The sequence below is a fragment of the Papaver somniferum genome, chromosome 3 (assembly GCF_003573695.1).
Source record: "Papaver somniferum cultivar HN1 chromosome 3, ASM357369v1, whole genome shotgun sequence".
NCBI lineage: Eukaryota > Viridiplantae > Streptophyta > Magnoliopsida > Ranunculales > Papaveraceae > Papaver > Papaver somniferum.
In genome coordinates this window covers 35,419,086-35,490,874 of record NC_039360.1, presented here as the reverse complement: position 1 = coordinate 35,490,874, position 71,789 = coordinate 35,419,086, and the positions used below count along the sequence as shown (strand labels likewise).

The window sequence follows — 71,789 nt, the reverse complement described above, 5'->3', positions numbered from 1 at the left end:
ATGGGTAGTTGAGATATTTCCTAACAGAGCTGGTATGGGTGTTTGTTTCGATCAAATTTGGCGGGATAACTTGGTTTAATCCAAACAGGGAGTTGGAGGAAAAACATGAGCTTGCACGAGTTGTGAGGAATTTAAACGTGTTCTGCTCATGTTTGATGACTCGAGCAACACTTTGGACCTTGACAAAGATAAATAAGGAGATTTTGCAGATGTAGAAACGCGTGAGAAGCTAAATCTTTACTGCCCGAGTTCAATGAAGAATATTGAGAATTATGGCGTGATTAAATGAGGATGGGGAGTATAAATAGATTGTTGGGATCATAGAGAAAGGGGACGGAGAGTTTGGGGTAGAGAGGAGAGCTCAGGAGGCGTGAATCAAGAGTTTTCAGAACTCTGTTTCTGCTGCTGCACCAAGAACACGAAGAACAAAAGACCACAAGAGGAAGTCGTTTATCAACAGTGACAACGACAGCCACACGAGGGTCGCAGAGATACAACAACATCAGTTCTTTTTTATCATTCTTTGTAACAGTTTTGCAACAATTATAAACGTTGCAAACACCCGATTTTCATAATTTTCTCCATTTCATCATTTGTACACCTACTTTGAGCAATGAAATTAACTTTTGAGCGTGTTTCCAACATCATGATGAGCTAAACCCAATCCTTGCTATGGAGGAAGCCGTTGTTTCGGTAAAAGTGATATATTTCTATTAATTAATTACAACAACTCTATTATGATTTTTGCATTGAACTAAAAATTGTTTATATGATTTTGATTAGTTAGGTGTATTTTCTCTTGATAGAATATGCTTGCTTTAGGGTTTTGATATTCTATGCTTGGATTAACATCTATTCTTTTGGAAATCTACATGTCTAGGCAATACTATTAGAATCAATTTGGATGTTGAGTTGCATAATTATTGTTTTATTAAATCAATAATATCAACCAATGGTGGAATCCTAGCCCTACTCTCTCCATAATTTTCACAACATCTTTTTAATTTAGTTCGCTATTTTTATTTAGTAAAAAAAAATCTAAAAATCCGCTTTCACAAGTCTTGAACGAATCATATTACTACAACAACATTACACATCAATTTTTGGCGCCGCCGACGCGGACTTGTCTTTAGGCTAGAGTTTTTAGATTTTTTTTAGGTTTTTATTTTATTTGTTCTTCTTTACGTTTTTGGGTTTTTGTCTTTTTCTTACAGAATTCGGAATTTGGAGCGAAAGAAAATTTTGCCAAAGCTTTTGGTGAATACTTAAAGACTTCGAGTAAAAGGCAAAGCGAAAGGAGCAAAAGAAGAAGATTTTTTTTTAAATAAAAAAAGAGAGACATTTTTATTTTTGTATATTTTTTTTCTTTTTAGACTTTCTTTTTCTTTTGCACTTTATATTTTTGGACTTTGGACTTTAAATTTTGGGACATTATTTTTAAACCCTACGGAAGGGTAAATATAAACTGTTTGCAGAGAAGGACGGTGATTACGATATCACCTCGGCCCCTCGGGTTCGTACATGACATAGGAGTCGTGGCCCGAGTCGACTACAAAGGTTCATCCCCCGTCTGGTACGGGAGGTAAGTTTGTCGAAACACTCGCGAATCCCCTGTCAGCGAGTTACTGTCTTCCTTCGTATGCATATATGTTGAGGACTTGAAAACGGCTGCTTTAATTTCCTAGTAAAGGGCAAGGACTGGCCATACAAGATAAGGGTTCGGATTTCATCACCGTTCTCTTCTTGACCGCCTTAGGAAAACGACACCAAATGTGAACCTAAGCCTAAAATTTTGACTAAAACGAGACCAATAGGGTAACGAGCTTAACAGGAAAGTCATTCGAAAAATATTGGTTACTCTTTTAAGCATACTTCGAATTTCTTGACGGTTTCTGTAAGTTGAATGCGTGACTGCGCCGCCTTATAATACCGGTGAGGCCTTGGGTATCAAAGCTCCACCGAGCTTCCCTCGCCTCTATTCAACTTACTTTAACTCGGATTGATTCCGGAGGGGTTTGCTTAAATTTTAACGAATTCCCGTTCGAAGGATTAGAAGCTGGTCTAGAAACAATCTAAGTGGAGCCATCATGCTTTTTGTTGACTAGAAATCAGTAGGTTTGTTGTGGTGGAGTCAGCCTTGTTTGTGTTTGCATAGAACATCCCTTCCTTTTTAGGACTTTTCTTTTTTATTTTGTTTTTTCTGGTGTATGCCCGAAGTTTTTAAACGGGCTTGGAAAAGAAACACTCTAGGTCGTTTGATTAGTGACAAACCTAGTAGTTCTTCTTGTGAAGGCGGGGATCTCGAAGACTCTTCTTTTGAGAGCCCCGTTTTTGGAAACTTCAGTTTTGAGAATCTGTCTCTTCGTGAGGAAAGTACCCCTAGTACTCCTAGTCCTTTGGTAGTGCCAGAAATGACAACTTTGAAAGCTTTGCTAAACCCAACTAGGACCTCTCGTCCATCTTGTATCAAGTTAGCTTAAACCGAGGCAAATTATGAACTGAAACCTGGGACTTTACAGATGCTCCCAATGTTTTTAGTGAAGGAGAATGAGAACCTCTATTTTCATGTTAGGGAATTTGAGGAAGTTTGTAGTACTCTGAAAATTAAAAACCTAAGTGATGACGCGTTGAAACTTAGGTTATTCCCTTTTTCCTTAAAAGATAAAGCCAAATCTTAGCTGTATAGTTTGGACTCTGAGTCAATTGAAACCTATGACCAACTTACTTCTGCCTTTATACATAATTTTTCCCAAGGCATAAAACATTGTCTATTAGGACACAAATATGTACTTTTGCCCAACAAGAGGGAGAATCTTTATATAGGTACTTATAAAGGTTCAATGACTTGATATCTCAATGTCCTCATCATGGTTTGGAGAAGGTTAGGTTAGTTCAGATCCTCTACGAGGGTTTAGATTATTCAACAACAACCATGGTCGAGTCCTTATGCACAGGTGGGTTTGAGAATAAAACTGTTGATGAAGCGATGACATTTTTGAATGAAATCGCCGATAAGACCCAACAATGGGAAAATAGTAGGGAACCCCAGAAAACAATTCTTCTAAGTAGAGGAAATGTTAATAGGGTAGAAGTATCTTATGAGTCAGATGCCAAAATAGCAGCTATAGCCAAAAGGTTAGAAGCCTTAGAATTAGGTCATTCTAGTGGTAGTAGTGGAAGAAATGAGCCTTTTTGGGAAGGCCATGTTGTTGAAGAGAAAGCCAATGCTCTTTATAACAACACTAGGTTTGATAACCGACAGAAGTTTGACCCATATTCAGAAACCTATAACCCTGGCTGGAGAAACCATCCAAACCTTTCTTGGTCTAAGGGCTAGAATCAAGGTCAGTCTAGTAATGCTTAGGTTCCCCCAGGTTTTGGCTATACTAAGAATCCTTCAGCTCCGGCACAGTTTCAGATCCCTTCAGATAAGAAAATCATGAGTTTAGAAGAGTCTCTTGCCTTGTTAACTCGGAACACTTTAGAATTTCAGCAATCGGTTGCACAAGGATTAGATGAAAATAAAAAGATGGTACAAGCTAACTCTCAGGCTATTTCCGAGTTGAAAACCCAGGTTAGTCATATAAATGAGACATTGAGAGAAAAAGGAAAGTTTCCTAGTCAACCACAACCCAACCCTAGGGGAGTCCATCAAATATCTTTAGCTGGTGAGAAATCATCAAACCATGTGAACTCGATAACAACCCTTAGGAGTGGCAAAACGGTAGAAAATAAGGTAGCCATGCCTAGTGGACATACTGTAGTTCCACCTTCTACTTCCCAAGAGGATCCCGTAGACGAGGAAACTGAAACAGTCTCTAAGGATTCCCAAGAAATTCCTGATAGGACTACCTTTGTGCCTAGAGCCCCATATCCACATTTGTTAGCCCCAACAAAGAAGGAGTCGACTTTCAACGAGATAATGGAAACATTTAAGCAGGTGAACATCAACATTCCGCTATTAGAAGCAATTAGGAAGATGCCTGCTTATGCCAAGTTCCTTAAAGATCTTTGTACACGAAAGCGTAAGCTTAATGTCCATAAGAAAGCTTTTTTAGTTAGTCAGGTAAGTTCCATTCTTCTAAACCAAACACCCCCTAAATATAAAGATCCTGGATTCCCCACCATATCTTGTGCGACTGGTAATCACATGGTCGATAAAGCTTTACTTGACTTAGGAGCTAGTGTTAACTTACTCCCGTATCATGTATACACCCAGTTAGGTCTTGGTAAGTTGAAACCGACTAAAATGACACTACAATTAGCTGATAGGTCTATCAAAGTCCCTATTGGTGTCATAGAGGATGTTCTGATTGAGTTTGATAAGTTTATTTATCCTGTGGATTTCGTTGTTCTAGACAGCCAGCCTGTTCAGGACCCAAGTCGTCAAATCCCAGTGATTTTAGGTCGCCCATTTTTAGCCACAGCTAACGCTGTCATCAACTGTAGGACTGGGCTTATGAACATATCCTTTGGTAATATGACCACTGAACTAAATGTCTTTAATGTTACTAGACAACCTTCTGAGAACTATGATTTAGAAGAAGTGAATATGATTAGCACTTTAGTTCAGGATTTGGTTCAGGATGATTAACTTGATACTTTACTGGTATATTCCTTAGATGATTTTGAGGAAACCATTCTCTTAAATCAGATATGTGATCAATCTTTAGAAGAATCTCTTGAGTATTTTAAATATTCTCTGGACCCAGAAATTCAGGCAATAGTTTTAGGTTTTTCTGAGAATAATGATGACCCTAAGTTTGGGGGTAGAGAACTATAAGAATCTCTTGAGTATTTTAAGGACTCTGAAGATCCGGAAATTCAAGAAATAGTTAGAGGTTTCTCTGTAAACCCTAAGTTTGGGGTTAGCGATGGTTCTTGTGATTGTATCGTATCCCTAATTAGAGTCACTAACTTGGGACTCGAGCCTTGTACATTTGAGATATTACTTGAGTTTTTTCAGACTCCGCAACCCGATCCTCCTGATACTGTCCAGGAGGTAACCCATGTATTAGAGACCCGTTTTTCGGATGAACCTATTTATCGAGACACGCATATGAAGTTCAATTACGAGCCGCAGATAAACCCAGTTGTCTTGACAGAAACCTTAGATGAGGACGTGCTCCTTCTTTTCATTTTTCTGAATCAGTGCAGTTGTCTCATACTGGTGTCAGCTCTATTTGGTATTATGGACCCACAATTGTTTCGACTATTGATATATGACTTTGGAAGGTGACAATCCTTTTTGAGGTATTTGATGTCTAGCTAAAGACTTTAAATTTAGCATTTCCTGGGAGGTACTCATGCTTACGGTAATATCCTTCCTTATTTCTTTTTCCATCCATCAAGTGGTAACAGTTTCTTATTGTTCATGCTTTTAATTTCATCTTTAGAACATTGAGGACAATGTTAGATTTAAGTTTGGGGGTGCGGAAGAAACTTTTTGTTAGCTCTTAGCCGCAACAAATAAACTCCAGAGCCTAGAAATTTATGCTTATTAAGGTTGGCACTAACCAATTTAAGTGGATGGGAACATCTTAGTTATAGGAGTTGAGGAACCAATCTGATTAGATGGAAACATCTAAAGAGTCTATTCATAAAAGCACAGAGCTCAGGTGTTAGAATTAAAAAAAAAATGGTAGTTTCGCCATATCTCGTTGAATCCTAATCCTTCTATTTTTATTTTTATACAAAAAAAAAAAAAGACCAGACCATTAGACCAACCAGAATAAATTCAATAAAGTCGACCACTGGTGCCCTTGTATATGCCAATTGTGTTGACCTAGAGTTAGGTTTATCGACCATTGGTCCCCTTGTATATGCAAGTTGTGTTGATATTAGTCAGACTGGTATCTCAGTCCATTAGGATAGGTTCACCTTGGCAGAGGCTTTCACTTTTAACCATCTCTTTATCCATCTTCTTAATCTTTCCATGTGATTGGTTGACTCCGGTTATGAAACTATCTGAGTAGATCTCTGTCACTTATATATGAATTATAGTATGCTGAGTGCAAACTCGTGTACAACAATTCGAAATTCGCATCAGGGTACTTCCTCCTATAGTCAATGTTTGTATGCCAACCAAGGAGATTCTTTAATGCCTTCCAAGATTCTGCGTAGATAGCTAGGGTCTGGAGTAATGGTTTTGTGGGTACACCTCTGGTAAACCCTCCGGAGACACCACTCCGCCACTAGGGCCACCTAGTGGTTTAACGGCTTGCTGCATGTGCTAAGTGTAGTCATTTTTATTTCTAGATTAGATTTGCTCGAGGACTACCAAATAATAAGTTTGGGGGTATTTGATAGACACATTTTTGTGTCTGAATTGTCCTCAGTGTCTCTATTTCTAGTGCTTGATTTTGTACTTATTATGGTGTTTTTATGTTTGTGTAGGTGTTTTTGGAGAAACACACTTGTGTGGAAAAAGTTGCTCAAAAAGTGCTATTTGGACCCCTGGAGGACATTTGCTATGCGGACCCCAGATTTGGCTAAGGGACACCCAAGGTTATGCGTAGCCCAAATTCATCCTCAGCACCCAAATTTGTCCTCAGCAGCCATCTGCTATTCGCACCCCATAAAAGGATAGGGTCACTTCATCTTCAACATTTCAAAAATAAAAAATGGCGGGGAAAATATTCACTTCACTGGCAGATTTTTCGATCGGATTTTGGAGGAGTTTTTGTGTGATTCAATCGCTGAAACTTCATGGGTAGTTGTGATATGTCCTAACAGAGCTGGTATGGGTGTTTGTTTTGATCAAATTTGGCGGGATAACTTGGTTTAATCCAAAAAGGGAGTTGGAGGAAAAACATGAGCTTGCACGAGTTGTGAGGAATTTAAACGTGTTCAGCTCATGTTTGATGACTCGAGCAACACTTTGGACCTTGACAAAGATAAATAAGGAGATTTTGCAGATGTAGAAACGCGTGAGAAGCTAAATCAGGGAAGAAAATATTCCCTGAATATTTTCTTTACTGCCCGAGTTCAATGAAGAATATTGAGAATTATGGCGTGATTAAACGAGGCTGAGGAGTATAAATAGATTGCTGGGATCATAGAGAAAGGGGACAGGGAGTTTGGGGTAGAGAGGAGAGCTCAGGAGGCGTGAATCAAGAGTTTTCAGAACTCTGTTTCTGCTGCTGCACCAAGAACACGAAGAACAAAAGACCACCAGAGGAAGTCGTTTATCAACAGTGACAATGACAGCCACACGAGGGTCGCAGAGATACAACAACAGTAGTTCTTTTTTATCGTTCTTTGTAACAGTGTTTTGCAACAATTATAAACGTTGCAAACACCCGATTTTCATCATTTTCTCCATTTTATCATTTGTACACCTACTTTGAGCAATGAAATCAACTTTTGAGCGTGTTTCCAATCCTTGGGGCTATGGAGGAAGCCGTTGTTTCGGTAAAAGTGATATATTTCTATTAATTAATTACAACAACTCTATTATGATTTTTGCATTGAACTAAAAATTGTTTATATGATTTTGATTAGTTAGGTGTATTTTCTCTTGATAGAATATGCTTGCTTTAGGGTTTTGATATTCTATGCTTGGATTCACATCTATTCTTTTGGAAATCTACATGTCTAGGCAATACTATTAGAATCAATTTGAATGTTGAGTTGCATAACTATTGTTTTATTAAATCACTAATATCAACCAATGGTGGAATCCTAGCCCTATTATCTCCATAATTTTCACAACATCTTTTTAATTTAGTTCGCTATTTTTATTTAGTAAAAAAAATCTAAAAATCCGCTTTCACAAGTCTTGAACGAATCATATTACTACAACAACATTGAAAGCACATCAAACTTCTCGTCAATTTATTTTATTAAGAGACTTACGACAAGGTGATAGCTTATTTCATATCTTTTTATAATACGTATATATGGATGCTTTATCTCGTCTATAACTTATATCTGAATCTAAGAAAAAATCCATGGAGTCAAGCCATCTAGAAACAGTCTTGCAGTAACATGTTGATATTTGTTTTTTTGCTGATGATGCAATTCTTTTTTATTAAAGTTAAAATTTCTGAATCGAAATATGTTCAAGATGTTTTGAACATATATAATTGTGCTTCAGGGCAAGTCATAAACCATGTTAAAAGTGGAATAACTTTTAGTAAGAAAACTACTAGGCATAAGCAATCTGAAATACCTATTTTTTTTTGCAAATGAAACTTATGAAGCTTACAAATAAATATCAAGGAATTATTTTATTTATCAACAGATCTAAAGTTTAAGTTTTCAACCCTTCTAGAAGGGCCTTAACCCCAAAGTTTGGAAAAGTTTATGTCTCCCTAAAAGGTACGGAGGTTTAGGATTTAAGAACTTAAGGAAATTTAATTTAGCACTTGTTGATGAAATGCCATGGAAATTAGTGAATAACCCAAAAGACCTTTTTATTAAGGTATTAAAATCTAATATTTTCTAAACATTCTCATATTCATTGTAAATCTAAGAAACAACGTAGTTGGATTTGAATGGGAATTAGTAAAGGGCTTAACATTGTTAAACTGTATGTGTGGAAAGTAGGGACAAGGAAGAATAAGCATTTGGCATGCACAATTGGATATATATGAATAAAATTTATAAAGATCCACTGACTTTCATTTGCAGGATTATAATGAAGTGTCACAAATTATAAATTAGTGCACTCATGAATGGGAAGAATCAACGTTAAATGAGTTTTTCAATGCTTTTCAGATTTGAAAAAACTTGCAAGTTAGATTACCTACCAATGTTAAGGATCACATTAAAAGGTAGTTGACATCCTCGGGTAAGTTCACTAGTAAATCCGTTTATGCTCAGTTGATTAGTAGCCAATGTTCATTTAATTCTAAAAAAAAACAACAACAATGGCTTAGGCTTTGGCATTCAGATTAATTACCTAAGTTGAAGTTATTTGTGTGGGAATGCAAGTTTACACAATATTTACCATTAAAATACAACTTGTTTAAATTTGGAATTACTGAAATTCTCTACGTTCATTATGTGATGCTTCTGATGAGTCTATGAAACATCTGTTTATTCAATGTTCTTTCACAAAAGTTGTTTGGTTTGAAAGCTTTCCTCAACCCTTCTCTATTTTAGCGAACCATAATAGCATTCATGAACGAGATGATTAGTTGTTTGAATGTTAAAAAAAATCATAATTTATTAGCTGATAAACATAAGTATGTTGTTGTGATTTGGAAGATACGAGAACCTAGGTGTAAGGCTAGTATAAAACACTTGGCACAAAATCATGTGTTTGTCATACAAGATATTAAAATTCAACTAGATTATCTTCATCAAATTCAGGCTTTGTACAAGACACTTCAAAAGGTTCCAGCGACTGCTCAACCATTTCAGTCAGAATGCATATTAACTAATGAATTTCTTAACAATAATGTTTGTAGATGCTTAAGTGACTAAAAAATTCGATATCGCAGGTTTTGGAATCATCTGGTATAAAAATAGAACTCATAGCTTTGGCTCGGCTTGTTAATCGTTATCGACTTAGGGGTGATGCAAATGTTGATGTTGTATTGCAAGCTCGAACGACGAAAATGAAAAAAATAATTTTTTACTTATGAAGCTCATTACACAATCTTAAAAGATTTTTTGATATCTCATTTTGGGTATTGAGAAGTACGTATACTACTCGAGCAAGATATTGGTGTAGTTGTTTTAAATTTTAATCATTATCTAACGTCTCAAATTAAATTTTACTTTACTTTCTATATAAATCAGTAGGTACCACATGTAACAATTACATTTATAACTTCAATTCACAAATATTAAAATTAAAGCATAATTTTTACTATTAGGCTCCACTCCACTCCAGTTCCACTTATACATTCCTCCATGCATCATACTTGAAAATACTTGATTTGATCATGCAGCTTGAGATCCTTCGACATCATGTCCTCTACTCCGATTTCCAAACCATGGAATGTAGCATCAATAGGAGAGCCATCAAAGTTCGATGATCTCCTATAATCTTGATAACCTTGGGGAGATTGTTCATGGCCTAACGATATGAACATTGTTGCACTGGATGATATGGAGATTGTTGCCCGAGAGGTGCTTGTGTTTCTAGCACTACTTATTGGGAATATGGAGTTGTTGTACGCCGAGAAAAATTAGGATTGAAGTTCATGGTCTCCCCACATGTGTGCACTAGTTGTAGGTATATATACGTCTAATTTTAATATCTCTTGACTCTATTTGATTCTTTTTTTTGTTTTTTTAGTTTTTGTTTTTTTTTTACAAAGGCGCAATATATTACATAGATAACATTTGTACATCAGTAGCTAGTCGAGAGACCATGAAGGTAGGTGGAGTGTGCCACCATTCACTTACAATTCGATTTATTGTAGCCTGTTTTCCAAGATAGTCCGCAGGCTTTTTACACAAACGAGGAGAAAATTCACAAGTCCAACTAGGGTTATTTACAAAGAGTTGATGACGGCGCTGTAAAAGAGGATAACCCTGCCAAGGAGGAAGATGAGTAGGATACCGGAGAGACAAGAAAACATCTCGATTATCTGTTTCGAAAATGAAATTCCAACAGTCAAGTTGATGTTCCCAATTCATAGCTAACCAAATTTCCCACGATTCTGCTTGGTGAGAAGAGATACAATGAGTTATTTTAGCTTGAGCTGCCAAGAAGCCGCCATCAGATTGCCTTAGTATCATGGTAATGCCTGCAATACAATCAGAATTAGTAAACGAAGCATTTATATTAAGTTTTAGTGCACTAGGTGGAGGTGGCTTCCAATGTAATTGATGGGATAAAATCCGGCTATTATGAGGTTCTGAATTAGGTGAATTAGGCTCTAAAAGATGATGTTGAGAGACATAATGCAATAAAGAGAGTGGACAAGGGTATTAGGATTAGCTGCCTGAGATTGAAAATGAACTTGATATCTAGTTTTCCAAAGCATCCACATGATATTGGTAATATGATGGATCTTATAAGTATGTTAAACAAACTGAAGGGGACTGTCTTGCTAATTCCAAGTAAGGATCCAACCGTGAATAATATCTTGGTGTTGTATTAAAGAGAGAACTTCAGGGTATGTTTCAAACCAAAGTTCTCTTGCAAATTTACAGTGGAAAAAAAGATGTTCTAAATCTTCAACCTGATCACTATTGCATAGTACACACTTCAGATCATGTATTGTTGGCAAATGTTGTAGTTTCTGCTTGACATGGATAATATTATGAATTAATTTCCATAGAAATAGTTGCATTTTATAAGGGACCTTGGGTTTCCATAGCGCAAGCCTGTACTTATTAGGGATAGGCATAATAGAATTCTGAACTGCAGCATCTTGACAAAGCCGGCCAAATAAGAGAATTTGGTTTGTATCTGCAAATAGGGATTGTGAGAATGCCAGCAACTTGTGTTGGAGTGAAAAGTTGTTGAAGAAGCTCAATATTCTAGGTAGAAGAATCGGATGTTGGGATCTAATTATGTGTCCATATGTTAATAGATAATCCGTTGCCCACATGCCATTTTGCATATTTATACACAATTTGAAGCGCATGTTGAAGACTTTGCCAAACCCAGCTTGAATTATAAGAAGGAGAAGGCGGATCAATAGCTAAGTTGTAGTTATTGAAGTACTTGTACCCACTACTGATCTAGGGAATGAAGCAGCTCCCAAGCTAATTTCTCCAAAAAAGCTGAGTTATAGTGATGAAGTTGTTTGATACCCAAGTCTCCTAATCTCTTTGACAGATGCATCTTTTGCCAAGAAAGCAACTGTAAAGGCCTATGAGTATCATTTTTATTCCACCAGTAGTGTCTTTGCAGCATCTCTATTTTTTCAATAGTAGCTTTAGGTAATTTCAAAACCTGCATTTGGTACATTCCCATGGTACTAAGGACAGAATTGAGCTATGCGGTTTTCCTTAGAGCTGTCAATTTCTAACCCGGCCCGCGGGTTGACCGTGACCCGGCTTGTTGCAACTCGTACCAGCTTGTTGTCTAAACGGCCAGGTTAGGATTGACATATACAGACATAATAAAAAACAAGCCGGGTTAGAGTCAACTCGCGTGTTACCCTCCAACCCGTCAAAATTCATAAATATTTCGTTAGCCCTACCAACTCTGTGAAATCTATCAAAATATCAGATTTTATCTTATTAATTCTTCATTCATTTTAAACTACTTAGACATTTAGTTAATCTTCCTAGACCCAACCAGACATATTCTAAGATTTTAGGTTTCAACTAATCAATCAACAAATTACTTGTATTCGTTAAGTTACATATTCAATCAGGATGTCCCAAATTAATAAAAAAACTAGCATAAAAAAGAAAGATCCAAGCAAACGTATAAACATTTTTTTTATATGCAGGGCTTTCAATATTAGGTATCAGGAAAACAACTGTTTTTTTCTTGATACATAGATTTTAGTGGAATGGCAAGGAGTTAAAGTAAAATCATTAGCATCATAAATATCAAATGATAAAAAAGAAAGAGGGATAATAGATATCGTGTGTAATAAGATAAATGTAGATCTTGCTAGCATAAATATCTATACAGTGATTGTCTAATTTACTGTAAAAAATTTAAAAATAAAAGTGAGATACAGGGAGGAGAGGTATCTATTCTAAAGATGATAAAGATTAAGTGGAGGCTTGTTTGCAAAAGAGCCAAAGAGCAGGCGATAACGTATCCAAAGAAAGGAGGCAAAACTTCTTAGTTCTTAGTCTTATACCTACATAAAAGAAAACTTGGAGAAGTAATTAATGATAGAAAAACTATTAGTTTTGCGGGTCCGTGAAAAATGAAGTAAATGAGTATATACTTGATTAAGCGGCGCTAAGCATGTCTGTTGCAATTGCCCAGTGGTCAGGCTTTTAACTAAACACCTAGTTTTAGGTAGGTTCGATCCTCACTAACATTTTTTTTCTTTTAAAATCAATGACATTAAACCAGCCAACCCGCCTGGGGCTAGGGTTTGAGGTTTTTGGCTTGTACGTGAATAGTGCTAGGGTTAGGGTCAGCCCTAACCTGTCCACGGCTTAGCAAACTAGTGCCGAATTGACCCTAGCTTGGACCGTTGACAACTTTAGTTTTCCTGCTTGATTAATCAGTTTACCATGCCAGCCTTGTAGTTTGCTAAACATATTATTTGATAAATTGACAATTCTTTTGTCTTGATTTATGAAGCAGGAGAGGAATGCCCAAGTACTTTTCACCCAAGCCCATTTGTTTCATTTGCAAGATATTTGTAACGTCAGTTCCAGCAGAAGGAGTAATATTCTTACTGAGAAAAATTGTAGACTTCTGCAGATTAATGACTTGCCCTGATGAAGTGGAGAATTGAGCAAGTAGAGTTTGATGATATAGTAGCTGGGATGTGTTGGCATGAAGATATAGTAGACAATCATCCTAAAAAAATAAGTAATGAATGATTGGTCCATGTTTTGCTGCTGGGACACCTTGTATTTTACCTTGAGCTGCTGCATTGGCTAATAATCTGGAAAAAGCTTCCATCACAAAAAGAAACAAGTACGGAGACAAGGGATCACCTTGTCGAATGCCTCTAGAAGGTTTGAACGATGTTCTAAGATAAATATATAAGTTATCGAAATTAATGCATTGATGAACCCATTGAGAATCAAAACCAAGCTGATGAAGAATGGCAGTTACAAAATCCCACTCCACCCTATCAAACGCCTTAGACATATCCAACTTGAGGCAAATGAAAGACTGCTTACCTTTTTTCCGCTTCATCGAGTGGATGAGTTCATGTGCAATGATTACATTGTTCTGAATATGCCTCCCAGGGACATAAGCAACCTGAGTTGGAGAAATAATTTTTGAAAAAAGTGGTTTAAGCCTATTTGCGATTAACTTAGAAATAATTTTATAACTTATATTGCAAAGGCTAATTGGTCGATAATTTGATGGAGTGTCTGGATGCAAGACTTTGGGGATGAGAACTTGATAAGCGTGATTCAAATTCTTCAAAAGAAATTTTTGCTAAAAGAAATGTTGCACCATTTGAACAACATCAAGACCAATTATGTCCCAACAAGTCTGGTAAAAACCCGCCGGGAGCAACCCAAGGATTAATCATGAAAAAAACATCTTTAATTTCTTGAGAGTCAGGAATTCAGAGTAAAGCTTGATTGTCTTCATCTGTTATACAAGGTTGAAAAGAGCTTAACATGTCCAGAGACATTCGGATGAGAAGAAGTAGTGATATGACTGAAATGATGTTAAGAGTTTCTGCAATATCTTCTCTATCATTATGCCATATTCCCAATTCATCCCGAAGTGCATACATATGATTTTTCTTTTTATTGTAATTAGTAATAGAGTGAAAATAATTTGTATTTCCATCACTGTCATTGATATGGTGGGTACGAGCTTGTTGTCGCTGAGATTAATATGACTTAGATGAGAATCAATGCTACCAATGTTGCAGCTGAGATTTAGTGTTCTTCAATTTGAAAGACAGTTGATAGGGAGGTAACCCGAGAAAATCATGCATCCAAGAATCTTTGATAGTATTTTTACAAGAGGGATCAGATAATCAACATTTGTAGACCTTGAATGTTGAACCTTTACGATCCTCTTGCGGATCAGACAATAGAAATATGGGGCAATGATCAGAAGCAACGGGAGCTAAGTGATGTAACACCGCCAGAGGATAAGAATTAAGCCATTGAGTATTACCAAGATACCATTCAAGTCGCACCGATGTATGAGTTGCACCCTATCTGTGATTTGACCAAACTGAATCAGAACCAACATATCCCAAATCCATTAGACCCATTTGGTTAACCAGGTGTCGTTGGTGCAAAAAAGTTGATCGCCGAGAAGCAGTAGATCCAAGAGTTTCATAGTCGTGCAAAGTGAAGTTAAGATCTCCCAAAAGAATCCAAGGGCATTGATTTTGATGAGCTTGTGCTAAAATAAATTCCCAGTGCATCTGTTTATCTTTAGAATCATGAGCACCATACATACAAGTAAGATGAATATTCGGTAAATTAGAATGTGTATTGATAATAGCATGGACGGTGTGTTTATCCTGATATGAAAGGGTAATATGTCTATTCCATTTTTCCAAGAGAGAGTAATACCACCTGATAATCCTAATGAAGGAGCACACCAATTATTGAGGTACTTGGTATGTCTGAGATAAGCTAACATTTTAGGAGCTTGAGCTTTAGTTTCACAGAAAAAGAATATGTTTGGGTCATAGTGGGATAGGCAATATCTCACGTAGTCACGAGTAGGAGATTTTCCAATACCTTGACAATTCCAAGATAAGATAACACCTTCATGTTGAGTATGACACGAGCAACTAAGAATGGTACTGAATATAAGAGTAACAAAATGACGGAGAAGGAAAGGAAATAATAGCTCAAGTAGAGATGGACCAGGTGAGCAAAACAGAGGAGATGGCAAGACCAATTGAAGAAGGACACCATGAAAAAAACGAAACTTAGAGAAACTGACAACTAGAAACAATAATGCGTGAACGAAAACTTACGCGTGAACGAAAACTTAAAGTGAAAGAAGTGAGAAAAAGATGCATACGAGGTGCAAATCAGTGGTTGATGCGTGTAAAATCTATGACAAGGATGAACATCATCTGTAATTAATTGTAAAAGTTAGGACAAGGATGAACACCACCTGCAATAAATTACTTCTTGTAAACCAAACAACAAATAATTTGAAGATAAAAGGAGATATAAGAGCATCATAAGATAGCGATATGTCAGTTCATGAGCGTAAAGAAGCATGTGCAGAAGGATTTAAAAAAGAAGAATACAAACCAGTAAGAACAACAAAAAATTGAATGATAAACACAGAAGTACAAACATCAAAGGAGGAGGAGAAAATGAAAACATAAAGGAAAAATATAAAACACCAAAATAGAAAAATAAGATAGGAACAGAGAAATTAAAGCAAGAAGATAACATTAAAGGATGAGATTAGACACAATGACTTTCGCTGACTGTCGTGACTATCGTTGACTTTTATGTTTTTACATTAACTTAAACTTCTGATTATTTTGTATTGTATGAGTTCTTTTTCAACCTGCAGCTTCAAATCAGAGACAATCTCATTCTCTCGAAATTATTTAAATACAAAAACAAAACTTAAACTTCTATCTTTCATCGTCAAAAACAATGGCAACAAAGGTGAACATATCAAAAACTTATATCTTGTATGAGTTGGATTTTTTGATTCAATTGTTCTTGATTTGCCGATGTGCCTATATAAGAATTAGGACAATCGAGATGTTGTGAGATAATGGGAAGCATATGATGCTCTCTGACAAGATTATAAGTTTCTACCTCCCAACTCAGAACTGGAAAATCATACCCAGCCGATGAAGAAGAAGATCTGGCCCATCGTCTTGAAAGGATTGACAAAGATGAAGCTCCTAGTGTAGGATAACTAGTGAAAGTTGGAATCATTGGTGGTAGATGTGATGGAGCATGCAATTTCGATAATGCTCTGTCCAATGCGATAAAATCCATCCCGTAGATGTTTAAAACTTCTCTAAGAATTATCAGCTATGTAACACTCTCGTACTATCAATCGTAATGGTTTTCGTCACAAGGGGTGAATTTAGTCTCATAATTTACCTAACCTCTTTCCTGTACCTCTACGTATCTCAACCCGTACATGGTAGCTATACATGGAGGAAAATGTAGCTCTCAAACTTGACCAACTACTTGTTTAGCATATCTCTCCCCAAAAAAAAGATAAAAATCAATATCAACGGCAGGTTTGTACAATACCATGCGTTGAAGTGAAAATTCTATGATCCTTCAGACAATATCGGTGTCATATTCTTCTAAATTCACATACGACCTCCAAATAACATTATATTTGTTCATTGTAACAACCCAAATTTCGGGCCTGGGTTCCAAACCCAAAATCCAAGATGCTACCTTTAATAACAGGCCCTGACTTCCACACTTGGCCCAAGTCCAAACAACTAATTCTTTGTCTAATCTTTATTTATGTTCAATTCAAAAATTCTGTTGCAGCGGACATATAAAAAATTCTTTTAAGAAAATCTAACCGTTGGATTGACGTGATTTTTAATTTATATAAACCCTAAAGGAATGTAATTTATCCTAAAAATTAATTTCACCGTTAAAAGTTCCGTATTTAATCCAAAAGAGTTACGTTTTTAAGGAGGAGTCATAAAATAGAAACAGACACCAGGTAATTCAAGGAATATTTCGGACGTAAATACGAATCCATAAATTATTATAATTATATATTCTGAATCCTAACTTATCATATTTCCAATCATAAAATATCTATAATTTTTAGTTTATCTTAAAGACCTTTTGACCATAGTCAACCGAGTAGTTGACCTGTACTGCAGAAACGTAAAACAGTGATGGTTCGTTTTACAAAAATCATATCAATTCATTCACAACTTCAAATTAGCTTTGACCTACCATGATGAAAAGATAAAAGAACCATCTTCAAGTTTACAGAAGACACGAAAGTCTAAAACATAACGTAGAATATTTTGAAAAATAGATAAAATTCAGTACAGCTGAATCTGACAGAAAACGTCTGAGTTTTGTACAGTGAAAACAACTGATAAAAAAATACTTCTGGAACTCAGAAAATTCTAAAATTTTTATATGTGCATATTGAAAAAGTTTTACATACACGACGAAAAAATGAAACAAAAAAAAATATTATCTACTAATTATTATGGACAGTCAAACAGTTCTGATCCAGAAATTTCCATTATTCAATCAAATAGAGTAGTCTAAACAAAACATTATTTTCATTGGTTACACGTTAACCCAATAATATCTAAAGTTTTAATAACCAATAAATAACTAATTAAATCATCTAAAAGAGTTGATGATATTTTATTACAATTCTCAATCATAAATCCTATGCAAACTACTACTAATAACACCAAAACCGATCTCTACGCTTTTCCGCCATTAGCTCCTTGTGGTGCCATAAAATCTGGAATTTTTTGTCATTAAACGACGTGAGTTGTGACACCCAGTAGGAAAAGAAGCAACAAAACATTTTATCAAACATTTTCAATTCTTTTTAAAACAACTAACATGATTATTAGCATCACAACCACATGGAAACACCACATCCATAAGAACAATCAAATCAATCAATCAAATCCGCTCGCCCCAGGGAGCCCCACGTGGGTTTAGGGAACAAAACCATTCCCAAGGATATCTCGTATCCCATCAAAGTTGTTTTTAAGAATCCCAATCTATGGACCGCAGCCCAACATACATAATCATACTCACAACATCGATTATCATTCATATATGTATCAAAACTTACAAAATAAAATTAATTAAAAGAAACTTAAATAAAAAGAAGGTTTTTGATTGTGTTGCGCCTACCTCCAATGCTAGCCAGAAACACAATCACCGATAGATAGTTCACCGCTGCCTCTCTACTTTTTTTTTTCTTTTCGTTTAGCGGAGAAGATAACTAAAAGATAAAACCCTAAAAAAAATATAACCCTTAATTATATATTGACCCGGTGGGTTCCCTAGCCACTACATCTAATTCCAAACAGTTTGCTTAAAAATCTTTGACCGAGCTACGGGTATCGAATACGAACCCAACCCAAAATTCACTAACTTCCTAAGGTCAGAATCAATCAAGTCAACATCCAATGATAGATTGACATGTAGCTAGATGATTACCACTAACCAATCACAATGTGAGGTGCAAAATAAAAAAATACCATAAAAAGATTTTCCTAAACAGAACACGTCTCAAAAATCGTCAAGGGAATATATGTCAAAGTAATTTCATTTTGATTTTCTTTTGTTATTAATTATATTTACACCTATATAATTATTGTCCATTTATGTTGCTACAAGTGTCCACACTAGTGGTACTTCCTATCAAACCACTAACTGCCTAAATAAAATAAAAAAAATTAATCTTATAAATATACGTGCACCAAGGTGTTAACTAAATTTGTTATGTACTTACTAGTGGCACAACCAAGTCAGGATACGACGCCTAACTCAAAAAAAAAAAATCTCAACCAAATTACCAAAATGCCATTTTGTAGAAAATGACTAATTTACCCTTAAGAGGAAAATGACAAAACTACCCTTATATACTAAATGAAAAAAAATGCCCTAGAAATTTGGGACGGGCTTTACAGCTCTATCCCCCTTAAATGAAATTTCGTCACGAAATTTAGAGGTTACCTTAGAAAAGTTCAGGATATTTGCTCCGCATTTCGGGCTCTAATTCCCATGTCGCTTCCTCAACCTGGCGGCGTTGCCACTGCACCTTAACCATAGGGATGGTCTTAGTGCGAAGCACATGCTCCTTAAAATCCAAAATTCGAACCGGTCTCTCCACGTACGTAGCATCCTCTTGAATCTCCAAATCTTCCCAGGCAATAATATGTGAAGGATCAATAACATAAGACGGATCTCTCTCGTATTTCCGCAACATTGACACGTGGAAAGTGTCATGAACGTGCCCAATTCGCTGAGGTAACTCCAACTGATAAGCAGCTGCACCCACACGTCGAATAATTTGAAAAGGTCCAATGTAACGTGGTGATAACTTTCCTTTCTTGCCAAAACGCTTAATACCTCTCTTCGGGCTCACTTTGAGCAACACCAAGTCACCCTCGGTAAACTCTAGAGGTCGACGTCTCTTGTCTGCATAACTCTTCTGACGACTCTGAGCTGTCATTAGCCTCCGTCGGATTAACTGAACCTTCTCAGTCGTCTCTCGTACCAAATCCGGTCCGAAAATGTTACGTTCGCCGATCTCGGTCCAACACACTGGTGATCTACAAGGTCGTCCATACAATGCTTCAAAAGGTGCCATACCGATGCTAGCCTGATGACTATTGTTATAAGAAAACTCTACTAATGGCAAGTTCTCACTCCAACTTCCCTTGAAATCCAAGGCACAAGCTCTTAACATATCCTCTACAATCTGAATTACCCGTTCAGACTGCCCGTCGGTCTGGGGATGAAAGGCAGTACTAAGTGAAACACGTGTACCTAACGCCTTCTGTAAACTCTGCCAAAACTGAGAAGTAAAACGAGGATCTCTGTCAGATACAATTGACACCGGTGTACCGTGCAACCTTATTATCTCGTGGATATACCTCTGACTTAACGTGGCTAACGTATCAGTCTTCTTGATTGCTAAAAAGTGCGCCGACTTGGTAAGTCTATCAACAATAACCCATATAGTATCCTTACCATATGCAGTTCTGGGTAATCCCATGATAAAATCCATAGTGATGTGTTCCCATTTCCATTCTGAGATGGGCAATGGTTGAAGTAACCCTCCTGGTTTCCGATGATCAATCTTCACTTGTTGGCAAGTGAGACATCTCGACACATACAAGGCAACATCTTTCTTCATACCTTTCCACCAATATTGCCTTTTCATGTCATGGTACATCTTTGATCCTCCCGGATGAACACTAAATTTAGAATTGTGAGCCTGTTCTAGTACCTCCATCCTCAATTTCATTGGCACACAAAGTTTTCCCATAAAACGAAATACACCATCAGTTTGAGTCCAACCTTCTGGAGTTTCTCCTTTCTCCATTTGAGCACGAATCGAAATCATCTCCCTATCAGTCTGTTGAGATTCTACAATCCGTTGTTGTAACTCTGGAACAACTATAGTATTGTAAATCATCTCGTCAGGGCCCAAGTCACCTTCCTCCATAAGTCTGCACAAATCCCAAGTATGAAGAGTCATACTTGCTACATTGGCCCTCGATTTTCGGCTAAGAGCATCTGCTACCACATTTGCCTTTCCTGGGTGATAATGGAAAGTATACGTGTAATCCTTAAGAAATTCCACCCAACGCCTCTGTCTCAGGTTCAAATCTCGTTGAGTAAAAATATACTGCAAGCTCTTATGGTCACAAAATATGTCTATCTTCTCACCATACAGATAATGTCTCCACAACTTCAGAGCGAACACAATAGCTGCTAACTCGAGGTCATGAGTTGTGTAATTCAACTCATGTGTCTTTAGTTGTTTTGAGGCATAAGCTACCACTTTCCTTCTTGCATAAGAACACATCCTAAACCCTTCAACGATGCATCAAAATATCACATAACCAATTCCGCTTACCGGTGTTGTCAAAACTGGTGCAGTAGTTAATTTCTCCTTGAGCATGGAGAAAGCCTTCTCACAATCATTATTCCACTCGAACTTGGAATCCTTTCGAGTCAACTTCGTCAGTGGTGAAGCAATACTTGAGAAGTCCTGAATGAATCGTCTATAGTAACCCGCTAAGCCTAGAAAGCTACGAATCTCAAACACGTTCTTTGGCCTTTCCCATTTGGTAACCGCTTCAACCTTAGCTGGGTCCACTTTGATTCCTTCTCCACATACCACGTGTCCCAAAAACTGAACTTCAGAAAGCCAGAAGTCGCATTTACTCAACTTAGCGTATAACTGATGAGATCTCAACAACTGCAATGTTAATCTCAAGTGTTCCTCGTGCTCTTCTCGTGACCGTGAATAGATAAGAATGTCATCTACAAATACCACTACAAATTTATCTAAGTACGGTCGAAAAATTCGATGCATAAGATCCATGAATGCCGCTGGAGCATTTGTAAGTCCAAATGGCATCACCACAAACTCGAAATGTCCAAATCGAGTTCGGAAAGCGGTTTTTGGAATATCTTCTTCCTTGATTCGGAGTTGATGATAAGCTGATCGCATATCAATTTTTGAGAAAAACTGAGAATCCTTCAACTGATCAAACAAATCCTCGATCCTAGGTAAGGGATACTTATTTTTCACTGTAACTTCGTTGAGTTTTCTATAATCGATGCACAATCTCAGCGAGTTATCCTTCTTTTCACAAAAAGGACTGCACCCCAAGGTGACGTACTACCTCGAATAAAACCCTTAGCTTCCAACTCGAGTAGTTGCTTATCTAGTTCTTTCAACTCCATAGGTGCCATTCGATAAGGAGCCATCGAAATTGGCGAAGTACTAGGTTGAACTTCAATAGTGAAGTCCATTTCTCTTCTTGGGGGTAAACCTGGTAATTCCTCAGGGAAAACATCTTCAAACTCCTCTACCACTGGAATACCCAAGTAGAGACAGAATCTTGTTGCTCATCTCTTATCATCTCTAAGTGATAAAGAAAACCTCTAAATGAGTCTGTCGGAAATGTCTTTCCGACAAGATAAGGGGAGACGCAAAACTACAGTTCCGGTAAAGTGGACAACTGACCCTTCGTCCGAGTGAAGAGTCACACGTTTTTGAAAACAATCAAAAACAGCATGATGAGCAGATAACCAATCCATACCCAGGATTACATCATAACCAGACATATTCATCACAAAAAGGTCAATCAAAAACTCATGCTTAGCTATACGTACTACACACATTCGTGCCACGCGGTCAATACGTGCACTACTGCCTATCGCACTAGCTACGCCTAAGTACCCATCAAGTAATTCAGTTTTCAAACCCAATGACAAAACAAACGAAGAAGCAATAAACGAATGAGTAGCACCAGTATCAAACAATATCTTAGCCCAAGAATTGTAAACTAAGAATGTACCTTCAACAACTGAGTTATCCGGATCCTGACCAACATGTGCAATGTTGAACGCCTTAGGTTGCTGAGGGGGCTGTCGAGCTTGGTATTGTGGTGGATTGTTCTGAGGACGGTTCTGCTGATAACCTTGACGTTGGTTCTGAGGTATAAAGGGTTGTTGGTTCCTCTGAGAAATAAGTGCAGGACAGTTCCTCTTAAAATGTCCAGGTTGCTTGCAATGATAACACGAAGGTGCAGGAAGCCATATTCGGATATTCTTCCTTTCCTTTCTGGTATGGGTGGTTGTTATTTTTATTCTTGTTCTTATCCCCATTGTGACGTTCTCTAATTCGATTTGCCTCCTCAATGTCTCTCTCAGCAATCATCGCTCTTTCCACTATCTCATTATAAGAGGTAATCTTCAAAATAGACAACCTACCCTTAATTGAAGGTCTAAGTCCCTCCTGAAACTTAAAAGCCTTCAGCTCTTCATTCTCCACCAGATGAATAGCAAAACGAGAAAGTTCTTCAAACTTGGCTTGGTACTGTGCTACGGTCATATTTCTCTGAGTCAAACTGCATAAACTCGATCATGCGTTGGTTCGTGCAGTTTGTGGAAAGTACTTATTTAGGAAGGCGAGTCGAAATTCTACCCAGGTAAACAGACCGTCATTCCTAGAACGACGAGTCAAGTCCCACCAGCGAGTGGCCTCACCCTCAAGCTTAAAAACAGCAAGATCCAGCTTATCCTCGTCATTCACGCCTAATAGGGTGAATATTTTCTCAATCTTATCTATCCAATCTTCAGCGACCAGTGGATCAGGACTACCTTTAAAGGAATCGGGCTTTTGTTCACTAAACCTTCTAACTAACAAAGCTCGTTGATTAGGTGGTGGAGGAGGAGGAGGTGCATTCTGATTAAGATTCACTTGTTGTTGCATCGCTTGAGCAACAGCATTCAAAGCACGAACAACCTCACCGAAACCCTCATCATGTGGGGCGGCTAAACCATTCGTACGACGAGACATGTCCTGATTGAAGGACATTAAATTATAAGTAACACCGAGGGAATTATCTATGAAAAATAATTGTAACCTATTACGCATTCAAACAACAACAATCATCAGATACACGAACAATTTCACATTCAAGCATATAGACGTACCGACTTATTCAGAAACTAGCCTGCCCAAAGGATCAGACTAGCTCTGATACCAAACTGTAACAACCCAAATTTCGGGCCTGGGTTCCAAACCCAAATCCAAACCCAAAATCCAAGATGCTACCTTTAATAACAGGCCCTGACTTCCACACTTGGCCCAAGTCCAAACAACTAATTCTTTGTCTAATCTTTATTTATGTTCAATTCAAAAATTCTGTTGCAGCGGACATATAAAAAATTCTTTTAAGAAAATCTAACCGTTGGATTGACGTGATTTTTAATTTATAAACCCTAAAGGAATGTAATTTATCCTAAAAATTAATTTCACCGTTAAAAGTTCCGTATTTAATCCAAAAGAGTTACGTTTTTAAGGAGGAGTCATAAAATAGAAACAGACACCAGGTAATTCAAGGAATATTTCGGACGTAAATACGAATCCATAAATTATTATAATTATATATTCTGAATCCTAACTTATCATATTTCCAATCATAAAATTCTATAATTTTTAGTTTATCTTAAAGACCTTTTGACCATAGTCAACCGAGTAGTTGACCTGTACTGCAGAAACGTAAAACAGTGATGGTTCGTTTTACAAAAATCATATCAATTCATTCACAACTTCAAATTAGCTTTGACCTACCATGATGAAAAGATAAAAGAACCATCTTCAAGTTTACAGAAGACACGAAAGTCTAAAACATAACGTAGAATATTTTGAAAAATATAAAATTCAGTACAGCTGAATCTGACAGAAAACGTCTGAGTTTTGTACAGTGAAAACAACTGATAAAAAAATACTTCTGGAACTCAGAAAATTCTAAAATTTTTATATGTGCATATTGAAAAAGTTTTACATACACGACGAAAAAATGAAACAAAAAAAAATATTATCTACTAATTATTATGGACAGTCAAACAGTTCTGATCCAGAAATTTCCATTATTCAATCAAATAGAGTAGTCTAAACAAAACATTATTTTCATTGGTTACACGTTAACCCAATAATATCTAAAGTTTTAATAACCAATAAATAACTAATTAAATCATCTAAAAGAGTTGATGATATTTTATTACAATTCTCAATCATAAATCCTATGCAAACTACTACTAATAACACCAAAACCGATCTCTACGCTTTTCCGCCATTAGCTCCTTGTGGTGCCATAAAATCTGGAATTTTTTGTCATTAAACGACGTGAGTTGTGACACCCAGTAGGAAAAGAAGCAACAAAACATTTTATCAAACATTTTCAATTCTTTTTAAAACAACTAACATGATTATTAGCATCACAACCACATGGAAACACCACATCCATAAGAACAATCAAATCAATCAATCAAATCCGCTCGCCCCAGGGAGCCCCACGTGGGTTTAGGGAACAAAACCATTCCCAAGGATATCTCGTATCCCATCAAAGTTGTTTTTAAGAATCCCAATCTATGGACCGCAGCCCAACATACATAATCATACTCACAACATCGATTATTCATATATGTATCAAAACTTACAAAAAAATTAATTAAAAGAAACTTAAATAAAAAGAAGGTTTTTGATTGTGTTGCGCCTACCTCCATGCTAGCCAGAAACACAATCACCGATAGATAGTTCACCGCTGCCTCTCTACTTTTTTTTTTCTTTTCGTTTAGCGGAGAAGATAACTAAAAGATAAAACCCTAAAAAAAATATAACCCTTAATTATATATTGACCCGGTGGGTTCCCTAGCCACTACATCTAATTCCAAACAGTTTGCTTAAAAATCTTTGACCGAGCTACGGGTATCGAATACGAACCCAACCCAAAATTCACTAACTTCCTAAGGTCAGAATCAATCAAGTCAACATCCAATGATAGATTGACATGTAGCTAGATGATTACCACTAACCAATCACAATGTGAGGTGCAAAATAAAAAAATACCATAAAAAGATTTTCCTAAACAGAACACGTCTCAAAAATCGTCAAGGGAATATATGTCAAAGTAATTTCATTTTGATTTTCTTTTGTTATTAATTATATTTACACCTATATAATTATTGTCCATTTATGTTGCTACAAGTGTCCACACTAGTGGTACTTCCTATCAAACCACTAACTGCCTAAATAAAATAAAAAAAATTAATCTTATAAATATACGTGCACCAAGGTGTTAACTAAATTTGTTATGTACTTACTAGTGGCACAACCAAGTCAGGATACGACGCCTAACTCAAAAAAAAAAATCTCAACCAAATTACCAAAATGCCATTTTGTAGAAAATGACTAATTTACCCTTAAGAGGAAAATGACAAAACTACCCTTATATACTAAATGAAAAAAAATGCCCTAGAAATTTGGGACGGGCTTTACATTCATAATCGACAATTGGTATCTCCACACATGAATGTTATCTCGTTCATACAATTATCACCTTCGTAGCTCACTATAATTGGCCAATATTTCTTCGCGTAGTCGTAAAGTCTTGGTACACCAATGTTGAAATATGCATACCACCAAAACTGGAGCAAAAAACATATAAAGGAAAGTAAATTATATTTAATATACCTGCTAGATATTTGTACACAGATTTAAAACCAAAGGAATGTATTGTCGTATTTACCTCAAGGATGCCCCATAGACCTTCGATGTTTGACGCCCCACAGCAGGCGATATCAATATAGATGCACAATGCAGCTAATATAGCGGACCCCCAATCATAATTGTCAATCTTTTACATATATTGAAATGCCTCTATCCATCCCACTTGAGTACATGAGTTTGAATTGGGGAAAAAAACATGAACCAAGTATCCATAAAATAAATACCTTAGAAAATTTTGTATCTTTATCAGGGACATACTCTGCCGAACCGGGATTGTTACCACCATGCAATTTGTTGAATATAAATGCCTTTAAACCGGAATTAGGTATTCCACCACTTCGTAAACCTCTATGATTTTGTTGTGTTATTACCAGAAAGTACAACGGAAGTGCATCCTTGTATCGCTCATCTGCCAACCAACTTTGATGGCAAAATGAAACATCATCTCCCACCCCAGAAGGTATCCCAAGTAGGAAATACAATCTAATGGTGTTATGCTCGTAAAAAAATCAAATTGTTTTTCATTTGTAATCATCATATTGATTGCATAAGAAATATAAATCAAACTATACGATATACCTATTTCTAAGTCATGAAAATGAAATGTGTGGGCATTAAGACACCAACGCTCCATCAATATACCCACCAGTTTGGGCGAATTTTTATGCGCTCGTATATGGTACGAAGTAATCCAAGGAAATTGATCGACAATAGTTTTAACACCATCAGGAAGTTTTTCATAAACTTTTTGAATTTCATGCCCATCACCTCTTGCTTTCTGTAGAGTACCATCCCGCTCAGTTAGTGTGGACAGATGACCTTCACTAGCTACTCATTCTGGACATGAAAGTAGACGTACATTGTTATCTTCATTCGAATCTTCTTGTCTCTCGGTGGTTTTTTATTTCTTTGTCGACTAATATCTTGAGATCGAAGTATGGTATATTAAATGAGTGTTTAATTTTTGTTTAAAACATGTAGATAAGATTGAATTTGTGCTGAAAAAAGATGTAGAGAAGATCGAATTTGTGTTGAAAAAATGTAGAGAAGATTGAATTTGTGATGAAATTATGTCGAAAAGAAAATAATTTTCTTTGAAAATGTGTAAATAAAGAAAAATTAAGTTGTTGTGAGTAGAGAAAATTGAATTTGAGTTGAACTTATAGGGATGAGGAAATGTGGCTGTTTTTTTGTTGTTGGAGTGTTATCGTTGTCGAGCCAGTTTGAGCCGACGCTCGAATCAATTGGAACCGATGCTCCGTTCAGTTGCATCTGAACCTCGAGTCAGTCGTTTCACACTGCAACTGTCGAATTTGGTTGTCTTAAAGATTCCCTTGTCCACTGCACGATATCAACTTTGTCCGTCCACTTGGACTGCTATAACAGGGATGCAAGTGGCGCATAATGATTACGCGTTACAGAGTTGCAGGCCAAGTCACTGTGCAGCCAGGATGGCGCGACACTGCATAGATTGTCAAGTGCTAAGAATAACATAACCCTGCAGGGCCAATAAAGTGGAAGAGTAACACTACATTGTAAATAAATTTGGCTAAGTAATGAATCTTATTGGCCGACACAATGAAGCTTCATCGAGGAAAGGCAAGACAAAGCCAAAGTGGCAAGATGCTGCATGCAACATGCGATGTTGGCATTATGGCATATTCGTAATCCAGAGATGGCCCAACTCAAGGAATGGATTAAGGATGTAAGATAAATCATGAGATGAATTATGAATTGGCCTAAGGCTTGGTCAATGCGAATGCAACAGTGGCGTTGCCAAATGTGACATTGTTGGCCATTGCTCAGTAAAAAGAATGCAAGTGATGCACTTAACGTATGAAGCTAAACCAAGCAACAGAACAAGACATGATTGGCATGAATTTACTCAGATGTTGGCATCAAAAGAGTTAAGTGCATGGCTTAAATAAATGTAGCGCTAAGATGGTTGCACATTGGCTCAGGCCAAGTCGCATGTAGCGCGATGTTAGCTAAAGATGTCAGTTACGAGCGGTATGTGCATCACACGCATGCTGGAGCAAAGGAGTTGGTTTAGATAGTTATAAAGAGGCTTTATAACTAAGTTTAGCATGTTTTAACCGTTCAATGCAAGTGTGCCTTCAATATGCATGACAACACAAAAGGTCGCAGTTGAAAAGCAGATTGGCGGTTAGGAAAACTACCTGGACATGTGGCTGTCTGTCGGATGTGCAAGCGGTTGCACACAGTTTTGGCTAGTGAGTTTGCTGTATAAATAGTCCTAAGGAGTGGGAAAATCAGTAGGCTACACATGAGAGAGTTAGGCATTCACCAAGAGGGTGAATGACATGTTTTTGGTCCATGTGATGGACGAGTTTTGTAATCTTCCTTTAGTGCAATAAAATGGGTTTGTTGTGGTATTCTTTGTGTCCATTATGTTGCTAGTTTGTGAGAGTTTGTTAATTGGTTTGATGCATGGCAGAACCTCTTATGCTTATGGGGGCATGAAGAGTTAGAGAGAAAGAAGAAAAGACTTCCGTTGTGCAAAGCCTTTGGAGTGAAGGCAGATGCGTACTTTGATGCAAGTATGTAAGGCTGAGTACTTGTGGGTGATGTTGAATCACTGAAATACAAATATTATCGGTCATGTCCCATAAAAAATTTTAGGCGATTAAATGGGCGTGTGACAGCAGGTATCAGAGCGGTGTTTGGGGACACTGCTCTTGATTTTTCTCTCTTTTACTCAAGTTGGTGTCATTTGTTTTGTCAAATTCAGTGGTGAATTGTTTAGGTTTCATTAGTATGAAGACTAGAAGAAGTTGGTCTTTTGTGGAAAGATCAATTGGAATGAACTTTGCAGCTTGAGGTAGCAACATGCCATGAAAGTTTGTGACAAAAGGTGTCAAAATTCCATCCCAAAGTGTTAGACGAACATGCGAGAATCATTGGAAACCGAGTTTTCAAGTGAGTGCATGACAAAGCTAAGGAGTATGCTGACTTCTATGGTGCAAGTCAGTTGTTAAAGTCCATGTTTTCCACAAGTATGTGAATATTATGCATTTGGAATGCATTCTTTCGTACTGTTATCAGCAGCGAGTATATTACATGTTGTAATGGGAATTTTGCGAAAATTCTTGACTCAAAGATGATGATGGCCTTTGCAGTGGAAAAGTAGATGAAAAACATGTCTATGTGATAGATTGAAAGTGTTTTCATCATAGCAAGTTGATGGAAGATTATAGTTATCTCTTTTGAATGCATGTACCTTGGTAGTAATGCAAAGTCTGGTTGCGAACCAACATTTTTGTGGGGCCAATTCTTATCTAGCATAAAGCATATGAAAAGGCTAAAGACAGAAGCGCAAGTTAGGGGAAAACCGATACACCACGGCCTTGCGTTTGCAAAGTGTTCTTCATTGATGCTAGATGCACACAAGGAGTGTGTTTGCACCTGGTTTATGAATGGGATCAATATGCTTGAACAAGGGTGTTCAAAGACTTGCATTCGATCATAACCACAAGCGGATGTTCTTGTCAACTACAAATCAATATCGCTACAAAGCTGATTTGGAGAAGGGGAAAGACAAGAGTTGCCAGTTGTGCATGGACAGTGAAAATGAGTTTCAAGTTTAAAGAAGAATGTGACATTCTTGATTCATGGAACGTAGGAAGTGGCGCCTCATTTGCAAGGACTATGGCCTTGTTAGAATTATCCAAAGTGTTTATCCGCGGAAGTCATTGAGTGATATGAATTTGCTGAGCTCTATGGTGATGCTCAGAATCACCAAGTTAAGTCTGTTCTAGTTGTGCAAAGGTGCACAAGTTTGTGTCAAGATCGGAGTGCTAATTGGCATAACATGTATGCAACAGTAGCATGCGCCAAATGATATTTGGGAATGGCCAAGATGCATGATGCGGTTGGAGATGCAAGTTAGGCGAATTGTAGATGCATGGAGAAGAAGGACAAAGTAGTGGTGATGCATAAGAATGGCATGAGGTCATTTTTGAAGAAATCTTCATGAAAGCTAAAGTAAAATGATAGCATCAGTCTAAAGGAGTATTCAACTAAGTGTCAATTATATTGTGCTTCATTATGGGAGTGGCATAAGAACGTTGATTGTTGGAAAAATGCATGTGGCAAAGTGAATTGCTACATTGGGGCCAGTAGGATCTGTATCGCTTCCTTTGTTGCTTAGAAGCGAAGTTGAAGTCAGTATTGCAAGGCTTGTTAGGTCTCACAAGTTGCAATCAGTTGGCGCAAGTATTTGCTCAAGTTTGAGTATACTTTCAGTTTGGGTCGAGTGGACCTTGGTGTTGGAAAGAAGTCTCTCTATGTAAGGTAGTAGTGAATGAGGGTATCTGAAGTGAAAGATCTTGCCTCTTTCGTTCAAAGTAAAGCTAGTCTGCGTGGAAGATGCTACATAGCATATTAAGCCAAAATATGTAATAGAAGATGTTGAAAGTGAAAAGAAGCAAATAGAGGAGTTGGTGGCATAGTCGAGTTTGCTGTTGGGAGTTATGTGGAAATGCAAAGGCATTTGGCAGCGAAGGCATGGAGTAACGCAGCAAGAATGAAGATGTAAGTCCATCAAGTTCATGAGTTAAGATTGACTCATAGTTAGGAAGAATATGATGTTGTTTTTCCGCTACATTAAAGCGTAGCAGTTTGAAAGAGAAAGTGATGCCTAAGTTGCTAGTTTCAAAGACGTGTGAAGAGGAGCCCTGTCCAGTGAGGCGGTGTGATGTCACGGGTATCCTAAGTCACGACTATACCAAAGTCATGCATTTCAATCAAGGTGTTGCGACGATTAAATAACATTGAGGTGTTGGTTCTTTGGCATACAAATGATGCAAGTTTGAGAAGGTGAAGTTTGCAACATGATTTAGAGGGCAAATTTACTAAAAGTTCTGATGTTGGCCAAGTGAAACAAAGACTATAGGTTGTGGCGCATACCAGAGTGGTATCAAATCATAACTTCCGTACCTTAAGGAATTGCATGTTTGGCGAAGGCGCAACATGATTGAAGCATATGCCAAGTCTTCTATAAGTCCTGTTGAGTTGCTTGGTGCAACTAAAGTCGGAAAATGAAGGCAAAAGACTATGGTAATGATCATTGTGATCAGTTGGGAGGAATCATTGCTTGCGTATACTTAGGCGCAAATGATTCAAGTGAAATTCAAGCCTAATTCAGGGATTTGGCAAGAGGAATTTCCAAGTTGCATTTGGGTGTTGATATGCGATTGTAGTGGGAGTTGAAGCGTAGGCCAACGTGGCAACAACAGTGCAATTCAGTAGGATCAATGGCAAGGCAGTAATATAAGTGATGGCATTTGGTACTAGGCATAAAAGTCTTGGCAAGAATGAGGGCCAAACAAGTTTGCTGAATTCTGAGAGTGGCGCAGAACCGTACAAGGCCGGAGAACAAGTATATTGAGTATACTTGATTGCGTTCAACGAGGACGTTGAACAAATCAGGTGGGGGGGGGGGTCTATAACAGGGATGCAAGTGACGCATAATGATTACGCGTTACAGAGTTGCAGGCCAAGTCATTGTGCAGCCAGGATGGCGCGACACTGCCTAAATTGTCAAGTGCTAAGAATTAGGGGTGTATATAATACCCGAAAATACTCGGCCTGCCTATACCCGCCCGAGCCCGCCTGTACCCGAAGTAGCCCAAAGCCTGTTATGGCCCGTCATGGGCCACCCGGCCTGGCCTGGATTAATTTATTGAGCGGTCTCGAGCTTTGCAATTAATTATGATGCCCGACCTAATACCCGGCCTAGTGCCCGACCTGAAAGCTTTATATGTGCCATTAATCATTAATATCCTCTTAAAAAGACTTAAAAGTTACCATTTTATAATTGTCAATTTTGTGTCAAGAAAAATAAAATATATAGTTGTTTTTACTTATAATTAGCCTTTTCAAAACATTAATGGTAGTAAATTTTCTTATTAGAAAGTTTATTGTACTCTAATTAATTATTTATTATAGGCTAAAATTAAAAGTTTGTCATTGTAATTTAAATATAAAATAATACTATCACTTACGGTATGCAATGTTAGAAAGGAAAGGATATTGTATTAAAAATAAATACATTTAATACCATTTATTTGAAAATTTAAACTTAGAAAAAAGGAAAAAAATTCAAAATAGTGGCCTGTCCGGCCCGATCTCGCCTGCCCGTATAAAAAGCGGGCATTGGGCGGTCTTTGGGTAGCAAATTATCTACTTTTATCCGGCCTGCCCGGCCTGAATTTGTTTACAGGCTCACAAATATTAATCCTGCCCTGCCCGGCCTATCTTAGTTTTTGGGCCGGGCGGCCTGACCTGCACGAATTTACACCCCTACTAAGAATGTCATAACCCCGCAGGGCCAATGAAGTGCAAGAGTAGCACTACATTGTAAATACATTTGGCTAAGTAATGAAGATTATTGGCCGACACAATGAATCTTCATCGAGGAAAGGCAAGACAAAGCCAAAGTGGCAAGATGCAACATGCAACATGCGATGTTGGGATTATGGCATATTCGTAATCCAGAGATGGCCCAGCTCAAGGAATGGATTAAGGATGCAAGATAAGTCATGAGATGACTTATGCATTGGCCTAAGGCTTGGCCAATGCGAATGCAACAGTTGCGTTGCCAAATGCGACATTGTTGGCCATTGCTCAGTAAAAAGAATGCAAGTGATGCACTTAACATATGAAGCTAAACCAAGCAGCAGAACAAGACATGATTGGCATGAATTTACTCAGATGTTGGCATCAAAAGAGTTAAGTGCGTGGCCTAAATAAATGTAGCGCTAAGATGGCTGCACATTGGCTCAGGCCAAGTTGCATGTAGCACGATGTTGGCTAAAGCTGTCAGATACGAGTGGCATGTGCATCACACGCATGCTGGAGCAAAGGAGTTGGTTGAGATAGTTATAAAGAGTCTTTATAACTAAGTTTGGCATGTTCTAACCGTTCAAGACAAGTGTGGCTTCAATCTGCATGACAACACAAAAGGTGGCAGTTGAAAAGCAGATTGGCGGTTAGGAAAACTACCCGTGGACATGTGGCTGTCTGTAGGATGTGCAAGCGGTTGCACACAGTTTTGGCTATTGAGTTTGATGTATAAATAGTCCTAAGGAGTAGGAAAATCAGTAGGCTACATAGGATAGAGTTAGTATCATGTTTGAGAGAGTTAAGCATTCACCAAGAGGGTGAATGGCCTGTTTTTGGTCCATGTGATGAACAAGTTTTATAATCTTCCTTTAGTGCAATAAAATGGGTTTGTTGCAGTATTCTTTGTGTTCATTATGTTGCTGGTTTGTGAGAGTTTGTCAATTGGTTTGATGCATGGCAGAACCTCCTATGCTTATGGGGGCATGAAGTGTTAGAGAGAAAGAAGAAAAGACTTCCGTTGTGCAAAGTCTTTGGAGTGAAGGCAGATGCGTACTGTGATGCAAATATGCAAGGCTGAGTACTTGTGGGTGACGTTGAATCACTGAACTGCAAGTATTGCCGGTCATGTCCCATAGAAAATTTTAGGCGATTAAATAGACGTGTGACAACTGCCAACACAATAGATTAAGATATGGACCATGGAAGTTGCTCTTAGTATGAGAACTGGCGATAAAAGCCCCTATCCAAGTCCATAAACATAAGGCGGTCATAATCACCGCCTCAGGCCCAACTCTACTCATAAGACCCTCACTTCCACACTCTCCCCTTCGATCTTTCTCTCTCACTTCTTCTATCCCTCGTTTTTCTCAGAGGTTGAGATTCGAAAACCCTAAAAACTCCATTAAACCATCTTCTCCAAAGAATTAGTAGAAAGAAGGTAAATCCATCTGGTTGAATAGGGTTCGAGGTGATACAAGATGTGGAACAACAACGTGGGAGGAGCTAGTAGCTCCTCTTCACAACCTGTTGCACCACCTGGTACTGGTGGTTCTTCAATTCCTCCACCACCAGCGATGCAACCATTGTATAGTATACCACCAACTCCAGCTGAAACTGAAGCCCTTTTAGAAGAGAAAGCACGTAAGTGGATGCAACTTAACTCTAAAAGATATGGTGATAAGAGGAAGTTCGGTTTTGTTGAGACTCAGAAAGAAGATATGCCTCCTGAACATGTTCGTAAAATCATAAGGTGAGTGAATAAGCTTCCGATCTATGGATTTTACTTCAAGTGTAGTTTGGATTTGTATTTTTCTTTTGTATAGTGATTTAGGGTTTTGGTTTAGATGTTTTGTATATGGAGTTTAAATTTCGTTGGTACTATTTTCAGCATATTGGAATGTTAAAAATCTTACCCCAAGATATTAGGGTTTGAGGTAATAGATGAAGAAATTTACACAGGGCTAGGTATTAAGGTTCTACCATTAGAAGTTAGTGACCATGGTTTGAATTGTGTTATTCAAGAAAGTCTGAAAGAGATGCTTGGTTAGGTCCCAAATTTTGAGACATTACCAGATAATCTTGGCAATTGCTTAGTATTTTTTATATGATATTTATATTGATTGTTCTGGATCTATCCATCTAACTGTGGTAATTTACAGAGACCATGGAGACATGTCGTCCAAGAAATATCGGCACGATAAAAGAGTTTATCTCGGAGCTCTTAAATTTATCCCTCATGCAGTCTACAAGCTGCTTGAGAACATGCCAATGCCTTGGGAGCAGGTAATTTAACTTCGGCTGCCTTTTGTGTTATTTGAACAATTTAGTTTTGATTAGCACTTAAAAGGTTGGATTCATCGTATCTTCTCCTTAGGTTCCAATTTCTGTGGTTGTAGGTGCGGGATGTGAAGATTTTGTATCACATTACTGGAGCAATCACATTCGTGAATGAGATACCATGGGTTGTTGAACCTATATATTTGGCACAGGTACCCTCTCCCTCTCACTCTTGCGTACGCTTCTACTCTTCCCAACCTTTAGTTAGTGGAGGTTGAAGTTCCTTATCATTTAGATTTAACTTGTGCCTGAATTAATTACCTATTAATTAATAGGATGCTGGATGGATGGGTAATTTTAGGTAATTCTGTGCTTATTGCTGTCTGTGTCATGCCACTAATGTTTATGAAATATTTCAGTGGGGTACAATGTGGATTATGATGCGAAGGGAGAAAAGGGATCGTCGACATTTCAAGAGGATGCGGTTTCCACCTTTTGATGATGAGGAACCACCATTAGACTATGCTGACAATCTGTTAGATGTGGATCCCTTGGAGCCAATCCAATTAGAGATGGATGAAGAGGAAGATTCTGCAGTTTATACATGGTTTTATGACCATAAGCCTCTTGTCAAGACAAAGCTCATCAATGGACCTAGTTACAGGAGGTGGCATCTGTCTCTTCCAATAATGGCAACTCTACATCGTCTTGCTGGACAGCTTCTTTCTGATTTGATCGACAGAAACTATTTCTACTTATTTGATATGGAATCCTTCTTTACGGCAAAAGCATTAAACATGTGCATTCCTGGTAAGCTTCTTGCTTTTCCTTGTACAGTTTACATTACGGAATAAACAATCAGATGTTTGGCCTGTAAGTTAGTGGCTCATTTTAATTTGCTTGCTGGCGTCTAAGTTAGCTTCTCATTGTAAGTTGCTTGTATTTGTGGAATACGGGAAAACCAAGCCTTTTTGATATAAAACTTGGTTCATGATGATTCAGTCGTATGCATTATTTGTGAGGTCTTAGCCTCAAGTATGAGCTCTTCTCTTCTGTTTGAACCAGCATATGTTGATTGATCACTGAGTACGTCAATTGGAAGTTTTGGGGTTGGGATACCATGCTCTTTTTCTGATGACATGGAAAATTAAATTTAACAATCTTTAGGAACTCTAGCAGAATCTCGTTTTACTTTTTCACTTTTTAACAATAGTTGTATTGTTTATCGCGCGTCTGGGAAGTTTGGTGTGGGGTTGAGTTCGATGATAATCATCTTTTGTCATTAATATTCTTGTCATTAATATTCACATTAGGAGGTTCTGTTCGTGTATGTTGTCTTCACACAAGTGGTTACTTGCATCATATGACTTGCATCATATTCCCCTGTGAAGTCCATTTGCTGCAACTGTCATTATGCTGAGTGTATCTTTGAAATCCATTGTTCTAACTACCATTGTTCATTTGTTCTAATCCAGGTGGTCCCAAATTTGAGCCTTTGTATCGTGATATGGAGAAAGGGGATGAGGACTGGAATGAGTTTAATGACATCAATAAACTTATCATCCGGTCTCCTCTCAGGACGGAGTATAGAATTGCGTTTCCTCATCTATACAACAATAGGCCTAGGAAAGTGAAGCTCTGTGTTTATCATACACCGATGATTATGTATATTAAAACTGAGGATCCTGATTTACCTGCATTCTACTATGATCCTTTGATCCACCCCATACTTTCCATTAACAAAGACAAGAAAGAAAAGAAAGATGACGAAGAAGAGGACGATGAGTTTGTTATGCCGGAAGGGGTGGAGCCTTTGCTTCAAAACACTCAGCTATACACTGATACTACCGCTGCAGGTATTTCGTTACTGTTTGCCCCACGCCCTTTCAACATGAGATCTGGTAGGATGCGACGTGCTGAAGATATTCCTCTTGTCTCAGAGTGGTACAAGGAGCACTGGTATGCTTTTTTCTCCACTTCTGTCTGCTTGCTAGATACATTTATCCAGTTGCAGAATCCGCTAATTTGTTTGATATTTTTGTTATCCTTTTTATCTTGCAGTCCTCCATCGTATCCTGTTAAAGTCCGGGTGAGTTACCAGAAATTGTTGAAATGTTTTGTGCTGAATGAGTTGCATCACCGACCACCCAAGGCTCAGAAGAAGAAGCACTTGTTCCGTTCACTCCAAGCTACTAAGTTTTTCCAGAGTACTGAGTTGGATTGGGCTGAAGCCGGTCTTCAAGTTTGTAAGCAAGGATACAACATGTTGAATCTTTTGATTCACAGAAAAAATTTGAATTATCTCCATCTTGATTACAATTTTAATCTGAAACCCGTGAAGACTCTTACTACGAAGGAACGTAAGAAGTCACGTTTTGGTAATGCGTTTCATCTGTGTCGTGAAATCTTGCGTCTGACGAAACTTGTGGTGGATGCCAACATCCAATTCCGTTTGGGGAATGTAGATGCATTCCAATTGGCAGATGGACTTCAGTACACATTCTCACACGTTGGTCAGCTGACTGGTATGTATCGGTACAAATACAGACTTATGCGGCAGATCAGAATGTGTAAAGACTTGAAGCACTTAATATATTACCGCTTCAATACTGGACCTGTTGGGAAAGGACCTGGCTGTGGTTTCTGGGCGCCTATGTGGAGGGTATGGCTGTTCTTCCTTCGTGGAATTGTGCCTCTGTTAGAAAGATGGCTTGGAAATTTATTAGCTAGGCAATTTGAAGGACGTCATTCTAAGGGAGTTGCCAAGACTGTAACTAAGCAACGTGTTGAGAGTCACTTCGACTTGGAACTTCGAGCTGCTGTTATGCATGATGTGCTTGATGCAATGCCAGGTAATTATCTTTTTCTCTGGCACATACCCTTTTTCAAATTATTTTATTGTTACCTTTTACTGATGGAAAATTTTATTTGCAGAGGGTATTAAGCAAAATAAAGCCAGGACTATCTTGCAGCACCTTAGTGAAGCATGGCGTTGCTGGAAAGCTAACATTCCCTGGAAGGTTCCTGGTCTACCTGTTCCAATTGAGAATATGATTCTTCGTTATGTCAAGTCAAAAGCAGATTGGTGGACAAATGTTGCCCACTACAATCGTGAGCGTATTAGAAGAGGTGCCACAGTCGACAAGACTGTTTGTAGAAAGAATTTAGGAAGATTGACCCGTCTGTGGTTAAAGGCTGAACAGGTTATTTGATTTATTTTAGTTATTCAACTGGTTATTTTTGCTTATAATGAAGTCATTTTTACTGCAAGTTTCTGTCTATTTACTTGTTCCCTCCAATTACAGGAGCGACAACACAATTATTTGAAGGATGGTCCATATGTCACCCCAGAAGAAGCTGTTGCTATTTACACCACGACTGTGCATTGGCTAGAATCAAGGAAGTTCTCACCAATACCTTTCCCTCCTTTGTCCTACAAGCATGACACAAAGCTTCTCATTCTTGCGTTAGAGAGGCTGAAGGAATCATATAGTGTGGCGGTGAGGTTAAACCAGACTCAAAGAGAGGAATTAGGTCTCATCGAACAAGCCTATGACAATCCTCATGAGGCGTTGTCACGAATAAAACGTCACCTTCTTACACAGCGTGCTTTTAAAGAGGTGAGTTTGTTTCCTCTCTGCATAATTTCGTAATTTGTGTGCTTAATATAGAAGGCTTATGTGTTCTTTCTTTTGTGTGACAGGTTGGCATTGAGTTCATGGACTTGTACAGTTACCTGATTCCAGTGTACGAGATTGAGCCACTGGAAAAGATTACAGATGCATACCTTGACCAATATCTTTGGTATGAAGGGGACAAACGTCATCTCTTTCCCAATTGGATTAAGCCTGCTGACTCTGAACCACCTCCACTTTTAGTGTATAAATGGTGTCAAGGTATCAATAACTTGCAAGGTATATGGGACACCGGTGATGGGCAGTGTGTAGTTATGCTGCAGACGAAGTTTGAGAAGTTCTTTGAAAAGATCGACTTGACTATGCTTAATAGGTAATGAACTGTCCGTGCTCCAAACTCATTAAGGATGTGCACCATAGTTTTTGGTTGATGTTGATGTGTATTGCTGTGTTTCTTTTGCAGGCTTTTGCGTTTGGTTCTGGACCACAATATTGCTGATTACGTTACTGCTAAGAATAATGTCGTGTTATCCTACAAGGATATGAGCCACACTAACTCGTATGGTCTGATTCGTGGTCTTCAATTTGCCTCGTTTGTTGTTCAGTATTATGGACTCGTGCTGGATCTCTTGCTCCTTGGTTTGACTCGGGCGAGTGAAATCGCGGGCCCTCCTCAGATGCCAAATGAATTCATTACTTTTTGGGATACAAAAGTTGAAACAAGGCATCCAATCCGATTATATTCCCGATATATAGATAGAGTGCACATTTTGTTCCGATTTACTCATGAAGAGGCACGAGATCTTATCCAGCGGTATCTTACCGAACATCCTGATCCCAACAATGAAAACATGGTTGGGTATAACAACAAGAAGTGTTGGCCAAGGGATGCAAGAATGAGGCTCATGAAACATGATGGTAAGTTGTTTCTTGCCTTGGATGTTTGATCTTCATTGTTTCCTTGATCTGCATTGTTTCCCTCGCAAGACTGTTCGTGATATTCATCTTTGTTTTTTTCGTTTGTTGTTTTTAGTTAATCTTGGGCGAAGTGTCTTCTGGGATATGAAAAATCGGCTTCCTCGAAGTATCACCACTTTGGAGTGGGAGAACAGTTTTGTTTCTGTATTCAGCAAGGACAATCCCAATTTGCTCTTCAGCATGTAAGAGTTCTTTCCTTCGTTACTTCTCTCTTACATATTTGTAATATTATCATCAGTTACTCATTTTCATAGTCTGTGATAACATTGATCATATCTATTTGCACATGATGTCATGTTAACCTTCTCAAGCTTAAGAATGCACTCCACATGCAAGTGTAACTTTGTCAATTTCATAAGACATCTACATGGTTGGTTACGTAATTTGTTAGATTCGAGATCTGAATCTCAGAATAGAAATATTTTATGTTACTCAGTTATATTACCTGCTTGGTGACTTGCTTATTCAGTTTGTATCTGTTTGTTGGCCATATGACCAGTCTTACTTCACTTTTAGCTATATTATCAAATAATTCATTACCTTCTTTGGTGTAGGTGTGGATTTGAAGTACGGATACTGCCAAAGATAAGAATGACTCAAGAGGCTTTCAGCAATACAAAGGACGGAGTCTGGAATCTGCAGAATGAACAGACAAAAGAACGAACTGCAGTTGCATTTTTACGTGTTGATGATGAGCATATGAAAGTATTTGAAAATCGTGTTAGGCAGATCCTTATGTCGTCAGGGTCAACAACATTCACAAAAATTGTTAACAAGTGGAATACAGCTCTTATAGGTACGTTTATTTGTTTCCTGATGTCCATTGCACGTGTTGCTTTATCCTGCCAGTTGATATAATTTGCAAGCTCGTGTAACCTTGGTGTCCAACTTCTCTTTGGCAGGTCTTATGACATATTTCCGAGAAGCAACTGTGCATACCCAGGAACTATTAGATTTGCTGGTCAAGTGTGAGAATAAAATTCAAACTCGTATCAAGATTGGGCTAAATTCAAAAATGCCTAGCAGGTAAAACACCCTGTTCGTTATTACACTCATCAAAGTAATTTACCTTTTTTTAACTGTATACAAAGTTTTGGATTAATAGTAACTTAATATAGGACGTTTTCCTATATCTGTTCAGATTTCCTCCTGTCATTTTCTACACGCCGAAAGAAATAGGAGGCCTTGGTATGTTATCGATGGGTCACATATTGATTCCACAAAGTGATCTTAGATACAGTCAACAAACAGATGTTGGGGTAACTCATTTCAGGAGTGGTATGAGTCATGAAGAGGACCAGCTAATTCCAAATCTTTATCGTTACATACAGGTATGATTTTCAAACCTAATTTTTCTATGGATGTTACCTGTTTGCATATAGATCTCAGATGTATAAACCTATTATCAATATTTCGACAGCCATGGGAGAGTGAGTTCATAGATTCACAACGTGTTTGGGCCGAGTATGCATTGAAGAGGCAGGAGGCACAGTCCCAGAACAGGCGCTTAACTCTCGAGGATCTTGAGGTGAGGTTTTTCATTGTTACTTTCGGAGCTTAAGATGGTTTATTTTTGTTGTTGCCTTATCACGTTGTAGGTAAAACCTGCACTGGCAGCATTTCACCGCACTATACATGATTCTTGACGTTAAATTCTTTTCTCGAACAATGCAGGATTCTTGGGATAGGGGAATACCTCGAATCAATACTCTGTTTCAAAAGGATCGGCACACTCTTGCATATGACAAGGGATGGAGAGTGCGTACTGACTTTAAGCAGTATCAAGTTCTAAAGCAGAATCCTTTCTGGTGGACTCACCAGCGACACGATGGGAAATTGTGGAATTTGAATAACTACAGGACGGATGTCATCCAGGCACTTGGAGGAGTAGAGGGTATTCTGGAGCATACCTTGTTCAAGGGAACATAGTAAGTCCCAGTTACTTTCTTTTCCATTTTGATCTACTATTACGTAAAGGGAACCGATTAAGCATGTAGCATTGCCTTTCATAGGACAATCTATTTTAAAATGCCGAGTCTTATTAGTCTCAATTCTGTGAGTTGTGTGAGGGTGTCCCATTGTCTTCTAAACCTTTTAGAAATACTTGTGCCATTTGCGATATTAGTGATCTTCTTTTGCAATACTATAAAATCACGAGGGGCAGTCTCTCTCGATCTTGTGACTAACTTGAGTTGTTGTCGTGTGTTTTAGCTTTCCAACTTGGGAAGGTCTTTTTTGGGAGAAAGCATCTGGTTTCGAGGAGTCTATGAAATACAAGAAGCTGACCAATGCACAGAGATCCGGGCTTAACCAAATACCCAACCGTAGGTTTACCCTTTGGTGGTCACCTACCATAAATCGTGCTAATGTGTATGTGGGTTTCCAAGTTCAATTAGACCTGACGGGTATATTCATGCATGGAAAGATTCCCACTTTGAAGATATCTTTGATTCAGATATTCCGTGCTCATTTGTGGCAAAAGGTACACGAGAGTGTAGTTATGGATCTGTGCCAAGTTTTAGATCAAGAGTTAGATGCACTGGAGATAGAAACTGTGCAGAAGGAGACGATTCATCCAAGGAAGAGTTATAAGATGAATAGTTCCTGTGCTGATATTCTTCTTTTTGCTGCCCATCGGTGGCCTATGTCAAAGCCTAGTCTGGTTGCCGAGTCAAAGGATGTGTTCGACCAGAAAGCAAGCAATAAATACTGGATAGATGTACAGCTTCGGTGGGGTGACTATGATTCCCATGATATTGAACGTTACACTCGAGCAAAGTTTATGGATTATACAACTGACAACATGTCTATCTATCCTTCACCGACTGGTATGTCCCTGTTTTTGTTACATTCTTATTCATCCGTCTTTTTGTTGCTTCCGTGGAGTTATATTAGTATATTTCTAATTGGATTTTATGTGTTACAGGAGTGATGATTGGTATTGATCTGGCATACAATTTGCATTCTGCATTTGGTAACTGGTTCCCCGGATCGAAGCCGCTTCTTGCTCAAGCCATGAATAAGATCATGAAGGTAAGTTTGCAAGTCATTTCATAATGTCCTGTAATGATTTGGCGTACTTTTTAGCTGTTAATAGAGGCAAATAATCTAGTCGATTAGGTTAAAAATCCAACCCCCCCCGGTCTAACTGATGGTTCCTGTTCCATGTGCAGTCAAATCCAGCTTTGTATGTTTTGAGGGAGCGTATCAGGAAGGGGTTACAGTTGTATTCTTCTGAGCCTACAGAGCCATATCTGTCATCTCAAAACTATGGAGAGATTTTCAGCAATCAAATAATATGGTTTGTGGATGACACCAATGTGTATCGTGTAACTATCCACAAAACATTTGAAGGGAATCTCACGACTAAGCCCATCAATGGTGCTATTTTTATATTCAATCCAAGGACTGGGCAATTGTTTCTGAAGGTACAGTTTCAGGGCTGTTTTGCTGATTTGTTGTGTTTGCTTTTGATCTCAGTGTTTATACCTCACGGTCTTAACAAACATATGTGGTGTCTATAGGTCATCCATACAAGTGTGTGGGCAGGGCAGAAACGTCTCGGACAGCTGGCCAAGTGGAAAACTGCTGAGGAAGTAGCTGCTCTTGTGCGGTCCTTGCCAGTTGAAGAGCAGCCAAAGCAGATTATCGTCACTCGTAAGGGAATGCTTGACCCTCTGGAGGTCCACTTGCTTGATTTCCCCAATGTGGTTATCAAAGGCAGTGAGTTGCAGCTTCCATTCCAGGCTTGCTTGAAGATTGAGAAATTTGGTGATTTGATTCTAAAGGCGACTGAGCCACAAATGCTTCTGTTTAATCTCTATGATGATTGGCTGAAGAGCATATCGTCTTACACGGCTTTCTCGCGTTTGATTTTAATCTTGCGTGCCTTACATGTGAATAACGAGAAGGCAAAGATGTTGCTAAAGCCTGATACAACGGTTGTCACTGAACCACATCACATTTGGCCTTCTCTCACTGATGATCAATGGATGAAGGTAAGTCCCGTGTTCAACCAATGGGAATATCATGTGGTCAAATGTGTGTGTGTTTTGTATTCGAGCAAACAAGGGCTGACTAAGAGTTTCCTTAACGCAGGTAGAGGTTGCTTTGAGGGATCTTATACTCTCAGATTATGCAAAGAAGAATAATGTGAACACATCGGCGCTGACCCAGTCTGAGATTCGTGATATTATTCTTGGTGCTGAGATTACTCCACCCTCGCAACAACGTCAGCAGATACAAGAGATTGAAAAGCAACAGAAGGAATCAAGCCAGCTGACAGCAGTCACAACAAAGACGACAAATGTGCATGGTGAAGAACTCATTGTCACCACGACGAGTCCTTTTGAGACCCAACAGCATGTATCGAAAACCGATTGGCGTGTGAGAGCAATTTCAGCCACCAACCTTTATCTCCGTGTTAATCACATTTATGTTAATTCGGAGGACATTAAGGTACAGCTAACGATTCGATTCATCTGGTTGATGTTTTCTTTCTTTGTTTTTCTCTTCCTTTTTTTCCCTGGTTAAAGAGAGTTTTCTGATTCTGGATTAATGTGGTTCTTGTGAGCAGGAGACAGGATACACTTATATCATGCCCAAGAACATTTTGAAGAAGTTCATCTGTGTAGCAGATCTCCGAACACAAATTGCAGGTTACCTGTATGGTGTAAGCCCCCCCGACAACCCTCAAGTGAAAGAGATTCGCTGTATTGTCATGGTTCCTCAGTTGGGTACACATCAAGATGTCAAACTTCCATTGGCTCTGCCAGAGCATGATTTCTTGAACGACCTGGAGCCGCTTGGGTGGATGCATACTCAACCAAACGAGCTTCCTCAGCTGTCCCCACAGGTACTTGATGTTTTTTATTCTTTGATCATCATCATTGTTGTCGTAAAGATCCTTGTTTGTGTCGACTCTCCTAGTGCGATGTTCGAATTTACTGAGACGAACTTTGAAACTTGAGCTACTGATGTTCCGTGTTTTTCAGAGTCAAGTTTTATCTGACTTTTATAATTGTTACTATGTGCAGGATCTGACTGGCCATGCTCAAATTCTTGAAAGTAACAAGCAGTGGGATGGAGAAAAGTGCATCATCTTGACCTGCAGTTTCACTCCGGGTTCATGCTCATTAACTGCCTACAAACTTACCCCTTCAGGGTACGAGTGGGGGCGTGCCAACAAGGACTCCGGAAGCAATCCTCATGGTTACCTTCCAACTTTCTATGAGAAGGTTCAGATGCTCCTCAGTGATCGCTTCCTAGGGTTTTACATGGTAAAGATTAACATACTTCTTGATGCTAAATATGTCCATGTATAGTCTATATGTTTCCTTCCCTGGCACTCTCTTGGTTCCTTCGGAAAATGTTCACAGTGATTAGCTTTCTCTGTTGTAGATCTCTCCACTCTTATGGATGATCTAGAACTCAAAACCTATTTGAAAGAAGTTTCCTTGTTTTTTTTTTTTTTTTTTTTAGTATCTGATGAACTAGAGGCTTACTGGTGCTTTGTATTTTCAGGTTCCTGACAGTGGATCGTGGAATTTCAACTTCAATGGAGTGAAGCATAACCCTAATCTGAAGTACGGGATAAAGCTTGGAACACCTCGTGAGTATTATCACGAAGATCACAGGCCAACTCATTTTCTTGAGTTCAGTAATATAGAAGAGGGAGACAACATGGCTGAAGGAGATCGGGAGGACAAGTTTACCTAGTCAGGTGAATTTGTGCTTTTATTAATACTCCCATGAACCCCAAGGGTATTGTAGTTTGATAATGTGACAACACTTGGAGGAGAGGGTACAAGTAATTTTGGGCTGGCTTCTGTATTTTCCTTTCTTTAGGAGAAGCTGATATAGAATTTCCAGATGGCGCCTTTTTTTTTCCTTGGGGTGTTCAAAACCCCCTTGAAACATTAGCTAAAAGAACACCATTTTAGGCTCCCATGTAAATACTCAGACAAATATGTACAATCCAGATCTTTCTATGCTACTGTAATGTATTTTTATATGTATTGGGTAACTGTAGTAAATGTATGACCAGTACCAAGTTCTTATTTGTGTCCCTATTTTCTCTTTATTTGCTTATTTAGTTTGAGAAGAAGCAAAGCCATTTAGAGAGATACTTCTGAAATTCTACCTTCTTCGATGGTGTGGTTTGGCACCTGCTTGATATGTTCTCTACATCATAATGCCAAAAACGCTACTTGACACTTTCTTTTTCTTTTTGGGAACTGTTTGTGCCTTGTAGTGTCCAATGTTTAGCGCAGATTAGTCTTTCTTTAGACTTTAGACTAGAAGCTGTGGTAGGAAGGACCAAGGAAACCTCTTCTTTGTTCCTTCAAAGAAACGCGCTGAATTTATCATGTTTCGATCCTACTAGATATACCCATAATTCCTCTGTAAAAAAAGGACTTTCTTAATTAAAAAGTTCTAATGTGTATATACAATTTTGTTGCTTAGGATTCTCCTATCATTTTGTATTCTATGTATTTGAGTGAGTCTATTGACTAGTTAACATTGTGCGCTAACAATTATGCGGTCCAGGTTAGTTGTTGCTTACCTGGTATGCACACAACACAAGCTGCTGCCTTTGTCTTTGTGTGAGAATAAAGCAAAGCAGACGATTTCAAAATCCAAACGACAAACCAAGACGACTATTACCTGTGTCTTCCCTTGTTACATAAAATCATAAAACTCTAAATCCACACACTGCCAATGGCGTGCATAATCGGTGACTTAAAAGTACTTTGTTTGGGTCTCACTTGCGATTTGAGTCTGACTCAGCAATTGAATTCAATATTTTGTTTTGTTTTTCTCCCCTTCACTTTCCTAATGTATGACTCAAGATCTGACTCGTTTATTTGGTTCGAGACTATTTGAGCCATCATTTTGTACCAAATTCGCTGGGTATACATTCAAAAGTTTTCTATAATTCTACCAGTTAATAATAATTTTTGAGTCAAAATGATAAGTTAGATCCAGACGAGTCCGTTTATCAGACAAAAACCTAACTACCGATTCACCTACTACTAATTCCTCGTATAAACCTAGCTACCGATTCACCTACTACTAATTCCTCGTATACCGAAAATTCGGCCATGCATACCCAAAATCATCAGTTGGCTTCCGATCCATAGCACTTCTAATTTTTATTTGTTTGACCGGTGAAACAGTCTCTTGTTTAGTTCTTGCTGCTGACCTGTTGTGCACACCCAAGCAAGTGTAAGAATAAAGCAAAGGCGCACGTTGAAACGAATAAAAACAATAACTACTGTGTTGAACAGAAAAACTACCCGGAGAGACTCTGGTTGGCTCTCTTCTCTCTCTTCTGTGCCATCACTTTCGCCACCCCTAATATGTCTGCTTCCATTGTAACCGTTACGATTCCCCTCTAAAGAAAGTCTCCTTCATCTCTCTCAACACTCAACTAGAAGAAGAAGAGGAAAAAACCCGATTTGGATCAGTAAGACTAAGAGATATGGCTTCATTTGCTAAGTTGTGTTGTGGAAAAAGTACATCAAATCGGTAAGTTTAAAGCTCTCAAGATCACTTCGATCTGTTTTAAGTTGTTGTTTGTTTTTAGGTTTGATTTTTGATAAAATAGTTCTTTGTTTTGCTTGTAGTAGTTAAGCTGGAGTTTTGAAATAAAATTAACCTAATTAAGTTGAGATTTCTGTAGCGATTAGTACTGTTTACTGTTAACTGAGAAATGGGTTTAGTTCAAAAATTAGAACTGGAAAAGTTTTGGGGGATTTTGTTTAGGTACTTTTGAGAGTGAAGTTAAAGTTGTTATTGGTTTTTTTTTTTTTTGATTTGCAGGAAAGACAAGGGAAAGAAAACAGTAAGGTGGAGGATATTTTCTTTGAAGGAATTACATTCAGCTACAAACAATTTTAATTATGATAATAAGCTTGGAGAAGGTGGATTTGGTAGTGTTTATTGGGGACAATTATGGGATGGATCTCAGGTATTTTTTTTGTGTGAATTCTCTCTATTTATTTCTTAAATGCTTTAGGAAATTACTGATTATTGGTAGTTTTATTATAAGAGGAATTAAGTGTGCAAGAGGAAATTCAAGTTACCCTTATGGAGGTGTATCATGTGTAGTTCGTCAAAGGTAGTAGTACTGTCATTATCCACCCTTGCAATGTGATAGCTACTTCACAAAGAAATGAGCTTGAGTGGTCCTAGTACTGTTTGTACGCAATCATGATTTGCACAATAGACTTAGAAAATGATGCTTCCCTTTTGTGTTTGTGTGTGAAACTGTGTATGAATATAGGTGAAAATAAAAAATGGTAGGGGCATGTGGTGATGCAGTGCATGTGCCCTGCAACTGTTTCATCAAGACAATCAGCATATTGAAGTACCCGATCAGATAACGTACCATGGCTGAGTTTGTACTGATTACATATTTGTTCTCTTAATATGATGGTCAACAGACGTAATTTAGAGTTGAAAGAGAGCAGGTTTAAGTTTAACTAAAAGTTTAGAATAACCTTTCTTCTTCATGTGACTTGAGTTTAAAAGTTCATTCTGCCAAGTGCCAACGATCTAAATATGAAATTACTAAGTTCTTCTATTTAACTGCCTTTTGTACTGGATATTTACTTGTTATTGTAGCTTTTTATGTATGGCACATTTTAAATCAGATTCGTTTAAAAACTGCTGGTTCTTCTATTTACTTTGATTTATGTTTCATGAGCCAAGTGAATAAAAAACTGCTGCTAAGTTTCATTTGATCGTGGGCACCATTAGTCCACAGCTTTGTGCTGGTTGAAGTGACAAAAGAGTTTTGTGTCCTCATCTATCTTTGTTGATGGACTTTAGTTGCACATTGCGATGCAAGTATTTTTTTGAGGGTTCAATTTTAATCCCTTTCAATGTCTTTTAGCTCTTAACTCTTTAATATGATTGCATTCGAGCCAGGTAGAGATCTTAGTGTGTAGAGTCATGTTAGAAGTATTGTCAGAGTGGGAAAGTGATAGATTAGTCATCGATGGGTTTGATGGCAGAAAAGTCCAGGGGATCATGGGAAAGCAATGGCACCTTGATTTTTAATGGATTCAGGACCTTAATAACATCATTCCACTCATGTGGTCTAGGAAATTTTCTCCCCGAGATGGTTTGCTTTGTTTAAATGTCTGACCTGGGTCCTAAGTTTGTACAAGTATAATTAAATGAAAGTGCCGCAAATAAGTATGACGAAGTAGTTCTTTATTCTAGAAGTTTACTGTTTCTAGTTTGTATTCATTTTTTTGCTGAAACCTGCCATTGTTGCTCAAACTTATTTGATTATACTAGCCGACTTCATGCTTTCGCTTATTTTATAGTTAGGCTTTACGTTTAAGAGACGAAGTGAATCATTAAGCTCTATGATTATCCACCAATCAAGAATTATCCAAATTATTACATGAAAATCAAACTGACAAGTAGTACTATTTCAGTGCTGTTACGACTAGGTGAGAGTGGTTGCAATACTGAGTGTGGTAAAGTAAAGCTAGTACTTGTTGCTGGGGTTGCTCAAAGATCCGTTGAGCTCAGGATGAGCGTTCTCAAGCTTTATTGTGGATAGCATGTTTGATAAGTCTAGCCTATTTGCCTCATTCCTTATAGACTTTTGAACCTTTGACTAGTAAGAAAATATGCCATTGATCAGTCTTTGGCAGGTTTGGATGCTCCTTAAAGTGAAATTCTTCATTTTCTTTCACTGTATATACTTGGTACTGTGAAATAAAGTTAGATGGTTCAATCTTTGTTCACATTCACCGAATCTGGCTTTATCCTGCTGTTTATTTTTCCTGTCATCGTGGTGTTAGGTTCACATCCAATGTCTTCTGCAGATTGCTGTGAAAAGGCTAAAGGTCTGGAGCACCAAAGCCGATATGGAATTCTCTGTCGAGGTTGAGATATTGGGCAGAGTCCGGCACAAGAATCTATTGAGTTTAAGAGGTTACTGTGCTGAAGGACAGGAGCGGCTTATTGTGTATGATTACATGCCTAACTTGAGTTTACTCTCCCATCTTCATGGACAGCACTCTGCAGAATACTTACTTGACTGGGAGCGGCGTATGAATATCATAATCGGGTCTGCAGAGGGCATTGCGTGAGTCTTATCCCTTGATCTCTCTTTATTTCTTGTTCTTAATTCTGGCAAGTTCTTTAATGTTTGCTCAGATGTGCCATTTTATTGGTTTCAGCTATCTTCACCACCATGCTGTGCCACACATAATTCACAGAGACATCAAAGCAAGCAATGTCTTACTTGATTCAGAGTTCAACGCCAAAGTTGCTGATTTCGGATTTGCAAAGCTCATTCCTGATGGAGCAACTCATGTGACCACAAGGGTAAAGGGTACCCTTGGCTACCTCGCACCTGAATACGCAATGCTGGGGAAAGCATCTGAGAGCTGTGATGTTTACAGCTTTGGAATACTATTACTAGAGCTTGCTAGTGGGAAAAAACCAATAGAGAAGCTAAATCCGACTACCAAACGAACAATCATTGATTGGGCCCTACCTTTGGTTCGCCAGCGGAAATTCGATGAAGTTGCTGACCCAAAACTGAACGGGAACTATGTGGAAGAGGAACTCAAGAGGGTGGCCATTGTTGCACTTGTGTGTACTCAAAATCAACCTGAAAAAAGACCGAACATGCTCGAAGTGGTAGATCTTCTAAAAGGAGAATCTAAAGAGAAATTATCAGATTTGCAAAATGAACAGATATTCAAGGAAGAACCTTTGGCTGGTTTCCAAGATGGGTTATCAAGTGTTGACGATAAATCGGATTTAATCTCTGAGGAACAGGATTCAAAAGAGGAGGTGAAAGATGTGGCTCACTCTGCATAGGAGGGCATCAAATATTGTTGAAACCAAAAGCTCAGTAAATATTTAGTGTTTGGACAAGGAGGCATTGATTTAAACTCTTTGTTTGTTTGTTTTTCCTTCTTTCTCTTTTGTGATTTTGAGTGGTATTTTATTGTTTCACCCTACTTAACCAAACAGGGGTTTTAGTTATGTAAAATGTAGTCATTGTGAGATCAATATGTTTCACTTCAAATTTATGATTCCAGTTGAAAAAGGCTTCTCTGCTTGTGTTAAGGTACTGATCTTATTTGCATCTTGCTTTCTGCTTTCCTTTTCCTATTTTTGAATTAGACTAGTAGTAGGGCACACTTTTGGTGGTCCTCTGGTAGCTGACCCTTAAAACTGGCCGTTGTTTGCAGCATGTATTGGAACCCATGAAGCCTGTTTCATCAGTTCCTTCGATTAAGCAACCGTGTGCATTGAACTATATGTTGCTATCAGCTGTCTCTGATCTGCTAAATAGAGGGACCTGTGGTCCTCTAAATCATTCTCTCTCAATTTACATACACCATAGTTGCAGCGTCGCTATTCAGGAGTGGAGCCAGGTATGTGCAAGAGGCATTTACCAACTGGCTCTCAGAGTTTACCTCTTTTTTTTCTGCTGCCCTTAATGCATTATTGGTGCTGCGCAATAGAATTGTTTGTCACCTTTTACCTTTGATCCTGGCTCCGCAACCGTAGAACATTAAGACTTTCCCCGCTGGTGTCAAAATGAAAAGTTGAGATTCTTCTTTATTACATCTAATCACCATCTTAGTTCATGACTAAAGATAGTTACGTACACAAACAATATAGATTCAAAGACATGATCATTAACTCTAAAAAAGCCATAATTAAACAAATTGACACTAGGAAGACCTTTGCAAGAAAGTAAAAAAACACTAACCAAGAACATATCTAGAATCTAACTATATGAAATCGGGTACAGATCGTCCAAACCGTACGTAAAAGATTCAGTCCAAGAGTAGTTCTCTATACCAACTCCATAATATGAATCGAGAAAATACATCGAGTCAAGAGATGTCAAGTACGGTTCATCGAAGAATTTCCCATCCATCGGGAACCAATGAGATTGCATATCATTATTGCTGCCGCACTTCATATGATCCATCCAGGAATGAGAAACCACTTCACTCATTGTAACTTTGCTTTCGTCGTCTGTTACTCCATTTACGGTGCTTCTTTCTGTTTCATTAACTGACTCGTCATTAGTTTTGCTATTAGGACTTTGGTCGTCGCAGGTGGATTCAGTACTGTCCTTGTCTGCTGAGTGATCAAGTAGCTTTCTTCTCTTGGACATGGGTACATCTGGTTTGGCATGTTGAATGATCTCCCTCTTGGTTAAATGTGTGTTCCAATAATTCTTAACTTCATTATCTGTTCTACCCGGCAACCGGCCTGCTATCAATGACCACCTTCATTCATAACAAATCAATTAGTTAGAGCTACATAAGTTTAGACCAGTGCAGTAGAATTTATAAGAAACTAACCGATTGCCAAGAAGTTTGTGCATGCGAATGATAAGGTCTTCTTCTGCCTCTGACATATCGCCTCGTTTTAGATTTGGTCTAAGATAATTCTTCCATCTTAATCTACAACTCTTTCCACCTCTCATAAGACCTACAAACAGAAGAAACACACAGAGAATGATGCTAAGAGCACAAATGCAGTCACCAAAAGCCACAACTAATGGATCGCGTTAGCGAGAAAGAGAGAGTTACCTGATCTCTTAGAAACAGTAGCCCATTTTCCCTCACCGCAGGTCTCAATGTATCTAGTAAGAAGTAAATCTTCTTCTGGTTTCCATGGACCTCTATTAAGAAGTTCTTCTTCCTTTGTTATTCCTTCACTCTCCATTGATAACTCCGTTTTGTTTGAATCCTTTTCGGAATATGCCTAGTGGTTTTATATACGCTAACACGAGCAAGAAGAGAGATTCTTAATAATGTGGAGGTGATGATGGCTGGATCCTAATCCATCCTGCATGGATTGCGATACATTGGACTAGTTTTCAGTGACAATGATATAGACATGAGGGAAACTGGGAAAGGTCCTACATTTTTTTGCTTTGCCCAGTTATCTTTTTCTTTTAGCTTGGTTTTAAGCTTTTCTCTGTAAAGCAAAGTTACATGTCTTTCCCTATGTGTAATGGGGAATACCACATTGCACAATTTCAGCAAACACAAAATGCAATAAAGAAAAAGCTCTTGTATATTAAAACGTTAACCACGTTACTCGTTGCAGAGATTTTGTCTATTGAAAATGATATAAAGTCTGTTACGTACTGTACGTTGTCCGGCAACTTGTATATATAATATGGTGTCCAAAACTAAAATTTGGCTCCTGAGAAAAAAATGTGTTTACAAAGCATCAGGGCATTAGGAAGGCGCTACTGATAAGCATGGTTGTTCACATGGCAAAGGATCAACAAGGAGACGCGGCAGGGTGCACGTTATTTTGGTGCACGCCTGCGCAAAACTTACATAGAACTTACATAAACACTGTAATCACTCTGAACGGAAAATTTATTTCATTTAATGCGGGCTAACTAGGAAAATGAACGGCATGTTGCCGCCAGCAAACAAGTGTCAAACTAATAACACAATTTTTTCCCCTTAACAGCAGACTGCATTATTGAGCTAAAGCAGCAACGCAAAGGGAGAGGGCCAAGGTTTCTCCTTCCCCCACCATATTTATTTGTGGCTCATATTCTAGGTGCCATTATACTATAGTAGTGGCCGCAGCCTGCATAATTGTTTGAATGCCGACTAATCTTATTGGTCCCATTAATCTCTTAAAACAGTAGTCTCCTGTTTTTATAAATTATATCACGAAACATCTTTCACTCTTTATGGCAATTTGATAACGAAAACTGAGAAAATTTGATTAAAGATGATTGAAACTAAAGAGTTCTTCTGTGGCCCTTTGTTGGACATTATTGAAGAACTCTGCAAAAAAAGCTTGTTGCCAAAGTAACATTTCCTGGTATCTATAATTTGATTGAAAATGTTGATTGGTTTTCGTCAAAATACTAAGATAAAATATGTAGATTGATCTTATCTTTTGCCGAAGACCTCTAGGTTTGGTCCCTCTGGAGCATATGCCTGGACTCTGATACTTTTAGCTTAGGGGAAGAGCTATCAGCTATATATGGACATGAGAGCCAATTTCCCTCACTTGGAAACTAGCTTCTAAAGCCATATATATATATATATGTATGTTTTTTTATATAAAAATGACTCCTAATTTCCCAAACTTGCACATTTATGTCCATTCTTTGCCCCTGCATAATGGGCGTTCTTTCTTTCTGCATTCTCCTACATTCAATCATGGTTGTGTCAGTATTGGTTTGGAGACACTTCAGCGTACATACATCTAGCCTAAGATCTTTGGAGTCATAATTGATATATCTAACCCGACGCAATGATAAGATTTTCCAAAACAAAGAAGAAGAAAAATAAACAATTATTTTGTCATTTTTTTCCCAACGTTTACGTAGAAAATGCAAGGTTATTACAGGGGTTAGCAAATTCCACGAGGATTACCAGTACACTGGATCTAATAATTAGAACCGTTTTGTGTTTTATTTATTTGGTAACATTCAGCAGCAGCCATGAGAAAATGTACACTATAATATCTGTCAGTCAACATTCATTGACTTTGGTCAAATCCCCACAGGAATCATATTTCTCTTGAACTTTAATCTCAAGACCAACAGCGTCTAGTAAAGGGAAAGTTGATAACAAAGTCAAAAAATGTAGGTTTACACCTTTAAGGATTAAGACATTAATACTCAACCTTGTCATGACAAATCTTTAGGTATGATATCTTTGGTACTATTGACCTATGTATGAATTTACACTTTCTGTTAAAACTAGTGAAGAGAAACAGAGAATAACGTACAATCAAATTTCGAAAGTAAAGAAAAGAGACGGAAGAAATAGAGAAGAGATCATTGATTAGAGTGACAAAGCAGATATCTTTAAACTGTTATGCATTTTATAAACTTCTTTTTTATAACAAGAAAAAAAGAGCACTTCTTTTTTGATATATCAGATAACATTTTATTTTTGTATGTCTAAAAGATTCAACATAAAAATTAACTTTCTTTAAAGTAGTAGCAACAGATTAATGATCCAAAAGAAAACCAGAGACAGAGTCAGAGAAACTCTTTTTCTTAAAGGAGATGGAGATTCAGTTAGACTGTTACAGTGGCATGACCCTCTCTTTTCTTAAAAGGAGATGTTGATTCAATTACATTTACATAAAGTATGCTAGTATATTATTTTTCAGTTACTGATTTTCAAAGCGGTAGATGACACTGTTATACGTCTCGGATTGTATTAATTTTAGGCATGAATGAAGAGCTCCGTGAAAGAAACATATTAGTAAAATATTAATTCCAAATCTGATAACAAATATACATCTAGTCATTGTCATCATTGATGGACAAACTCATTGGTGTATCCAAGCTTCCGGCATGGATTTACCAAAGAAATGATTCGGGGATCATAAGCTTGGGAGCCACCAAAATAAGGTTAGTGCCTTGAGCACTGATGGCCTAAACCTGCAAATTAAAAACCCATGATCTCTTTTGTGTACTTTGAGATTTAGACAAATTCAACGTGCACTACAGAGATGATAATGATGATGATATTACTCATTAAACAAAGAAAATTAAACAGGATCTATGATCATCATTCCTGTTATATTGTTATCTAAATAAAAAGGAGCTTTTGTAATAGACTACGTATTATATTCAGAAGATTCCTTGTGTTTAAAGTTGTGTGCCAGTATAGAATCCTAAGAACAAAGAATCCCATCTACTAAGATGATGTACTTAATTATTTGTTTCCCATGCAATTTTGGCTGGCAGGAGACTCGCATTTCCTTTCCTAAATCACCTACGAATAGAGTGGTGAAGTTGTGGGCTTGACTCGATCAAGCTCGTCTACCGTGGCTTGGCATGTTATTGTTTTGTACCACTCAATGAAGTATGGACAAGTTGTGATGGCCATACGCCCATCCATAAACCAGGTAAAAAACGACCCCCAGTTGGGGCATCCATATGCTTTAATATTGCCTAATACACACTGTATTATGCTGGATTTTGATAACACAGCATTGCTGACGATGAACTTGTTTGTGAATGGATCATCAATTCCAGGGAATCACCCGATCACCCGGAACATGATGGATCATGCTGAACACCCGGAACATGATGGATCATGCTTAGTTGCATCTCCAACTTGTTGCCAAAGTAACATTTCCGGGTATCTTGGCTTTGTCACAATATCAACTGAAAAACTAACTTCCCTAAAAACATGTTCATAAATAATAGAATCATATTTAACACAAGCTAGACTCCTTTTTTCTTTTAATAGATAACAAAGAAATTTTATTTAATGAATGACAGACAAAAAGAGTTTCTAAACGGCTAGGAGCGTTATGAGTTCCTGTAGACATAGTTTTTCCTTTCTCACCATCATCTTAGCTATATTATCAGCTAAGTTATTAACCTCTCTGTTTACATGTTTAACATTCCAAAAACTGAAAGACATTAAGAGAAACTTAATATCTCTGATTATTTTCCTATTCTTCCAACGAACATAAAGACTATCATAATTAACTGAGTTTACTACATTCTCTGCATCCGCCATTATTTTGATCTTGATATATCCTGAAGCTTTAACCCAGCTCAAAGCTTCAGAAATGGCCAAGCATTCCCCTTCATCTGGATCCATTACTCCAATTGCATAGGATCATTTGAATCCTTTGACTTCACCGGAACAAGACAAGAGTGCCGTTCCAGTGCCGCAATCATGAGTGAGATGATTGAATGAAGCATCCATAAACAATGTGTAAGCATCATCAGTATGCATATTATGGATAGAAGAACTGCATTCTAAACTAGAAGTTCTGAAAAAGCGGGGGTCTAACAACCACACCCAATATTTCGCTTAGCAATCTGTAATTCTGTATGGACAAACTCTAATATACTTTTAAGAGAATCAACTAGACAGTCAGATTCAATCTTATTAAAAGTATATCAAAGAATTATATCTCACTTTCTCGATTCAATACTTACTCAAGCAAATAGAAATATGTGAGTCTAATTGAATACAAGAGAAATCACTCGAACGGTACCAAAGACCAATGTTCAAGGATCAATCAACAACCAAAGGTTGGATTTCCCAATTGACCGATTCAACGCACAGCCTGTGATATTTCAATTATATAACAAAATATAATGCAGAAAAGAAATAACACAGACACCAGAAGTTTTGTTAACGAGGAAACCGCAAATGCATAAAAACCCCGGGACCTAGTCCAGATTGAACACACACTGTATTAAGCCGCTAAAGACACTAGCCTACTACAAACTAACTTCGGGATGGACTGTAGTTGAACCCCAATCAATCTCACACTGATCCAAGGTACAATTGCGCTCCTTACATCTCTGATCCCAGCAGGATACTATGCACTTGATTCCCTTAGATGATCTCACCCACAACTAAGAGTTGCTACGACCCAAAGTCGAAGACTTTAATAAACAAATCTGTATCACACAGAAAAGTCAACGGTAATAGATAAATCTGTCTCCTACAAAAATACCTACGAGTTTTTGTTCCGTCTTTTGATAAATCAAGATGAACATGAACCAATTGATAACCCGGACTTATATTCCCGAAGAACAGCCTAGAGTCACTTCACAATAATCTTAATCGAATATCGAAACAATATATTGTGGAATCACAAACTATGAGACAAAGGTGTTTGTGACTACTTTTCTATCTTGCCTATCGGAGAAGTTAATCTCAAGCCAATCTTACGATTGTACTCAAATACGATAGAAACAACAAGATCAGATCACGCAACTACATAGAAAATAGTTGGGACTGGCTTCACAATCCCAATGAAGTCTTCAAGTCGTTAACCCACAGTGTCTCGATAGAAACCTAAGTTTAAAGGAGAATCAACTCTATCTAATACAACTAGTATCACACAGGAGGTGCGGGGATTAGGTTTCCCAGTTGCTAGAGTTCTCCTTTATATAGTCTTTCAAAGCAGGTTTTGCAATCAATGTTAGCTTAGTAACAAAGCATTCAATATTAATCGTTAGATGAAAACCTGATTAGATTCAAGATAATATCTTTCAACCGTTAGATCGAACTTAGCTTGTTACACACAAATGAAATGCACGTTTATTTAGGTTTGTGTAACCGTACCCAAACATGTAAATTTAGTTGGTTCAACAGTAGTTAACCAAATGGTTCAAGGAATAAGGACTTACACACGTATGAGTTATCACATGATACGTATGATCTCTATACCTTGGTAGCTATTAGTCCATATGAGCACTTTCATATCAACCATATTCATCTTAACCATAACTAGTTCAAATGACTCAAAAGAACTAGTTAGAGAGTTGTTCAATTGCTTAGATCTCATAGAAGTATATAAGACACAATCGAAGCAAAAACGATTTGATTCACTCGAATCAATTCATGACTTTATAGCCACGGTTTGCAAGTATGCATTCCTTAGTTTATATAAGTTTAAGTTCACGAATAATCGTTTTTAGAAACTAACCCACATAAGTACGCATACTGGTACGCTAACTTAAGTACCCGAAATAAATTTGTTTTCAGTTCACAAACTCCAGCAGAAATTTACGGGATGTGAACTTCCGACAGTGCGTGTACTGGTACACGGACTTCAGTTCCGGTTTTCCTGAGCAGCAAAGTACGCATACTTTGGTTCAAGGAATAAGGACTTACACACGTATGAGTTATCACATGATACGTATGATCTCTATACCTTGGTAGCTATTACTATAAAGGCGGAATTCAGAATAATAATATACGAGTAACTTAGAAAACAAAACATAAGTAGTATTTCGAAGAAAATATCTTCTCTAGATTATGAACAAGAAAACAATTACAATTATCTCTTTGTTACGCTCACAATCTCTCTAAACATTGGATCAACCTTAAACTGTTTGCTAGCTTGCACAAGTATTGCTCCAAGATTCTCCTAGGTTTTATGTGCCTAGTATATGTGTCTTTAGCTATTATCCAAAGCCCTTTATTTATAGCCTTCATCGTACTCAGCCGACCAAGGACTTCTATTAGGAATATATTTCCTAAACTAAGAGTATTGCCTAAAACAAAACTCTTCCCTAACTAAGAATTCTGCCTAAACAAGGATTCCTGCCTAGAATATGATTCTTCCCTCAACTTAGCTTGAGGTAAACTAAGTTCCCTAAAGGAGTACGGATACACATGTATCATGGGTCCCCCTTTTAAGAACTTGAACTCCTGTGAGATTTAAAAATGAAGGCTAGGGAACTCGAGAGTCCCTTTTTCCTTGTTAAATCACTTGGCCTTGCTAGGAACTTGACCTTTACATCCACTTAAAAAAGCTTATTTCTCTCCTTGTCGTGTTTTAGTCACTCTTCGATCTAATATGCAGTCTTCCTTGAGTGGTTCCTCTCTATCAAACCATAAGTCTTATACTCTTGGTAAGATCATAGTGTCGTCGCCGTCATCATCAAGTAATGGTGGTTCAAACAATTTCAAGTATTCGGCATTTATAACCAAGTACATTCCTAGATAAGGTGGCAGATCTAGACAAAAGTCATTGTCACCAATCTGGTGGAGAATACGAAACAGTCCATACCTCAATGGCTTCAACTTTTTACCTTCCCCCTTCAGTCGTTCCTTACCTAACTTTAACCATACCAAGTCACCAACACCGAAATTACAAGGCACAAGATACTTGTCATGCTTTGGTTTGTATCTGTCTTGTGACTTCTTTAATTGTGCTTCAACAGTTGCATGAATCTGAGATATCTTCTCCAAGAACTTTTGTGCCTTTTGTCATTCACTTCCTTCCTTTACCTCCATTGAGGTGTCACTAGAAAATACTAGATCGAAATGGCTAGGTGGTAAGAAACCATAGCACGTCTCGAAAGGAATTTTTCCCGAAGAACTATGAACAACTCTATTGAAAACAAACTGTAGATATGGTAAACTCTCATCCCAAGTTTTAGGATGCTTAGAATTATATCCCCTTAACATGTGAACCATAGTCCTGTTGACCACTTCTGTTTGTCCGTCTGTTTGTGGATGAAAATATGTACTCTTCTTCAACCTAGTGTCCATCATCTTCCATACAGAATCCCAAAAATGACTAAGGAATCGACTATCCCTATCATAAATAATCGAAGTAGGTAAACCAAAATACTTCTACACATGCTCAAAGAAGAGCTTTGCTGCACCAGCTCCTTCTACCGTCTTTGTACATGGAATTAATGCAATCATCTTGCTGAATCGGTCGACCACAACGAACAAGTAATCACAACCAGACTTGGTCTTTGGTAACACACCAAGAAAATCTATAGAAACACTCTCCCAAGGTCTTGATGGTACTGGTAATGGTAGATATAACCCACGTTTTATGTTGGAAGGTTTAGATGTGCTACACAACTTACACCCTCTAACTAACTTAGCCACATTATCTTGCATCTTTGGCCAAAAGACATAGCGCCGGAGGTTAAGTAGAGTTTTATTCATCCCAAAGTGTCCAGCAACTCGGGAAGTGTGTGCCTCTCTCAACCACTGTAAACGATCTCCATCTTCTGGTATGCAAAGTAACTGACCCTTGTATAACAATCCATCTCGGAATTCAAACTCGCCTTTCGAGCCACTCTTTACACCTTCTAACACCTTCTTGAAGTCCTTGATAGATGCGTATGAATCTGCATACTCTTGAGGAACAATCGACTGATTTCTCATGGATGACCACCAATAATGCTCGGACTGGTGGACGAGACAACATATATGCCAACTTGTTTGTTACTCCCTTCTTGTACTTAATGAGAATTTTGAAACTCATCAAGTAAGATATCCACTTCATGTGTCGGGCTTGTTTTAGTTTCGTCTGAGCGTGTTGATAATCCAATGGTTTGTGATCTGAATGTACCACTACTACTTTACCTAAGAGATACACTCACCAATGCTTGATACATTGATATAAAGCATAAAATTCTTTGTCATAAGGTGTGTAGTTCTTAATAGCACCTGAGAACAATTCTGAATGGTATTCCACTGGTTTACCATCTTGTAACAACACTCCTCTCAATGCATAGTTATAAGCGTCGGTCTCAACTTCAAAAGTACGCTGTAATTTAGGCAATGCCAATACTGGTGCTTCTGAAATATTCCTTTTTAGTAACTGAAAAGCGTCTTCATGGGTTTGCTACCATTCAAACTTTGCCTTAGCTCCCGTCAAACCATGTAATGGTCCCGTAATATTCGAAAAATGTCGGATAAACTTACACAAGTATGTACAATCCCCTAAGAAACTCCTGATTTCAGTTACAGTACTAGGTCTTGGCCACTTAGTGATCACTTCAACCTTCCTTGGATCAATCTTCCGTTGTCCACCACCAAAAATGAAACCGAGATACACCAACTCCTCATTCCCAAACTCACACTTCTTTACGTTCAACTTCAGCTGGCCTTCGTGTAACACTTTAAACACCTTCTCAACGTGAACGAGATTCTCTTCCCAAGTTCTGCTGTATATTAGGATATCATCCAAGTAAACAATCACAAAATCTTCTATAAAAGGTCGTAATAAATCATTCATCAAATGCATAAACGTCGTTGGAGCGTTACACAAACCAAAAGGCATCACCAACCTTTCGAAAAAGCCTTGTTTGGTTTTGAAAGCAGTTGTAAGGAACCTCAAGCTCGTCAATTATATTTGACCGGTCTAGTGATGATCAAGAGATGAATTAGTAGATAATGACTCGATTAGTTTAACACGAACGTTATTTAATAGAAATTAGTCTAACAAAGATTTAGGTACGAAATTACTATTGTTAGATAGATCTCGAAAAGTTACGATCGAAAAGTTACGTGGAATGGACTACTCGAGTGTGTCATTCGGATACCGGGAAAAGAAGATGTCTTCAGATTAATACAAAGGTTAAAATCGTCATTTATCAAATAAACGTTTTATTAGGACACAGACACGTTGTGACTGCCTTATAGAAGAAATTGGGTGTCCTAGTAATACCTTGACCTTATCACCTACGCCAGATCGAGGAAATCATTCATTTCCTTTCTTTATCTTCTTTCTTTCTTTGTTTTCTTATTCTTCTTCTTCTTCCTTCTTCTTTTCCGTTCTATCTCAGCTATTCTCCTGCAACTATTTTTCTGTGTGTATCGATTGAGAAAATCGATTGATGTTGTCGTGAAGGTACAGAGGGTGGAGGTGTTGCTGTTATGAGTCAGGAAAGAGAAGAAGATGATGTTGTAAATTGTGAGAAGAAGACTAGGGTTCCCGAGTAATGAAATTGATTTGTGTATTGAGTTCCTGATGGAAGAAAATTGAATGGGTTGACGTTTAATTGTAGTTTTGAAGTTGATTCAGTGATGAATCGAAGAACTAGAGTTTCGCAGAAGATTGTCTAGAGTTTCGGTTGATGATGAATAAGATAGGATTAGAGATGGGTTTTGTGTTTTGAGAACAAAGAAGAATAATTGGGTTTTCAATTTGGGGTTTGGTTACAAATAAAAAGTTTATTGAAGAGATGGGGTTTTGTGAGATCATGCTGTAGAGTTTAGAAGGGTATTTGTAGGTGGGTTTGATGTGAATTAAAAGTCAAGGTTGAAGAATAACTTGAGTTCGATAGTTAGAGTTTTGAGTTTGAATTGGAGAAAAGGAGATTTGGAAATTGAATTAAGGTTTGTTCAAGAACAGATAGTGATGAAGATCGATGGGTTGCTGAAGTAAATTCCATTGCTCGAGTTGAACTGTCTTTCAGGTAATTTATCTTAATTGAAGTAGTTCAAGTTGAATTATTTTGGTTTGATAGTTTGTATGATTGTGAATTGAACTGAGATTGATGAGGGTATGGATTTGTAGTGAACTGGTGTTGTTATGAGTTAAGGGAAAAAACAATAATTGATGCTGGAGTTGTAATTAGTGTAATTGGTAAACACTGGTTTAATGTTGCAGGTGTTAGTACTGAACTAAAGATAATTGAATTAGTGATTTAGGGATTGAGGTTGAGGCAGGTGGTATGTGATATAGTTGAGTGTTACTCATCCAATAGTGGTGATAAACTTTATGTGTTGATGTTGAAGTGTTTGAATGGTTTTCTTGTGGCAATGGTGTTAATGATTATAGGTTGGCTGAAGGCTGAGTTTGTGGTTGATTTGAGTTACAGATGAATTATATGGAATAAGAGGGTAATAGGATTATGTTGTTAAGTTAAGAACGAATAATCTGGTGATACAAGTATGAGGGGATTGAATTACTATTGGGAGTGAAGTGTGATTAAAATGAAGGTTGAAGATTAGGTTTGAGTGTATATTGTAGTTGAGTTTGAGATGAATCTGAACTTAGGTTGAATGCCAGGAAGGTATTGTTTAGAGATAGAGATGCAAGGATGGTTATGTTTAATGAATGAGACTGAAGTTGCAGAGGATGATGGTTTGAATTGAGAAATTACAGTTAGAAAAAGACTAGTGTCTCGAAAAATATGAGTTGGACTTCGCATTGGAGCTGCATTGGTGGTGTATGTATTACTGGTCATGAGAATTAGTAGAAAAGGTGTTGCATAGAGCTGCAATTGCAGATAAGAAGAGGAATCTGAATTAGTGTAAGTTAAATTGAATCTCCTCAGTGGAAGCTTGGAATTGCATTTGCAGGTAAAGCTAAGTTTGTAGTTGAAGTTAAATCATGAAGTTTAATTGAAATATATATGTTTCTTTGTTGTAATGAGAACTGTAGCTTGAATTTGATTGAAGTTGAAATGATAAGAAGAAGGTTATGTTGTAGGAATTGAAGCTGTAATAACTTAAGTCTTGTGATGTTTTGTCAACCCAGTCAGATATATCTGACTGATTTAACCTTAGCTGACTCAGTTAATCTGACTGAGTTGAATTAGTCTTGTTAACCTGAGTCGAATCATCTTGACTCACCGAGCCACTAGACCTGAGTCATTGACCAGTTGACCCGACCCTGACCCCTTGATTTGACCTTTGACCTGGACTTAGACGTTGACTGTTAGTTGACTTCTTCTGACCAATTAGTGACCGTTAGTTGACCAGTCAGACCAAGCCTTGGATTAATGGACTTATTTAGTGGACTTGGCTTAGGACTAGATATCTTAGTTTGATGTTTGGACCCCTAATGGTCCGAATTAGCTTTCGGTTCCTTTTACAAAGTTGTAGAGATTCATAAGACTTATTTAATGGAATATAAAATCAACTTAATTGAATTAGTAAATCTTAGATGTGCTAAAGATAGATAATAAAAAGGTGTAGAACTATAATTGGATTTAGAACCAATAGATAGAACTATATGATTCTTGTGTGAGCCATTTTGGCTAGATTCTTAGAGTTCTTGTGTGATTAACAGTTAGTCTTTGTTAACAACGATCGTTTCAAAGGATGAACCAGTGGATCGTGGATCTCGAGGTAGGCGTGGCTTGTCATCAAAAGAGATGGGAATGCATTTGACTATTTTGTAACCATTGTTGTTTCTTTTATAAAAGTCTTTGTTTAATAAACTCATGCATTGTTAGTTTATGCATTCCATATTTTGTTTAAATTACAGTATGATAGTTTTATTGATTGATAAACACATTTTTGTGTCTAATTTGTCCTCAATGTTCTGTATTGTTGGTACTCGATTTCGTACTTATTATGGTGTTTTATGTGTTTGTAGGTATTTTTGGGAAATAAACATTTTTTGGAAAATTCAGCTGGAAAAGTTGCTCGGGGCACCCCTGGAAAAGTACTAAAGGCACCCTCATTTTGGATAAGGGCACCCCCAGGCGCCCCAGCTGTTAAAGGCGCACATACTCTGGATAAGGGGCAACCACCATCTTCCTCATTTGAAACTGAATTTTGGCGGGAAACTTGTTTCTCACCTGCAGAATTTTTTGTTTGAGATTTGAGGACATTTTAGAGAGACTCAATGGCTGAGAATTGTTGGGATGATGTGACTGGTCTTAACAGACATGGTATGGCTTATTTTGTCGGATAAAATTGGATAGATTCTCGTGTTGAAGAAGACAAAGGCGTACGTGCATGGGAAGATATTCTCCATTAAACTCATGGATATTTGGTCGGATTTTCTCTTGTTTTGGATATATACCAGCATGTTATACTACAACAGGGTTGGTAAGTGCTTTCAATTCGATCAAAGAGGAAGATACACGAAATCTCGTGAAACAGGGGAAGAAAATATTCCCGAGAATATTTTTCTTCAATACCGAGTAATGGAAGACTTGCTGGAGTTATGGAGGATTATTTTTGGTTCTGGGAGGCTATTTAAGGTGTACGTAGAGAAGCAAAGGGGGATATGGAGTGATAGGGGAGCGAACAGAGGGTTGAGGATGGAGAAAAATCAAGTTGCAGAGATGAACCAGTTTTGCTGGTGAAGAAGAACACGAAGAACATTAGACCACAGAAGACAGTCGTATTGCTATAGTGCCAGCGACACTTCATATTTATCGTTCTCTGTAACAGTTTGGTTTATAACAAATATAATTGTTACAAACCCGGTTTTAATTATTTCTCACCTTTTCCATCATTTGTAAACACCTTTTTGAGCAATGAAAAATTCCTTTCAGTGTGTTTTCACCATGCGGAGCTAGACCCATCACTGGGACGACGGAGGAGGCTGTGTTTCGTTCATGTGGTAATTAAAATAATTCTTTTATAATTATTTGCATAGAATTTAATTGTTTTATGATTTCTATTGATTATTTGTTATTTTGTTTGATGTCGCATGCTTGGTTTTAATTACTTTTGACGCGTCATGCTCACAACTTACAACTAATGTTTTATGAAATCTACTTTGGCAAAGAATAGAGTTATTGTTTCTTTTGTTTTGAGCTATAAATGTCTAGGATTAATTTATGAACCCCATGAACATGAAAAGCAGGGGAATCCCGAGTCCCTGTAAATTCTTCATCCCGTGACATATTTTGTATATAATTTCTTATTTTTAGTATTTTTATATTTAATCCTAAAATCAATTCAACAAAGTCCGAGAGAACGACAACCTTCTTACCACTATATAAAATTCGATCAATTTTTGGCACCGCCGACGCGGATTTGTTTATAGATATATTTTTAGGTTTTATTTTATTTGTTCTTTTTTACGCGTTTTGGTATTTTTTTTTGCTTTCAGATTTGGAGCTAAGCTAAAGGAAAAGAGAAAGTGCTGAAAAGAAAGGAAAAACCCAAAAAGGAAAGAAAAGAGAAATCCAAAAGGAGTGAAGAAGAAGATTTTGTAAATAATTTTATTTTTATTTTTTTAGAAACTGTAATTAAGGTTTTTATTTTTGTAATATTTTATTTTTGGACATTTTTTTTTCTTCTTTTCTTTTAGACATTGAATATTAGACTTTATTTTAAAACCCTCCGGAAGGATAGTTTTAAATAAACTGTTTGCAGAGAAGGACGGCGATTACGATATCGCCTCGGCCCCTCGGGTTCGTACATGACATAGGAGTCGTGGCCCGAGTCGACTTCAACAGTTCATCCCCCGTCTGGAACGGGAGGTAAGAATTCTAAACACCCGCGAATCCCCTGTCAGCGGGTTTACTGGATGATTTCGTATGCATATATGTTGAGGACCTGAAATCGGATTTAATTTTCTAGTAAAGGGCAAGGCCTGGCCAAATCAAGATAAGGAATAAGATTTCATCACCGTTTCCTTCTTGCCCGTCTTAGGAACACGTAACCTACGCGAACCTAAGCCTTAAAATTTGGACTAGAACGAGACCGATAGGGTAACGAGCTTATTAGGAAAGTCGTTCGGAAAATATTGGTTACTCTTTTGAGCATACTTTAAAGTTCATGATGGTTTCTGTGAGTTGAATACGCCGCCTTGTAACGCCGGTGAGGCCTTGGGTATCAAAGCTCCACTGAGCTTCCCTCGTCTCTATTCAACTTACTTTAACTCGGATTGATTCCATAGAGGTTTGCTCAGATTGTAACGAATTCCTATTCGAAAGAATAAAAGCTGGTCTAGAAACAATCTAAGGGAGCCATCATGATTTTTGTTTGCTAGAAAAATAAGCTTGTTGTGGTCGAGTCAGCCTTCTTTGTGTTTGTTTAGAATTCCCTTGCAGTTAGGATGTCGAACTGGTATAGCCAATTCAATGATTATTCGACTGAGCAACATGAACATTATTCTTTTTATGACCATAGTATGAATAGTGGTTGGGAACACCAAACTTTTAAAGGTTATGGGTCATACCAAGGTGATCCCAATTAATATCCACATACCCACCGGTCATACGAGCAAGATTCTTATAATTTCTCTCCTCTAGATGAAGCACGTAAGATACTTGAGTCAACGCGTAATTTACTTGAGTCGACACATAAGTTAGCGGACACAAATGACTTAGTTATGGACGAAAGAACGGTAAAAATGAGTGAAACTTCTTTAGTAGATACCCTCAGGAAGTTAGCTGAGTCAACATGTAAGTTAACTGAGTCAATACGTGAGTTTGCTGAGTCAACACGTAGGCTTGGATTAGAGATGGAAGAAAGAGAAGCTCGAATTACTCGTGATTGCCAATACATTCTTTCCTATATCACCCGTGAAAATGAGGACAATTTTTATAATAATCAAGATGAAGAGGTTAGAATTGGTAAAATTACTTGTTTAGATGAGGTTCGATCATTTTCATATTATTATGATGATGATTATGATGAGGACAGTATTGATGAAGAACATGAAATATGTAGGCATAGTGATCAGGAATTCGTTACTCCGATTGAGCTTTATAATGATAGTTTTGTTTCTAGTACAAATCCAAATAATTTTAATTATTCACCTATTCAAAAGGATGAAGATTTGACTAGGGACACCACCGTTTTAGACGATGTAGTTCATGATCCTTTAACTCGCAGTGTGTTGGATAATCCATTATTAGATGTGCCTATCAGTGAATCAGAGGAAGTAACTTTGATTAACACCTTCATTAATGATCCTTTACTAGAAACTTTCTCTTATAATCCTTTATATGATTGTGATGATGGTTTAGAGGAACGAGTTTATTTTAAGTCTAGCGATTTAGAAACAACAGTCTTAGACAAAGAAAGTGAACTCGTAAAAATGAGTTCGGATGCATTTGATTATAACTTAGAAGAATCAATTGACCATTTTCAGGAATCTAATGATTTAGAAATTAGGGAAATTGTGACTAGTCTACCTAAAGACAATGAAACTCTAAGTTTGAGGGTGATTATCACTTTCCTGGTGCCTTACCTTTAACTCTTAGAATTTTCCCTCGTGTAGGACTTGACATTTGTGCCTAAACCATATTACAAGATTATCTTCATACACTTTTTCCTAAACTTAGTTGTGTCCATAAGAGAGCTCAGTTGTTAGAAACCCATCCTCTGTTTGATGTGGTTAATCCAGGCTATGATACCAAGATTGACTTCGTTTTCCCACCAAAAACTTTTCTTCCAATTGTGGGAACATATGATTTTCAGATGTGTCGGTTATTAAGTTTTGAGACTAAACCTAATTACTTTAGGAAAATAGGGTCAACACATTTTCTTAAGGAAGACCACCTCTTTCGTTGTGGTCAGTTGTGTGAGTCAAATCTGATTGACTTAGAGGATCCCCAATTATTCAGGATTTTGTTATGCGCTTCTAAGTTCTTAGTTGAGTATTTCCAGACTCTTCAGCCTGATCTTCAGAATTCCTTTGAGGAAATCCAACCGATAAAATCTTTTTATTTAGACCCTTTTATAGAGCCTGAACCTAAACCACAACTAGATGTAGTTGTCTTAAACAAGGGTATGTTCGATGTCTTCTTGGTTTGTTGTAGTTTCCTCTTCTTGTGGTTAGCACTTTTTGATCCAGATGACCCAAAGTTATTCCGGCTACTGCTTTATGATTCTATGAGGTGATTAATTCCTTCCGATGTCTGGCTGAAGACTTTAAACTTAGCACTTCTTGGGAGGTAACCCAATCTCATGCAACACGGTAATATTTTTCCTTAACTATTTTGCTTCGAGTGGTAACAGTTTCTCGTTTTTCATGCTTTTAATTTTATCTTTAGAACATTGAGGACAATGTTAGATTTAAGTTTGGGGGTACGGGAGAAACTTTTTAGTTGCAATAAATAAACTCCAAAGCCTAGAAATTTATGTTTATTAAGGATGGCACTAACCAATCTAAGTGGATGGGAACATCTTGGTTGTAGGAGTTGAGGAACCAATATTATTAGATGGAAACATCTAAAGAGTCTATTCATAAAAGCACAGAGCTCAGGTGTTAGAATTAAAAAAAAAAAACATGGTAGTTTCGCCATATCTCGTTGAATCCTAATCCTTCTGTTTTTATTTTTTAAGTGATTTCGTGGGGCACACGATTCAAGTTGTTACCATTGCTAGGGTGAAATAGAGTGATTGAGATACCACAAAAAAAATAATAAAAATAAAAATAAAAATTGAGACCAGACCATCAGACCAACCAGAATAAATTCAATAAAGTCGACCACTGATGCCCTTGTATATGCCAGTTGTGTTGACCTAGAGTTAGGTTTATCGACCACTGGTTCCCTTGTATTTGCCAGTTGTGTTGATATTAGTCAGACCGGTATCTCAGTCCATTAGGATAGGTTCATCTTGGCAGAGGCCTTCAGACAGATATGGGAAACACCGTTCACTTTAAACCATCTATTTTTCTCTTTATCCATCTTCTTAATCTTTCCATGTGATTGGTTGAATCCGGTTATGATGTCTAGAAACTACCTAAGTAGAGCTCTGTCACTTATATATGAATTATAGTATGTTGAGTGCAAACTCGTGTACAATAATTGGAATTTTGCATCAGGGTACTTCCTCCTATAGTCAATGTTTGTATGCCAACCAAAGAGATTCTTTAGTGTATTCCAAGGTTCTGCGTAGATAGCTAGGGTATGGAGTAATGGTTTTGTGGGTACACCTATGGTAAACCTTCCCGAGACTATATCTCGGTCGCTAGGGACACCTAGCGAGTTAGGATTTTATTTTTCTAGATTAGTTTTGCTCGAGTACTAGCAAATAATAAGTTTGGGGGTATTTGATAGACACATTTTTGTGTCTAATTTGTCCTCAATGTTCTGTATTGTTGGTACTCGATTTCGTACTTATTATGGTGTTTTATGTGTTTGTAGGTATTTTTGGGAAATAAACATTTTTGGAAAATTCGGCTCGAAAAGTTGCTCGGGGCACCCCGAAAATGTACTAAAGGAACCCTCATTTTGAATAAGGGCACCCCCAGGCACCCCAGCTTTTAAAGGCGCCCATACTATGGATAAGGGGCAACCATCATCTTCCTCATTTGAAATTGAATTTTGGCGGGAAACTTGTTTCTCACCTGCATAATTTTTTGTTCGAGATTTGAGGACATTTTAGAGAGACTCAATGGCTGAGAATTGTTGGGATGATGTGACTGGTCTTAACAGACATGGTATGGCTTATTTTGTCGGATAAAATTGGCTAGATTCTCGTGTTGAAGAAGACAGGGGCGTACGTGCATGGGAAGATATTCTCCATTAAACTCATGGATATTTGGTCGGATTTTCTCTTGTTTTGGATATATACCAGCCTGTTATACTACAACAGGGTTGGTAAGTGCTTTCAATTCGATCAAAGAGGAAGATACACAGAATCTCGTGAAACAGGGGAAGAAAATATTACCGAGAATATTTTTCTTCAATACCGAGCAATGGAAGATTTGCTGGAGTTATGGGGGATTATTTTTGGTTCTGGGAGGCTATTTAAGGTGTACGTAGAGAAGCAAAGGGGGCTATGGAGTGATAGGGGAGCGAACAGAGGGTTGAGGATGGAGAAAAATCAAGTTGCAGAGATGAACCAGTTTTGTTGGTGAAGAAGAACACGAAGAACATTAGACCACAGAAGACAGTCGTATTGCTATAGTGCCAGCGACACTTCATATTTATCGTTCTCTGTAATAGTTTGGTTTGTAACAAATATAATTGTTACAAACCCGGTTTTAATTATTTCTCACCTTTTCCATCATTTGTAAACCCCTTTTTGAGCAATGAAAAATTCCTTTGAGTGTGCTTTCACCATGCGGAGCTAGACCCATCACTGGGACGACGGAGGAGGCTGTGTTTCGTTTATGTGGTATTTAAAATAATTCTTTTATAACTATTTGTATAGAATTTAATTGTTTTATGATTTCTATTAATTATTTGTTATTTTGTTTGATGTCGCATGCTTGGTTTTAATTACTTTTGATGCATCATGCTCAAAACTTACAACTAATGTTTTATGAAATCTACTTTGGCAAAGAATAGAGTTATTGTTTCTTTTGTTTTGAGCTATAAATGTCTAGGATTAATTTATGAACCCTATGAACATGAAAAGCAGTGGAATCCCGAGTCCCCGTAAATTCTTCATCCAGTGACATATTTTGTATATAATTTCTTATTTTTAGTATTTTTATATTTAAGCCTTCAATTCAACAAAGTCCAAGAGAACGACAACCTTCTTACCACTATATAAAATTCGATCATTGATTCTGTTAATCTTTCCACGATTTGGAAAGGACCTGTAATGTTTTGTTGTCAATATGAATTGTTATGGGAAATGAGAATTTCCACGTATGGTATATAGGATACGCTCCTTCATATTTATACCTACATGAATTCATCTTTTATTGCTTAGAGTGGGTCATCATGGTATTGGTGATATCAATAGCTAATGAGTGTGGTTAGCATGAATATTATACATTGTTTTGAAGAATGAGTTTGTCCACATACATGTTTGTTTATTTCAGTGACTTGGTCACTTATTAATGTTTGGGAAAACATTATTGTTTTCCCAATCTTGCCATGATTACTTGAAAGTTAAATGTTATTCCTACTGGGCACCCCTTTTAGGGATGATGTGCTCACCCATTCCCACTTTCAGTTTCAGAGACAAATCAAAGTTGCACAGCGAAAGCTTCAAGGGTTGTTTTTGTTAGTTGGTTAACTTCTAATATGTTATTTATATTACATATTATATCTGTAAACCAAATGATTATTTTATGTGTATCATTTGAGAGGACTTCTTTTATATATAAGTTTCAGAGCGCGTTAGTTTTGGGTTAAGTTTTGTGTCGCACTTCTTAATTGAATGCTTAAGTACATGTTTTAGATTCTTAGTGCCTCTTTATTTAGTTAATATTTTGGATTAGTCATCTTCTAGATTTGGGGGCGCTACAACAGTCTTCCATGTATCATCTTCTCGGACTCTAATTGGTGGTATCCGAATTTGAAATCCGACTTTGTAAAGACTCGAGCT

The 71,789-nt window shown here is 37.7% G+C and overlaps 4 protein-coding genes across 5 annotated transcripts; 2 read left to right on the top strand and 2 right to left on the bottom strand.

Annotated features, from left to right (window-relative positions):
* Nucleotides 1-21,103: 21,103 nt before the first annotated feature.
* LOC113359288 lies at nucleotides 21,104-23,590 on the bottom strand. Its single transcript, XM_026602952.1, has 5 exons — nucleotides 23,230-23,590; nucleotides 22,922-23,112; nucleotides 22,218-22,749; nucleotides 21,909-22,100; nucleotides 21,104-21,723 (listed from the first exon to the last, which is right to left on the bottom strand). The coding sequence occupies exons 1-5, from the start codon at nucleotides 23,588-23,590 to the stop codon at nucleotides 21,104-21,106; spliced, it is 1,896 nt and encodes a 631-aa protein (XP_026458737.1).
* Nucleotides 23,591-33,994: 10,404 nt separating this feature from the next.
* LOC113355842 (pre-mRNA-processing-splicing factor 8A) lies at nucleotides 33,995-45,643 on the top strand. Its single transcript, XM_026598802.1, has 24 exons — nucleotides 33,995-34,421; nucleotides 34,831-34,954; nucleotides 35,068-35,160; nucleotides 35,368-35,758; nucleotides 36,424-36,907; nucleotides 37,010-37,800; nucleotides 37,883-38,151; nucleotides 38,254-38,568; nucleotides 38,652-38,956; nucleotides 39,047-39,501; nucleotides 39,617-39,743; nucleotides 40,116-40,357; nucleotides 40,464-40,587; nucleotides 40,703-40,892; nucleotides 40,982-41,089; nucleotides 41,236-41,489; nucleotides 41,773-42,389; nucleotides 42,488-42,594; nucleotides 42,735-42,989; nucleotides 43,086-43,559; nucleotides 43,660-44,019; nucleotides 44,138-44,416; nucleotides 44,598-44,840; nucleotides 45,085-45,643. The coding sequence occupies exons 1-24, from the start codon at nucleotides 34,150-34,152 to the stop codon at nucleotides 45,277-45,279; spliced, it is 7,074 nt and encodes a 2,357-aa protein (XP_026454587.1). The 5' UTR covers nucleotides 33,995-34,149; the 3' UTR covers nucleotides 45,280-45,643.
* A 1,175-nt stretch (nucleotides 45,644-46,818) lies between these two features.
* On the top strand, nucleotides 46,819-50,667 carry LOC113355841 (PTI1-like tyrosine-protein kinase At3g15890). 2 transcript variants are annotated; one of them, XM_026598801.1, is made up of 4 exons: nucleotides 46,819-47,091; nucleotides 47,386-47,533; nucleotides 49,410-49,672; nucleotides 49,767-50,667. In XM_026598801.1, the coding sequence occupies exons 1-4, from the start codon at nucleotides 47,045-47,047 to the stop codon at nucleotides 50,413-50,415; spliced, it is 1,107 nt and encodes a 368-aa protein (XP_026454586.1). In that variant the 5' UTR covers nucleotides 46,819-47,044; the 3' UTR covers nucleotides 50,416-50,667. The 2 variants fall into 2 exon arrangements, with proteins under 2 accessions (XP_026454586.1, XP_026454584.1); XM_026598799.1 differs by having other exon boundaries at nucleotides 49,386-49,672.
* A 478-nt stretch (nucleotides 50,668-51,145) lies between these two features.
* On the bottom strand, nucleotides 51,146-52,415 carry LOC113361138 (transcription factor MYB82-like). Its single transcript, XM_026604484.1, has 3 exons — nucleotides 52,155-52,415; nucleotides 51,924-52,053; nucleotides 51,146-51,848 (listed from the first exon to the last, which is right to left on the bottom strand). The coding sequence occupies exons 1-3, from the start codon at nucleotides 52,288-52,290 to the stop codon at nucleotides 51,338-51,340; spliced, it is 777 nt and encodes a 258-aa protein (XP_026460269.1). The 5' UTR covers nucleotides 52,291-52,415; the 3' UTR covers nucleotides 51,146-51,337.
* Between the last annotated feature and the right edge of the window lie 19,374 nt (nucleotides 52,416-71,789).

Bases quoted from the DNA above. Each gene is read 5' to 3' on its own strand.
- LOC113359288 (XM_026602952.1), bottom strand. From the start codon at position 23,590: ATGTCTCGTCGTACGAATGGTTTAGCCGCCCCACATGATGAGGGTTTC. The intron at 23,113-23,229 runs GTCTGTTTACCT...ATATGACCGTAG, and splicing joins TCGTCGTTCTAGGAATGACG to CACAGTACCAAGCCAAGTTT. The intron at 22,750-22,921 runs GCAAATCGAATT...CTTATTTCTCAG, and splicing joins CTGAGAGAGACATTGAGGAG to AGGAACCAACAACCCTTTAT.
- LOC113355842 (XM_026598802.1), top strand. From the start codon at position 34,150: ATGTGGAACAACAACGTGGGAGGAGCTAGTAGCTCCTCTTCACAACCT. The intron at 34,422-34,830 runs GTGAGTGAATAA...GGTAATTTACAG, and splicing joins CATGTTCGTAAAATCATAAG to AGACCATGGAGACATGTCGT. The intron at 40,893-40,981 runs GTATGATTTTCA...ATATTTCGACAG, and splicing joins ATCTTTATCGTTACATACAG to CCATGGGAGAGTGAGTTCAT.
- LOC113355841 (XM_026598799.1), top strand. From the start codon at position 47,045: ATGGCTTCATTTGCTAAGTTGTGTTGTGGAAAAAGTACATCAAATCG. The intron at 47,534-49,385 runs GTATTTTTTTTG...TCGTGGTGTTAG, and splicing joins AATTATGGGATGGATCTCAG to GTTCACATCCAATGTCTTCT. The intron at 49,673-49,766 runs GTGAGTCTTATC...TATTGGTTTCAG, and splicing joins GGGTCTGCAGAGGGCATTGC to CTATCTTCACCACCATGCTG.
- LOC113361138 (XM_026604484.1), bottom strand. From the start codon at position 52,290: ATGGAGAGTGAAGGAATAACAAAGGAAGAAGAACTTCTTAATAGAGGT. The intron at 52,054-52,154 runs GTAACTCTCTCT...TTCTGTTTGTAG, and splicing joins TACTGTTTCTAAGAGATCAG to GTCTTATGAGAGGTGGAAAG. The intron at 51,849-51,923 runs GTTAGTTTCTTA...TTATGAATGAAG, and splicing joins CACAAACTTCTTGGCAATCG to GTGGTCATTGATAGCAGGCC.